The sequence below is a fragment of the Podarcis melisellensis genome, assembly GCF_964234715.1.
Source record: "Podarcis melisellensis genome assembly, chromosome: 4".
NCBI classification, from domain to species: domain Eukaryota; kingdom Metazoa; phylum Chordata; class Lepidosauria; order Squamata; family Lacertidae; genus Podarcis; species Podarcis melisellensis.
In genome coordinates this window covers 95,916,327-95,987,019 of record NC_138531.1, presented here as the reverse complement: position 1 = coordinate 95,987,019, position 70,693 = coordinate 95,916,327, and the positions used below count along the sequence as shown (strand labels likewise).

The 70,693-nt window shown below is 47.5% G+C and overlaps 2 protein-coding genes across 10 annotated transcripts in view; one reads left to right on the top strand and one right to left on the bottom strand.

Annotated features, from left to right (window-relative positions):
* The window catches only part of THAP12 (THAP domain containing 12), a 17,119-nt gene extending 14,843 nt beyond the window's left edge, over positions 1-2,276 (bottom strand). The window contains exon 1 of the mRNA XM_081909761.1: positions 2,094-2,276. Coding sequence (XP_081765887.1) covers positions 2,094-2,182 — 89 coding nt within the window. The 5' untranslated portion in view covers positions 2,183-2,276. The remainder of the gene's footprint in view (positions 1-2,093) is intronic.
* An 8,975-nt stretch (positions 2,277-11,251) lies between these two features.
* On the top strand, positions 11,252-57,647 carry EMSY (EMSY transcriptional repressor, BRCA2 interacting). Of its 9 annotated transcripts, XM_081909562.1 has the most exons (24): positions 11,279-11,403; positions 18,046-18,175; positions 19,313-19,421; positions 20,732-20,831; positions 22,444-22,518; positions 23,945-24,126; positions 25,570-25,722; positions 26,727-26,986; positions 28,235-28,529; positions 31,250-31,561; positions 31,878-32,027; positions 32,973-33,146; positions 34,416-34,451; positions 35,015-35,151; positions 35,881-36,054; positions 37,293-37,491; positions 39,798-39,962; positions 41,238-41,393; positions 44,018-44,077; positions 46,077-46,223; positions 46,889-47,043; positions 48,464-49,045; positions 52,394-52,900; positions 55,867-57,647. In XM_081909562.1, the coding sequence occupies exons 3-24, from the start codon at positions 19,352-19,354 to the stop codon at positions 56,056-56,058; spliced, it is 4,281 nt and encodes a 1,426-aa protein (XP_081765688.1). In that variant the 5' UTR covers positions 11,279-11,403; positions 18,046-18,175; positions 19,313-19,351; the 3' UTR covers positions 56,059-57,647. The 9 variants fall into 9 exon arrangements, 8 of the variants coding, with proteins under 8 accessions (XP_081765689.1, XP_081765687.1, XP_081765693.1 ...); XR_014168019.1 differs by lacking the exons at positions 18,046-18,175; positions 55,867-57,647 and adding an exon at positions 51,785-51,882 and having other exon boundaries at positions 11,252-11,403; positions 52,394-52,534; XM_081909563.1 differs by lacking the exon at positions 18,046-18,175 and having other exon boundaries at positions 11,252-11,403; positions 23,945-24,120.
* The last annotated feature ends 13,046 nt before the right edge of the window (positions 57,648-70,693 follow it).

Below are 70,693 nucleotides of genomic sequence, written 5' to 3'. Positions count from 1 at the left end.
CCACTATATTCTTGTGTTCTCGTTTTGTGTGTGTGTGGTGAACTGCCCAGTGATACAGTATACAAGTCTGCAGCAGCAAATACAGTGGTACCTCTGGTTGCGAACGGGATCTGTTCCGGAGGCCCATTCGCAACATGAAAAGAACGCAACCTATAGCAGCGCATCTGTGCACGTGCAGGTTGCGATTCGCCGCTTCTGCGCATGTGCGTGACGTCATTTTTGTGCTTCTGCGCATACATGAGCAGCGAAACCCAGAAGTAACCCTTTCCGGTACAGTGGTACCTCGGGTTAAGTACTTAATTCGTTCCGGAGGTCCGTTCTTAACCTGAAACTGTTCTTAACCTGAAGCACCACTTTAGCTAATGGGGCCTTCTGCTGCCGCCACAGCACGATTTCTGTTCTCATCCTGAAGCAAAGTTCTTAACCTGAGGTACTATTCCTGGGTTAGCGGAGTCTGTAACCTGAAGTGTATGTAACCTAAACGTATGTAACCTGAGGTACCACTGTACTTCCAGGTCACTGTGGGACGTAACCTAAAAGAACATAACATGAAGTGGACGTAACATGAGGTATGACTGTATACAGGTGAGCCTGTCCTTAAAGAAAGGGATGGGAGTGGGGGGGCTGGTTTAGTCGCTGGAGATGTTGCTGGACTCCCAGTTCCCCCCAGTCCCAGCCAGCATGGCCAGTAGTCACAGAAGTGTGGAGGAGGAGGAGGTTGTTGCAGTCCATCAACTTTGCAGAGGAGGCTGCAGGTTTCTTCCGTCCTTAAGTAATCAAGGACCATGCGCCCCACCCATGTGTGAACCTACTCTTGGACGCAAAGTGCTGCACACAGGTCTGGGAACCCGCCTTTGAGGGCACGGCCAGCACATGTGTGAAGCAGCAGCACTGGGTCTAGAGCGTTTTGGGTGCTGAGCTGAGGGGGCATAAAGTAATAATGACAATAAAATCAACACTCATATCTTCATCTTCTGAAAAGATCTGAAACAGAACAACTGCACCCAGAGGAATTATGGGAAAATAAGAAGTATGGGGGAAGGGGAGCTAAATTTTGCCCAACACAAACCCGTGTAACGCCCAAATGCATCCCTACCTTCAGGTTCGCGGCAAACACATACATACGGCTAGAAATTCAAAAATATTTTAGAACCTTTTTCATGCATGCAACTACGGCGGCTAGAATTTTAATAGCAAAAAACGGGAAAGGTGACTTAATCCCCTCAAAAATTGACTGGCAGGTGAAGTTGATAGAATATCTGGAACTTGCAAAAATGACTGGGAGAATAAAAGGAAACTCAAAACAGAAAGTGAGCAAAGATTGGACCATATTTAAAGAATATCTAAAGAAGTACTGTGATGGTTGCAAATCTGTTGATAGGTCTAGACTGAATCTTGAATATTAAGGAAACTACAAAAGTAAAAATCTCTTGATACATAACAGATAAAAAAAGGAAGTGCATATATAAGACCTATAAGGTGTAAAAAGCACGACGAGATGAATCGGAAGTCAAAAGTGTGTCTGATAATAATAAAATAATAATAATAATAATAATAATAATAATAATAATAATAATAATAAAAAAATTTATTTATATCCCGCCCTCCCCAGCCGAAGCTGGGCTCAGGGCTCATGATGTTAAATGATGTGTAGTTAGTTAGTGTCCAGTTGGTATGTTGGTTCTGTACTGGTTCGTTTGTGTTGTTTTTCATGTTCTATATGTAAACTGTTTTGCAATAAAGGAAATTAATCAAAAGAATGGTATTCCCCCTTCTCGCACGAACGTGTTTCACGCCGAACACGTGTCCGCCGCTGCGTAACGTGTGAACCCGCCTCTGATGCCTAAACGCACCCCCACCTTCAGGTTCGCGGCACACACACACGCATACGGCCAGAATGCGCGGGGACTGGGATTCCCATTCTCGCACGCACGTGTTTCACGCAGAACACGTATCCGCCGCTGCGTAACGTGTGAACCCGCTTCCCCGCCAACCCAGGCACGGGCCCGCGGTTTTTCTCCTCTACTTTGCCATGGGACCCCCCCCTATATTATCTCCATCCTCCTGCCCTCCCCCCAAAAAAGGAAACTGACCGGGCGGGGTCCCGCGGGAAGCGAAAGAAGGCCAGGTCGCTCTGGGTGCTCTTGCGGGTGCAGTTCGGGGCGGCGCAGAAATTCGGCATCCTCGGCGGCGGCTCCTCCGGGCGCCCAGCGAGCGCGGCCCTCGGCGCGGACTGAGGAGAGCGAGGGAACCCTGCTGCCGCCGCCCGCCCTCCCGCCTCCTTCCCACCATGCACCGCGCCGCCCCCTCTGGAGAACCAACCACCATCGAGGCGGACGCGCAGGCGCGGAGAGGCGCGCGCGCCTGCGCACAGCGAAGACCATGCTAAAGAACTCACCCTTTCCACACGCAAGCCACGCCTCCGCTGCCCCGCACGACGTCGCCCTTTATGAGAGGTTAAGGCGAACCAGACTTCCGGATTCCTTTCGGAGCTCCGCCACGTGCGGGGCGCTGAATGATAATTACCAATAAATATATACAGTAACGCGTCTGGTTTTAATTCTGCCTCTGTTTGATTGGTTGGTTTTTGTTATGTACTGAGTTGAATAGGATCCAGAATGCAGCAGTCTGATTGGGCCCAGAACAATAGGATCCAGAATGTAGCAGTCTGATTGGGCCCAGAACAATAGGATCCAGAATGCAGCAGTCTGATTGGGCCCAGAGCAATAGGATCCAGAATGTAGCAGTCTGATTGGTCCCAGAACAATAGGATCCAGAATGCAGCAGTCTGATTGGGCCCAGAACAATAGGATCCAGAATGCAGCAGTCTGATTGGGCCCAGAACAATAGGATCCGGAATGCAGCAGTCTGATTGGGCCCAGAACAATAGGATCCGGAATGCAGCAGTCTGATTGGTCCCAGAACAATAGGATCCAGAATGCAGCAGTCTGATTGGGCCCAGAACAATAGGATCCAGAATGCAGCAGTCTGATTGGTCCCAGAGCAATAGGATCCAGAATGCAGCAGTCTGATTGGTCCCAGAACAATAGGATCCAGAATGCAGCAGTCTGATTGGTCCCAGAACAATAGGATCCAGAATGCAGCAGTCTGATTGGGCCCAGAACAATAGGATCCAGAATGCAGCAGTCTGATTGGGCCCAGAACAATAGGATCCAGAATGCAGCAGTCTGAGTGGTCCGCAGGAGCCACCCAATCCAGCTCCTGGTGGAAGTGAATCCGCAACCTGATTGGCCTACAGGAGAATCCCGGAATTAGCCAATCACGTGGGGCCCATTGTGTAAATAATGTATATAAAGCAGACATTTCGGGGGAACTTCCATTCCTCCTCACCACTGTGAGCTGAATAAAGAGCATGAAATCAACACTTGACTTCGAGTATATTTCAGTTTTCTCTTGCAAGAAATAGCAAGCAGGGAGTAGGAAGGAATGAGATAGGTTTTAGGTTATGTTATGCCTTTAATAGGTTATGTTATATTCTGGATTATGTTATGTTTTATAGATTATGTCTGAATAGGATGAGAGTGTTGGAGATACGTGCAAATGTGTATGTGAACCCGGTCTTTGGGTGTTTGATTTTCGTTGTTGTGTATACTGTGTATATACGGACAATGACAATAAATTTATCTATCTATCTATCTATTTTTAAAAATGGATTTTCTGTGCTCACTGAATGAGCTTGGTCCAGCCTAGCCTACCTCATAGGGTTGTTGTGTGGGTGAAATGGTTAGGGGGAGAATCATGTACACCAACCTTGAGACCCTTGGACGATAAACGTTTTATGTAAATAAATGAAAGTAAATAAAAATGTTTATTTAAAATGGATTTTGTTGCCTTCCTCCCGCCCCCAACTCTGTGCCTTATCTTTTATCAGTAAGCCGCCTGGAGTCCCTGTCAAGGCACAGAGCAGAAGGAGACAGGAGGGGTTGGTGGAATTGGCACTGCTATTATTTATTATCATATTTATTAGATATAATGATGATGATGATGCCTGGTGCTTTAGTTGAGATTCCTGCATTGCAGCCTTCCCTGTCCCTCCCACCAGACAATTATATTTCTTTAGCTCAGCATAACTCGATACTTTGACTTTATTTTTAAAGGAAAGGGAGAAAGGATGTGAAGAAACCTAAGAAACACCACATAAAAGGAAAAACGAACGGGGAGGGAAGAGGAAAGCAAGTGGCACAGCCGCTTGCGTTGTTTACTGGCAACCGGAATTATCTCACGATTCCCATAACCCCTGGTGCCCTTTGCCTGTGGAGCTTTTCGTCTGTCTCTCTTTAACTGTGCGGACTCAGGTCTCCCGCGGGATACCCGGATGCAGAGCTCCTGCGCCTGCGCGCTTTCTTCTATGCAAATAAGAAGGAGTCCCACCCCACTCTTCTGTCGCGGGAGGTTCAAACGCGCCTGCGCCTTGGAGGAGCCTGAAGCGGGAAGGTTGTGCGCATGCGCAAGGAGAGGGTTGTGAGAGCTAGAAAATAACGTGATTTTTAAAGGCAAACAAGACAAATGGATGGTCGGAGCAGGGGGAATAACACAATAGTAAGACGAGGTCGAAGACAGCAGAAAGGTGATGGACTTTTGCAGTGTCCTACTACCACATTTCAGAGGAGCATTAGAATGTGCAAAAGCCCAACAGGCTCTCACCAATATTTTTATTTTGTAAACTGCCTTGTGGTGCTTGGATGAAAGGCAGTATAGAAATTTAATTAATAATAAGAAGAATAGGTTTGGGACACACCAAGCTCATCCTGGACACTTAGGGGGCTGAGCACACCAACATCTACATTGGGAAGTGAGAGAGGAAGGGATATTGATTTTGTGTTTTCATTTTGATAATTTGTTTTTTATATTCTGATTTTATGTTGTAACCGCCCCGACAGCTGCGGGTATAATAGGGTGGTATAGAAATTTAATAATTATTGATTTTATTGATTTTTTTTTAGAGGATGGTAAGAAAGGGGACTGCCTTGCCGTGGCGAAGGGGCTTGAATAACTCAGAGAAGCTATGAGCTATGCCATGCAGGGCCACCCAAGATGGACAGCTCATAGTGGAGAGTTTTGACCAAATGTGATCCACCTGGAGCAGGAACCGGCAAGCCACTCCAGTATCCCTGCCAAGAAAACTCCATGGACAAACCATAAAGAAGGCTGATCGCCGAAGAATTGGTGCTTTTGAATTCTGGTGCTGGAGGAGACTCCTGAGAGTCCCACGGACTGCAAGAAGATCAAACCTCTCCATTCTTAAGGAAATCAGCCCTGAGTGCTCACTGGAAGGACAGATCCTGAAGCTGAGGCTCCAGTACTTTGGCCACCTCATGAGAAGAGAAGACTCCCTGGAAAAGACCCTGATGTTGGGAAAGATGGAGGGCACAAGGAGAAGGGGACGACAGAGGACGAGATGGTGGGACAGTGTTCTCGAAGCTACTAACTTGAGTCTGACCAAACTGTGGGAGGCAGTGGAAGACAGGAGTGCCTGGTGTGCTCTGATTCATGGGGTCACGAAGAGTCGGACACGACTAAACAACAACAAAGAAAGGGGGTTGCTTGTGATCTTATCTGTAAGCCACCTTGTCCCTGGACAGGGAAAAAGGCATATAAATAAATGTATTATAATAATAATCCACTGAACAATAATTCTTCGGCTAATTTGAGGGAAGTCAGAGCAGTCCTGCTTTTCCTGATAGAAGGCAGTATGATTTTTCTTACCTCCTCCTAACCATGTTCTCTCAAAAGCAAGCCCCACTGTCTTCAAGAAAGCTTATGCTCAAGTAAACGTGCAGCTGTTTGTGTGTGCTGAAGAAGGCTTGAATGAAGACTTCATTGACTGCCCGTGGGTTGCAAGGGAGGAAGGTTCCTTACTTTGAAAAATGCCACAGGGTATGTGATTCCTCATGAGGAATGCAGTTTGAAATTTAGGTTTGATTACTGAGAGTGTGGCGAGCTGAACTCCTTCAGAAATCTGCTCTGGTCTGGAGTTTATTGCCCCATATTTATTTATTCCCATTGCTCCCAGCCAGCCCTGATTTTTTTTTAAAAAAGAAGGATTTGTTCCATTACAACCTCCAACCCATTGTTTTAGTAAAGAGACCAAGGCAAAACCCAACTTAAAAAACAAACAAAACGCCTTTGTGATAAAGCTTCCAGACATTCACACTCACCCCAAGTGTCCTGGAAATGGCTCTTGTATAATAAAATATCCAGAGCTGATCCCTTAAAAAGACTTTTTCCTGTTTGGTAATGAGTTTTTAAGTATATGCGTGCTTTAGATTAACTGAGAGAATCCCCCTTTACATTTCAAAAAATCCCTCTACGTGCATACTCTTAATATTAGTAGGTCTCTGCCTTTGAAACCATCAGCATTCAAATATGCATTGCTGTATGTTTTTCTAAAGAGCTTTCCAGATGTACATTCACATTTAATTTTATGTTTTTAGCGTGTTGGGAGGCTCAGAGCTGCGTCGTGCCACAGTCCAAGGAACATTATTGGTTTCTATCTTTTCTCTAGGGCAGGCGAGTAGGAATTCCGCTAGAGTTCCTTGTTGTGTGGATTAATCCAAAATGCGGCAGCCAGACTGGTGACTGGGGGCGGCCGCCGAGACCACATAACACCAGTCTTGAAAGACCTACATTGGCTCCCAGTACGTTTCCGAGCACAAGTCAAAGTGTTGGTGCTCACCTTTAAAGCCCTAAACGGCCTCAGCCCAGTATACCTGAAGGAGCGTCTCCACCCCCATCATTCTGCCCGGACACTGAGGTCCCGCTCCGAGGGCCTTCTGGCGGTTCCCTCATTGCGAGAAGTGAGGCTACAGGGAACCAGGTAGAGGGCCTTCTCGGTAGTGGCGCCCGCCCTGTGGAACGCCCTCCCTTCAGATGTCAAAGTGATAAATAACTACCTGACATTCAGAAGACATCTGAAGGCAGCCCTGTTCAGGGAAGTTTTTAATGTGTGATTTTAGTGTATTTTTGGTTTCTGTGGAAGCCGCCCAGAGTGGCTGGGGAAACCCAGCCAGATTGGCAGGGTACAAATAATAAATTATTATTATTATTATTATTATTATTATTATTATTATTAATTTTAAAATGGCCATGCAATTCCTACCATGCTGACGGAGCCACATACAGGTGATATAGTGATAGATCAGTAGCCACAACTAGATAATTTCCATTCCTGAATTTCTCCTGTGGACCTAAAGAAATAAGAACTGCATAAATTTGTATGTGTGTATAACTTAATTTCTTTCTGTCCATTTTATCTCTTTGACACACACATCCATTCACAAGCAATATATGACTATTCTTTATTTTTGAGTTTTATTTATTTATTAACGTTCTTATGTCACATCGGTAAACGTTATCATATTACATTACAAGGCTTATTATAATACAATTTTCAGCATGTATACTGTCCCTGACTTTCTTACCACAATACGAAGTTTATATACCTAAAGAAAAAAACAAGGACAAAAAACTATTCCAAAATCATATATGTACCAACACTTTGGACTTCCTGTCTGTCCCGTTGTATATTCCTTTTTTTACAAGTGAATGCACTCTTATTATTTTATATTTCTTTACATTTTATCTAATACATTCCTATATCAACACGTACCCTTGATCTTATTTCTTAACTCAGTCTCTCTCCAACAATACAGTGGTACCTCGGGTTACATACACTTCAGGTTACAGACGGTTCAGGTTACAGACTCTGCTAACCCAGAAATAGTGCTTTAGGTTAAGAACTTTGCTTAAGGATGAGAACAGAAATTGTGCTCCAGCAGCGTGTCGGCAGCAGGAGGCCCCATTAGCTAAAGTGGTGCTTCTGGTTAAGAACAGTTTCAGGTTAAGAACAGACCTCCGGAACGAATTAAGTACTTAACCCGAGGTACCACTGTATATGACTATTCAGCACCGGAACCAGTAACCACAGAAAGCTAAACCAGGGGTCAGCAAACTTTTTCAGCAGGGGGCCGGTCCACTGTCCCCCCGACCTTGTGGGGGGCCGGACTATATGTTGCCATGATTATATGACCCGCATTTTTCGCAAAAACCCTTCTTGGAACCTCAACATTGCCCAGATGTGATTTTTTTTGGGGGGGGGTGGGTTTTCCTTCATGTTCTTATATTGGATCTAGAAGGCAATTGGGCCTGATTCGGCCTGCAGGCCTTAGTTTGCTGACCCATGGGCTAAACTTACGCCAGAGAGCATATGCCATACATTTAAAGCACTTTATTTTCCAACAAAGGATCTTGGGAACTGTAGTTTATCCCCTAACTGAGGTACAATTCTCAGCACGCTTAACAAGCCACAGTTCTCAGGAATCTTTGGGGAAAATAAGGTGCTTCAAATACATCGTTTAACAGCTGCATCCTGTTTTCAGCTCAAGGCTGAGTGGTGGTTTTTTTTGTCAAGGTCACCCGATTATTTTTTGGCGGGAAGAAAGAACAAATTGGCAAATCTGTCCTTCCTCTCTCTCTCTTTTGCAAACAGATGTCTTCTAAAGGTTGTATCTCCTTGGCTCGGGGGGCCACAAAACTCTCCAAATACCCTCCAACACTTTCCCAATGAAAATTGGGATGCCCTAAGGAAAACTTAAGGAAAACCCCACCTGGGACGCAGGTGACGCTGTGGGTTAAACCATAGAGCCTAGGACTTGCCGATGAGAAGGTCGGTGGTTCGAATCCCCCGACGGGGTGAGTTCCCGTTGCTCGGTCCCTGCTCCTGCCAACCTAGCAGTTTGAAAGCACGTCAGACTGCAAGTAGATAAATAGGTACCACTCCAGCGGGAAGGTAAACGGCGTTTCCGTGCGCTGCTCTGGTGCGCCAGAAGCGGCTTAGTCATGCTGGCCACCTGAGCCGGAAGCTGTACGCCGGCTCCCTCGGCCAGTAAAGCGAGATGAGCACCGCAACCCCAGAGTTGGCCACGACTGGACCTAACGCTCAGGGGTCCTTTTACCTTTAAGGAAAACTGGGACCAAATCAGGATCAAATCAGAAACTGGGACAGCTTCTGTGAATCCAGGACTGTCTCTGGAGAGTAGAGACACCTACACAAGCACAACTTCCCGACAATCACACACATACAAAAAGCTGGTATTGCAACACTGGTGGTCTTACCATTAAGGGGCTAAACCCAAACTTAAACAAGGACTGAATTTAAACCAGAGAAGAGGAACAGCATTCTCTCCCTGTGCTGTAGCTAAGTTATACGTTTTCTTTTCTTCCCTGTTCACGCAATCCAATCGGAAAATTGCAGATAATTACAACATGCTGTTAGGAGCGATGCATGCAGAAAAAAACCGGGGTGATGGGAGGAAAACGGATCCTTCACTGTTTTTCTAAGAAAGGAAAACAGGTTTGCCTGACGGCTTGATGACAGTCGTGAACCAAAGACTCGCCCCGTGGCAGGAATGAGCTCCAGGATTCTGACAGGAGCTTCCTTATTTTATTGCTTTTTCCTCCAGGCTCCATTAGTGCCGAGGTCCCTGCAGCATTTGCAGGGAACCCCAATCTGGTAATTTCCATGGAAAAAAATTGGACTGAGACAAAACCGACACCGAGAAGCTGTCAGCGAGATGGGCTTTCACCCTCTGCTTTAAATGAGCATTGTGCATTGTTCTCTGATCTGCGGCTTCCATGGCTAATGTCTGGTCCGTTGTGCCTGATGTCAGCACTTTCGACTGGGAGAGGGAGAGAGGAACACATCTGGAACATAATCATGGGGGGGGGGTCATAGCATTATCCGGAAGGAGCCCCCGGCTGCAGCCAGTGTGCACAGGGTGGACATAGCAAATCTGATAAAATAAAAAAATTAATATATATGTGAATTTAGAATTATTTTGAACTATGGTGCTGGAGGAGACTCAAGAGTCCCATGGACTGCAAGAAGATCAAACCTATCCATTCTGAAGGAAATCAGCCCTGAGTGCTCACTGGAAGGACAGATCCTGAAGCTGAGGCTCCAATACTTTGGACACCTCATGAGAAGAGAAGACTCCCTGGAAAAGACCCTGATGTTGGGAAAGATGGAGGCCACAAGGAGAAGGGGACGACAGAGGACGGGATGGTTGGGCAGTGTTCTCGAAGCTACCAGCATGAGTTTGACCAAACTGAGGGAGGCAGTGGAAGACAGGAGTGCCTGGCGTGCTCTGGTCCAGGCGGTCACGAAGAGTCGGACACAACTAAACGACTAAACAACAACAGCACACTGCACATGAGTCTGACATGACTAAACGACTTTTCCAGGGAGTCTTCTCTTCTCATGAGGTGGCCAAAGTATCGGAGCCTCAGCTTCAGGATCTGTCCTTCCAGTGAGCGCTCAGGGCTGATTTCCTTAGGAATGGATAAGTTTGATCTTCTTGCTCTCAAGAGGGACTCTCAAGAGTCTCCTCCAGCACCATATTTCAAAAGCATCAATTCTTCGACGATCAGCCTTCTTTATGGTCCAGCTCTCACTTCCATACATCACTACTGGGAAAACCATAACTTTAACAATACCGACCTTTGTCGGCAAGGTGATGTCTCTACTTTTTAACATGTTGCCTAGGTTTGTCATTGCTTTTCTCCCAAGAAGCAGGCGTCTTTTAATTTCATGGCTGCTGTCACCATCTGCAGTGATCATGGAGCCCAAGAAAGTAAAATCTCTCACTGCCTCCATTTCCCCCCCTTCTATTTGCCAGGAGGTGATGGCACAACACAAAACACTGTTGCTGCATGTAGGTTTTATTTTATTTGTTTTTTATCTTATATTTTGGAAATGTACAACAGTGATCTTTTCCTTTATTTTTTTTTTGGGGGGGCAAGAGAGTGGGGCCCTAAGCTATATCTTGTTTAGCTTATACGTACACCCGGCACCGCGTTCGACTGTGGAACAGCTCGCCACTGGAGGTGGTGGTGGAGGACCCTCCTTCCTTGGAGGTTTCCAAAGCAGAGGTTGGATGGCCATCCTGCCACGGATGATCTTAGCCGAGACCCCCGCATTGGTAGGAGGTGGGGGGGGCTGGACTAGATGCCCCCGGGGGTCCCCTTCCAGCTCCACGACTCTATGATTTCCCAACCCCCCCCCCTCCTCTTCGCCCGCCCTCAGCCAAAGCGCTGCGCTGGGGAGCCGGAAGCGCTTCATTGATTCCAACCCGCCGGCGTTCGAAGCCAAGGCTCGAGAAAACTACACCCCCCAGAATGCCTCGGGCGCCGGCCTCCTTTCCCCACCCCTCCCTTCTGCGCGTGCCTCCCGCGCCTGCGCGCGGCGGCCTTTTCTGCCCGCCATCTTGGCTCCCTTCAGCTGGCGCCGACGCCAAACAAACCCGCCGCCTCAGACGCCGAAGGTGCCCGCCGAGCTCGGGCGGCGCGGGAGGACCTATGGTTTCCCCGGGGGAGGAGCGGCAGGTGGGTCTCCCGGGGAGGAGGAAGAGGAGGAGGTGGGAATTGAGGGGGGGGGGGAGGGAAGAGAGCGAGGAAGAAGAGGAGGAAGAGCAAGACCCTCCTCTTCCTCCTCCTTTGAAAGGGGGGAAGGGCAGGCCTGTCGCAGGGAGTTCCTCAGGTCTCTCCTTCCCTGCTTGGCTCTCCTCACGCTTCTGAGTTTTATTGGCGTAAACTTGGGAGAAAAGCTATTTTTCGCTTACAGCATCTCTTCTTATTTTTTTCTGGCGGGGTGGTGGGAGACAAAATAATTATTATTATTATTATTCGTCGCCCTTTCCCTTCCCTCCAACCCCAGTGGGATAATAGGCAGCTCCCTGTTATCTCAGGGAGATTTGCTTTCCCTTCTTGTGTGTGAAATAAAGGATCGCCTCCCTCCTTCCATTCCACCCCCAGTTTGAATGGGAGCTGATTTGCCTCAGTTCCAGGACTGGTTGTGGCGGCTCCTCTGCAAGCCTCTCTTCATCCCCCTCCTTCCCTTGTCTCTCTTTTTTGTGTGTGTGGGAGAAATAATGGCTGGCCTGCCTGCCTGCCTGCCTGCCTGCCTGCCTGCCTGCCTGCCTGCCTGCCTCCCTCCCTCCCTCCCTCCCTCCCTCCCTCCCTCCTTCCTTCCTTCCTTCCTTCCTTCCTTCCTTCCTTCCTTCCTTCCTTCCTTCCTTCCTTCCTTCCTTCCACCTTTTTGCATCTACATCTCCCGCTGTTTCCAGGTGGATGGAGCTCCCTTCCTACATCGAAGGAGTTCGTTACCCTCAGTTATATAGGACCGCTCCTTTTCCGCCTGGCTCTCTTCAACCCCCCCCCCCCCAATATTTGGGAAGAAGAGAAAATAGGGATACAATCACCATCGCCCCTTTTTCCTTTCCATCTCTTTTATCTACTACTCCACCCCCCACTGATTGGCTGCGTTAATATTTTATTTCATTTCCCCTCCCCCTTGAATTTTTTGGGGTGTGGGTGTGCTAATGGGGCACAGAAGAGAATATATGTGGGTTATCCGTAATTTCCTCATTCCTGCCTCCCACCCTCTGCTTTCGGGGGAGAGTCAAAAAAGACGGAGAACTGTAATTTTTCCTATCTGCCCTCCTCCTTTCTCCGTTTCCAGCTGTTCGATTTGACTGATGTTCTCTACCTCTCGAAGTCTCTCCCTCCCCAAATCGCCTTCTTTTCCATATCATGTAATATTTGTGTATATTGTTGTTTGGCGTAGCCTCTCATTGGATTCCACCGCTGATTGGTTGGTGCCTGGTTCTCATTTATGTGCGTTTGGGCTCTTGCTACCTTTGCTCTCCCTTCCTCCCAGCTTCCTTTTCCTCTTCCTTGATTTTGGATTATTTCTCCTCCTTCCCCATGTGTCTCCCTTCCCCATAAAAAAAAAGTGGGGTGGTGGGGAGTAATTTGGAGCTGTGACTGTTACATTTCTCCCTGCCTTTCTCCTCTTCAGCCTCCGCATCTGATGATCTTTACATGCATTCCTTTTCCCCAGCCCTTTCCCTTCATATATATATATATATATATATATATATATATATATATATGCTTTCGTAGATTTTCACGGGTACAGGAATGCAGGTTTTGGTGTCCTCGGGTGTCTTCCCGTGTAAAAGTTGGACTTTTACACGGGAAGACACCCGAGGACACCAAAACCTGCATATATATATATATATATATATATATATATTCATTCATTCACACACACCTTTGTGTGGGGTGCAATAAGGAAATAACTGCCCCCCCCTTGTTTAGCACTCCTTGGTAGGTGCTACTTTGCATGCCTGTCTCCCTCTTCCCCAATTCATCTCTGTGGTTTTTATCTTGTTTTAAGGGCAGGAAAGAAAGAGCGTTTCTGTGTCCCATCTCCCTCCTCCTTGCCCGCCGTTTGATTGATTTGCTTAGCTGCTTTTTCTGTTCCTGCTTCTGATTCTCTTCCCTTTCCTCCAAGGGGTTCTTGCCAAGTGGACCCATTTCTTTCTTTCCCACCAGATATTCCTCTGTGGCACCCCCTCCTCCCTGCCCCCTTTTCCGGCCTGTCTTCTCTGGGGTCTGCTTTTGTTGGCCCCTTTCCTTCTCCCCTTAATCCTCATTGTCCACCATTGCAAATAGTAGTGGGTAGTTAGTCTGTTGCCGAATGAAATATGCCCCTTTTCCCCGCTTTGACAGATTCATTCTCAATGTGGCAGCCCATTTTGAACCCTTTTCCTCACCAAGCCTGCAGCCTTGAGTTTGCCTACTTGTGAGGAAGTTGTGTTGCTCTTGGTTGATTTGACTCTTAAGTAAAATAGGATCTGGTTCTGCACGAATCAGCAGCGTGCACGCACAAATTCAGTGATTCATTTTCCATCTTGGGCGTCAGTTTTTATGGCCATCAAGTTTTAATGCTCCAGCGGCCAGTTCCTACGTAGTACGATGGACCCACCAGGCCAGGGATGGAAAACTTGTGGTCCTCCAGATGTTATTGGCCTGCAGCTTCCATATTTCCTGACCCTTGACCTTCCAGGCAGGGCCTGATGGAAGTTGTAGTTCGGCAACATCAATCAGATGGCACATTTCCTGTCCTGCATGTACAGTTTGTGCGTTCCTCTTCTCTTCAAAGTTTTTTTTGTTTTGTTTTATTTCCTGTTTCTGTCCAGAACAGAACATGTATAAATTTGGGGTAGGGAAGAGTGGCAAACTCTTCTGAGATCCTTCAATTAAAAGTATTAATTAGGCTGCAATCCAGACCACACTTACCAGAGAGTAAGTCCTGCTGAACTCAGATGGGCTTAATGTTTGATATGCACAGAATTGCACTGTTTGTTAACTAATTGGTATTCAGAGAAAGTAAGCTGGAATCTTTGAGGCTTGGAATTAAGGACACACAGTTACCGTCCTTTTCCATGTATAAAACCATTTTTTTACTTTAAAATTATGTGAAAAACTGTTTGTCATCTTATACACGGGGCAATCTCCCCCCTATTTTCTTAAACTGGAGTCCCTAAATTGGAGTCTTATACATGGGGGTGCCTTATACATGGAAAAATATGGTAATTTTTGACACTTGCTTTGGCTCTGGTTTATTACTTTTTAAAAAATGGGAAGAAGAAACGGCAAATACGAAAGCTGACCTTTTCTTCTCTGCACAAGTAGCGTCTTGTTCATTAAGTCATCTCTTCCTTCCACGTGTCATAAAGAAGGTTTTGATAACAGGCAAATGTATTCAAGTTTAATTGCTCAACTAGTTAAGATGTAGCTGATCTGTTTTAAAATCAAAATCCTTAGATCGGTTGACAAACCAGTTTGGCGTCACCTGCTTTCCTGGTGGTAACTGTTTTTGCGCTGCCAAATCCAGAACGTTTATCTGTGACCTGAGGGCCTTGCTGCCAGTGTGTGGGTGTGGATATGCTGTTTAGATAGCTCCAGGGGGGCTAGTAAGGCCGAACTAACCATTAATTCATTGCTTTGTGGAGGAGGGCCCCAGCCAGGTTTGCAGTGGCTTAATGAGGACTGTGATTGTGCTATGTTAGTATCAAAAGGTAAGGTGTATGGGGTTTCAGGGGAGGGGGAGTATCTCTGGTGGGGGGCATGTTGTGCTTCTCAGGGGTACCTTGTCCACCTTTGGTCCCCACCCCGCACTCAGCCTCCACCTGTGGCTCTTAGAGTAATAATAATAATAATAATAATAATAATAATAATTTATTATTTATACCCCACCCATCTGGCTGAGTTTCCCCAACCACTCTGGGCAGCTTCCAACTGAATATTAAAAACAACACAGCATCAGACATTAAAAACTTCCCTAAACAGGGCCTCCTTCAGTTGTCTTTTAAAAGTAAAATAGTTATTTATTGCCTTGACATCTGCTGGGAGGGCGCTCCACAGGGCAGGCGCCACTACCAAGAAGGCCCTCTGCCTGGTTCCCTGTAACCTCACTTCTCGCAGCAAGGGAACCACCAAAAAGCCCTTGGTGCTGGACCTCAATGTCCAGGCTGGATGATGGGGGTGGAGACGCTCCTTCAGGTATACAGGACCAAGGCCGTTTAGAAGCTGTTAGCATGTGACATCGGCCACACCATGGTAAATAGATTTGACTGACCAGCTAAACCAGGTGAGGGTAGCTGATGGGTGTCAAACCCTTGGTATGTTGGGGACTTCCCCCGCATGTGGAGACAGGCTCTGGCAGATCGAGCGGGCGAGGCCAGTAATGGGTCCAGTTGTCAGAAGGCAGTTTCTGCATGTTCTGTAGAGCAGGGGTAGTCAACCTTTTTATACCTACAGCCCACTAATGCATCTGTCTTGATGGTAAAATTTCCTTTCCGCTCACCAGTGCTCAATGGAAGGAGGATTCAGCTTGTGTCGTAGAACCCCCTACCGCCCACCTAGGATCCTGAAATGCTCACTAGTGGGCGGTAGGGACCAGGTTGACAAGCCCTTCTGTAGAGGGAAGTGAGGGGCAGATGGGGCTTGTCTTCTTTTCTTACCCCAGCAAATTATTTGTCAAAATTACAAATACCTAAATACAGATGGTCATTTACCCTCGCTAGATTCAATGTGCTGCCATCTGCCTTACTGCAGGGGAGATTCAAGGGTAAACCATACGCGGAACGAGTCTGCCCCTGCGGCTTGATGGAGGTAAAAACTGTGTCTCATGCCTTGTTATGCTGCCGTTTCTACGGGGATATACGCTCGTTATTTATTGCCCCTGCTATGCAAAAATCTCCAAATGAATCCGAACTTCAATGTCTAAAATCCCTGGTAGAGGACAAGGATCCTGAGATCACGTTGAGGGTAGCCAAATTCTGTGCGATTGCCATAAAACTTAGGGAACAAGCTGCGCTATCATAATGATTAAGGCCTTAAATGATAATTTTAGTTTATATGTTAGTGACTAAGTTTTAATTTATATATTTTTTAACTGTTGCTATATCTGTAGTGTCCCTGTTATACCTAATTGCAAATTCAAATGTACCCCTATTGTGTTTTATGACTTCCTTGATATTGTATGTGGGCTGGAACTGATCTGTGACCGAAATAATAAAATTCAATTCCCTTTCCGCCCACCAGTGCTCGATGGAAGGAGGATTCAGCTTGTGTCGTAGAACCCCCTACCGCCCACCTAGAATCCTGAAACGCTCACTAGTGGGCGGTAGGGACCAGGTTGACAACCCCTGCTGTAGAGGGGAGTGAGGGGCAGATGGGGCTTGTCTTCCTGGGAAGGGAGCCCATCTTGGAGAAGGAAGGAAAGCTCTGATCCTAAACCTCTTCTGTGTTGCGGGATATCTTCAGGAGAAGAAGGCTAAGGAGTAAAAACCCTACACAAATTGGGGGTGGAGTCCCTAGGATGGTTGGATGGTACTTGTACTCCTCCTTCTGGCAACCCCGGCTGCCAAGCTGGTGCCTAACGAATGGCTTGCCTTTCTTTTGGACCACATCAGCGAGTCCGAGAGGGGTGCCCTGCCATCTGGGCAGTCCAGGACCTCCATAACACAGTGCCCAGGCTTGCGCCCTAATGCCCGATTTTCAGCTGTGTTTGTATTGTATTTCGCCTCTATTGATGCATTCTATTTTTATATCTCGTGTGCTGCCTCGGGTCTGCTGTCTTAATAAAATTAATGAACAGATCCTTCCCTGCCATGAGACACTTGGCACTGGCTTTCCTCAGAGTTTTGTAGGGCAACAGTCCTGCTGTCGTTGTGTGTCCTGCAGACAGTCGTGTTAGGAGGGAACTTGTCCATAGGGGGAGACTAGGTTGCTGCTGTATCTGGAAGCCAAAGTCCTAGGGGGAGCGGTTGAAAGAGCTGGGCATGGTTTTCATCTGGAGAACAAAAGTTTAAGGGGAGATCTGGGCAAGAGGTCTTACCTGGAGGACCAGAAGGTGAAGCAAACTTGTTGCTCCAGACCAGACCAAATGGGTGGAAGATCGCAGGGAATCTGATTTTGGCTAAGCATTAGGGGGAACCTGCTAATGGTATGAACTATTCAGCTGTGGAACGGTCATCTTCAGGAGGCGATGGGCTCTTTTTCACTTGCGGTTTTGAACCAGGCAGCAGGTTGGTGACAATCTGCCAAGGATGCCGCAGTTGCAGACTTCTGCCGTGAGCCAGGGCTTTGGGCTAGATGGCCTTAGATGACCTTTCCAGCTCTTACCATTCAGCATCGGTCCTGTTGCTGGCATTTCCTTCCTATACTCCAGTGGCTAGTTTTGTGAGGGGTTTTTTTCTTTTTCTTTTGCCGTCTCTGGGGTCCATGAAAGATGAGCGGACGTGAGATGGGTCTCTTTGCTTCCACAACACTTTGGGAGTCTGGTGCCACGTAAAACAGGTCTCTTAGGTTGACCCAACCTAAAGCACCATTGGAGCACCATTTCAAAAACAGCAATAGTCTCATCACCTCCATTTTCTCTCTCCTTGTTATATATGCCTTTAATTTCCTCTTAAGAAATATTATAACTCCCTAGTTCTCTCCCCCTCCCACCCCGCCTGAGTTTTGAGATAAAAGGCAGGCAAGGCCTGTTAAATCTCCTGCATCTCATTTGCACCAGTGTTTTATTTGCTTAACATTGTTGGCTGTAAATAATTGATTGTTTGGGGATTTGATTTCTTAATTGGTTTAGAATTGAGTCTTTTGGTGTTTCAGAGCAGCCCAGTTTTTCACTTCTGGTAAACTAATGCACCCTGCTGTTCCTGCTCCAATCTGACCCTTCTGACCTCCCGCCTCCGATTGAGCAGAAATAAGCATGATGATGGTACATGAACAAGAAGCAATGGTATATATATTTTCTACATGAAGTGTCTGTGTGGGATTTAAAGGAAAGTAAATTAGGGACATGTGACCCTGCACAACAAATCGGGACTGCAACTGCCATAATCACCACCTCCTGATCTGGGGCTGATGGAAGTTTGAGGCCCACTGATTTGCCATTCTGGCTTTACAATCTAATCTAATATATAATATAACCAACCCAATGAAAAGCTCTAAAGTAAAGAGACAAACGATCCTGCCCTCCTGCTCTACGTAAATCCATTATTTTTTGTTTAGTTTGTTTTAATTTGCTGCATTAATTTTTAATACTTCGTATTTATTTATTTTAAACAGTACACTTCTTGTTTTTACTGCTGTGCTAGCTGCCTTGGGAAAATAAACATAGGTTGAAGGCACAGCATTTAAACTGCACAAATGGATAAATCTCAGTACAAAGGACGGATCACAATTTTGGTTTGTGGGTGTAGCAGCCGTTTGTGCCCTGAGCTTTTGACTTGATTTCCTCCTCTCATGTGCTCCAGTCCCCTTCCTGGCTTGTGACCTGGTGTAGCATAGAGGCTCATAGACTGAGCCATGAATTATGAAGTCCCAGTTCAGATCTTGCATCTATCATGAATTCACATGGCGGCTTAGTCAAGCCAATTTCGCTCTGTCTCTTTCTCTCTGCATCTCTGCCTCTGTCTTCCTATCTGCAGTTTGGAGGATAATGAAAGTGACTTACTTTACGTCTGTGCCCATTCCTGGATAGAGAGAGAATCCGGCCACAGTTGTCTATATATTGGTAACTGAGCTAGGCGGACCAATGGTCTGTCCCAGTATAAGGCCAACTTCCTGTGTTCTCTAACTCAAGTTTTTATGGAACATACCCCTTTCGAGGTGGTTCCACAGTCCCAGAGAGTCTACACAGGCCAGATTTCTGCAGCCCACTTCCTTCTGGTCCCAACATGCCCTTGGGGAAAGCGAGGCAGAGAGACCCTTTACCTTTGTGCACCAGGGACTTTGTTAACCACTGTTAAATTCTTCAAACTTTGGTCCCCCCTCCAAGTGGCACAGGCGCCTGGTATTGCTTTGGTGGGTTAGCGTTTGGAAGCCTGCAACATCAGCCTGCTTTTCTCTTCCTTTGATTTGTGTCCATTTGCAGGGAGGCTGAGCTCCGTGGGAGCTAACCGACCGGGGAAGAATGCCTGTGGTGTGGCCGACCCTGCTGGATCTCAGCAGGGATGAATGCAAAAGGATCCTTCGCAAACTCGGTATGCCTACGGGGCTCTTTGCTGGGGGGGGGGGAGGTCCTCTTTTTTACACTTCTTTACAGTCTCCTGACGCTAGCTACACATGTGTGAATGAGATCTGGGTCCCCAAGATGGACTGTAGGAATGAAGGGACCTTCTAGGGTAATGCTAGAGGACCCCCAAAAATGGGTTTCATCTTCATCAATGTCAGTACAGTGGTACCTCCAGCTCCAGACACTTCAGGTTACAGACCTCAGTAACCCAGAAATAGTGCCTCAAGTTAAGAACTTTGCTTCAGGATGAGAACAGAAATTGTGTGACGGCGGCAGCGGGAGGCCCCATTAGCTAAAGTGGTGCTTCAGGTTAAGAACAGTTTCAGGTTGAGAAGGGACCTCCAGAACAAATTAAGTTCTTAACCCGAGGTACTACTGTAGTTAAGTCTCTGTCTCATCAGGGACTTTTCCCTGTGCTAGCTGACACTATGTTAAGCAGCAAAGGTTTGAGGGTTGTTGTACGTTTCCGAGCACAATTCAAAGTGTTGGGGCTGACCTTTAAAGCCCTAAACGGCCTCCGTCCAGTATACCTGAAGGAGCGTCTCCACTCCCATCGTTCTGCCCGGACACTGAAGTCCAGCGCCGAGGGCCTTCTGGCGGTTCCCTCCCTGCGAGAAGCCAAGTTACAGGGAACCAGGCAGAGGGCCTTCTCGGTAGTGGCACCCGCCCTGTGGAATGCCCTCCCACCAGATGTCAAAGAGAAAAATAACTACCAAACTTTTAGAAGACATCTGAAGGCAGCTTTTAATGTTTAATAGGTTATCGTATTTTAGTGTTTTGTTGGAAGCTGCCCAGAGTGGCTGGGGAAACCCAGCCAGATGGGCGGGGTATAAATAATATATTATTATTAGTAGCAGTAGTATTGTCTCCTTTTTGGTTGTTATGTTGTGTTAGTGACAGTATGTGAGCATGCGGTGGAAATTTTCCCACTGCTGTATTTTCCCTTCATTAAAGGTTTCCTGTCATAAGTTGGACAGCCACTTATCAGGGATGCTGGAGATCACTGGTAGTGAACCTATGGCCCTGCAGATGTTGGGGGACTCCTTCATCCCCGACCAGCATGACCAGTGGTTAGAGGCAATGGGAATCATAGGGTGGTAATACCTTGAGGGCCATAGGCTCCCCCCTGATGTTGCAGAGGCAGATTTTTCCGCACGTGGTTAGACTAGAGGGCTTTTGAGGTCCCTTACAACTCTATGATTCTGTGATCTTTTTATTGATCTCTCTTCCCCCTTCCCATGTATTGCTCACTTTTAATCTTTCTCCTTTCTTTTATAGAATTGGAGGCATATGCCGGTGTCATCAGTGCCTTGCGCGCTCAGGGGGATCTCACAAAGGAAAAGAAAGACATCCTTGGAGAACTCTCCAAAGTGCTTAGGTAGATGGAACATACTCATTTGTGCCCTGCCCATTCAATCCCACAGGGAGTGGCTTGCAATACAGCAAAGTACTACAAACCTTAAATGCTTGCAACCCATTAATTCATTCAAGTTTAAAAGCTGCAACGAACAGCACCAAAAAATAAGCACATATATCTAACAGCCAACGGACTGGCAGAATAACTTAGTTTGCACTGGATTGCTGTTATTTTCAATAGAAGGTAGCAGAGAATTCCGCAGAACAAGCGCCATCACCAAAAAGGCCCTGCTATTCTTTTCTTTCCTATTTATTGATACAGTGCCTGACTTGCCGTATGCCGTATGAAAGCTTCTCTTTATTAAATGTAGAACCTCCCCTTTAAGTAATATATAGCGTGGCTTGCACAATGGTCAATTAAAATAGCATCATAAAATAACACACCACAGGAAAAAACAAAAACAGCAGCCAGTGGAGCACAAAGCCAATTCAGGGCAAAATGTTTTTTAGAATATGTTAAATGCAGCTGTCTGCTCCCAGTGGGTACCGTCTTTGTTGCTGACCTTGAGAAAATTAAACATGACCATCAGTTACAATATAAAGGAAGACAGTGTCCGTTAAGGATGGTGAATCCTTGGCAAACCATGGTGTCTATTTATTTCCCAAACGCAGTCAGCAGTATCCAGTGGTTCTGTCAGTGCAAGGATTTATGCTTCTGCAGCGATAATTTCTCGCCCTCCTTTCCCCATGTGCACCCTGTGCCCTTTCCAGATCTGCTCCAGAGGGTTGGCGGAAACCCCAGAACAGATTTGGGGGTGCAAGCAGAAATCTTTACATTGACGGAATGCGGTATTTTGCACTACGTTGGATACTATCCACTCTCTGGCTGTTGATGCGTCCCAAAGGCAATGGCTGGTTGTTGATGACGATGGAAAATTGCAGAAGTCCATTTGAGGAGAAAGGGACCAATGTGGTGTAGTGGTTAAGAGCGGTAGTCATGTAATCTGGGGAACCGGGTTCGCGTCTCCGCTCCTCCACATGCAGCTGCTGGGTGACCTTGGGCCAGTCACACTTCTGTGAAGTCTCTCAGCCCCACTCACCTCAGAGAGTGTTTGTTGTGGGGGAGGAAGGGAAAGGAGAATGTTAGCCGCTTTGAGACTCCTGAAGGGGAGTGAAAGGCGGGATATCAAATCCAAACTCTTCTTCTTCTTCTTCTTCTTCTTCTACTCGAGAAGACTAGATGGGGAATAAAAACTCGGTCTTGATAAAGGTCCACAAAATGCATAGACTCAAATGCATTTTCAGAACTCCAGTTGAGCAAACTCAGGGAAGCTCTTTTGCTGAAGAAGGATGACTTCCAAGTTGGCCACAGAGACCCTTGGGCTATTGAATGTTAGGTTTGTTCCGCTCGTTATTTTTGTGCAGAGACAAGCTTGTTTGTCTGACGAAACAGAAGGGCATTGGGGGACGATATATATCGCATTGAAGTCTGGACAGTTGAACCAGTCTCTGCTGGCAAGGCTAATTAAGCTCCATTATAGCATTGCTTTTGACAGCTATCCATTTCACTTTGATTTTTAAGGCCTTCAAAGCCTTCTGGCTTCTGTGTCTAACACTTCGGTGTCTTTCAACAGCATTTCAACAGAAAGGCATCGAGCTGAAGTTCGAAGGGCTGTCAATGATGAGCGATTGACGACGATTGCTCACAAGTAAGGAGGGGGACGTATTATAATCCCTTTAAGTCTTTTTCTTAATTAAGAAATGCAAACTATTAAGTGATATACAAATGTCTGAGATGAACAAATAGAATACCACCTTTGGTTTTCAGAAGTTAAACCTGCATCCGTGCATGAACAGGTAATATCACAAAAATAACACTGCATATTTGGGATTTGGAAAGAATGAGTTGCTATGCCATTGCTTTATTTGTTTGTTTTTATAAGCCTTGTTTTCATATAAAATATCACAAGGTGTAACAGTATTACAATTTTAAAAAAAGGCAGTCACACCTGTGAGAGCTGGTGGACGAGGAATCTTTGGTTCAAAAGGCCCATCTGAATAATAGTTTTTAGAAGGTGTCTGAAAATGAGCAAGGATGGTTCCTGCTGAACCTCTAGTGGCAAGGAGTTTCGCAGACCCAGGGCTTGCTACACTATAGGCTCGGCCCCTGGTAAAAGCCAACTGAACCTCAGGAGCAGGTTTTGGGAGGGGTGAGAACATAAGCTAAATTCATATAGGTATGTCCTTCCAGAATGAGGTCTGAGTGATAGGCGGTGACTTTTTTTAGAGGTGAAATGATTGAGAACTGTCATTAGCATTAGCATTGCTTGGCTCTACCGCTGGTTAACTCCAATGGGCCAGTTTTTCTGCAAGAACACTGCTTCTGGTTCTTTCAAACCTACTCCCAATTAATAAAAAGGGACAGCTCTAGATGTCTCTTTTCAGTGTATTTTGCCCCGTGATAATTGACACTTGCAATCTGCTAAACAGTACACTTTTAAACTATGGTGTATTCGCTGAAGTACATGGACTAGGACCCAGGACATTTGGACTTGATCAATTCCCTCTCGGAATATCTCAAAAAAAAAAAAAAAAAAAGCGCTCAGCACCTGTGACTTGATCCTTTTAACCGGAAAAGCGAGGGACCTTCCACATGCAAAACAGGTGCCTTGCAGCTGAGCTATGGACCCTTCCCATCCCATGAAATGACCATATTCTGAATAAGCCCATTGGTCTCTTTCACCCAGTAAATTATACTTTGACCTCTCACCAAGGTTTCGGTCAGAGGCCTTGCTAATGGAGATCATAGCTGTCAACATTTCCCTCTCCTTGCGAGGAATCTTATTCGGAATAAGGGAATTTCCCTTAAAAAAGGGGAAACGTTGACAGCTGTGATGGAGATCCAATTTGAGCAGAAGGTTCTAGGATCAGGGACTGTCAACAAAGTGTGTGCTCTACCCAGTAGCTAGATGTTTTCCATTTCTGGGCGAATTTACAGTCCACCCCACCTGGCGGTGGATTCGGGGAGGTTCACGGCACCTGTCTGGAGAGAGATTTTCTGGTTTGAAAGACCTGTTTAGGAATGGGAGAATGACTTGGAACGGACAGTTTACAGACCTGCGTGTTTCTCCTTAGTATGTCCGGGCCCAACAGCTCTTCTGAGTGGTCGATTGAAGGCCGTCGCCTCATCCCTCTGATGCCCCGGCTGGTTCCCCAAACCGCTTTCACCGTCACGGCAAACGCTGTTGCCAACGCGGCGCTCCAGCACAACGCAGCTCTCCCTTCCCCAGCAGAGACAGGAAGCAAAGAAGGTGAGGGTAGGTGGCCTTCCTCTCTTTCAGATATTGGGAATGGGAGAAGGACGCTCTTAATGCCTCGAAAGGGACACTGTGCTTAGGCCTTCACCCGGGGATGCGGAACCTCACTTCCTCAAGCTGTTGCTGGGATACAGGCCCCAGCAACCCTGATGATGGCCTCTGAGAACATCAGAGAAGCCTGCTGGATCAAACTAATGGCCCATCTCATTCGGCTTCCTGTTCTCACAAATGCCTGTGGGAAATCCACAAGTTTCCAGCAACCGGGCATTCATTGCTGCCTCCAGCTGTGAAGGCAGGGCAGAGCCCTCATGTCTAGCAGCCATCAATAGCCCTCTCCTCCAGAAATTTGTCTCGCCAGATTAGTGCATGCTCTAGTTATCTCCCGCTTGGACTACTGCAATGCGCCTACGTGGGGCTACCTTTGAAGGTGACTCGGAAACTGCAATTAATCCAGAATGTGGCAGCTAGACTGGTGACTGGGAGCGGCCCCCGAGACCATATAACACCGGTCCTGAAAGATCTTCATTGGCTCCCAGTACGTTTCCAAGCACAATTCAAAGTGTTGGTGCTGACCTTGAAAGCCCTAAACGGCCTCGGTCCTCATCCAGCCCGGACACTGAGGTCCAGTGCCGAGGGCCTTCTGGCGGTTCCCTCACTGCGAGAAGTGAGGTTACAGGGAACCAGGAAGAGAGCCTTCTTGGTAGTGGCGCCTGCCCTGTGGAACGCCCTCCCAGCAGATGTCAAGGCAATAAACACCTATTTTACTTTTAAAAGACAACCGAAGGCGGCCCTGTTTAGGAAAGTTTTTAATGTTTGATGCTGTATTGTTTTTAATATTCAGTTGGAAGCTGCCCAGAGTGGCTGGGGAAACCCAGCCCGATGGGCGGGGTATAAATAATATTATGATGATGATGATGATGATGATGATGATTATCATTATCATTATCATTATTATTATTATTTTGTCTAATCCTCCTTTAAAGCCTTCGTAACCATCACTGCCTCCTGTGGGGCTGATGGGAGCTGGACTCTCGATCCTTAAACCTTTGACACCTATATCAGGGCCCCTCTTACCACTTGTATAGAAGGCCCCAGCCTTGACCCAACTGCGCTGGCTGCCAATTATTTTCCGGGCCCAATTCGAAGTGGTAGTTTTGACCTGCATGTAAACGGCTCAGGACTGCCTATCCCCATATGATCCAACCTGGACCCTGTGATCATCATCTCAGGCCCTTTATTGTGTGCTTGCTCCCGAAGACGGGTGGCCGTATCCTTGAGCCAGTCACTGCCTCTCAGCCTAACATACCTCACAGGGTTATTGTGGAGGCAGACTGTGTATTCCACCTCTCGCCCCTTGGAGTGTAGGCTGGATATGAATGAAGTAGACAGATGAAAACGCTTCGGTTTACGCATCATCCTATTCTTCTCTCTCACTCTCTTCAGTGGTGGTTTGCTATTCCTACACAAGCACCACCTCAACCCCGACGTCCACTCCAGTCCCGAGCGGCAGCGTCGCGACCGTGAAATCCCCCAGGCCCGCCAGCCCGGCTTCCAACGTCGTCGTCTTGCCAAGTGGGAGCGCCGTTTACGTCAAGAGTAAGTGACACCAAGGAAAAGGAGGGCCAGCCTCCTCCAGAGGCAGATGAGGTCTTGAGCATGGCTTGGGGGTTCTTTGATTTTGAATGTCATATGCCAGGCCTTCCCCACCACTGCTCACAATGTCCTGCAAACCTTGGTAGCTGCCCTTTGGGCTTGGCAAAAATGAATGGATGGATGTAATAATGTGTTTGAAACAGCCAGCAGTTTGAGCTGTGTAAATGGGTAGATTCAGAGAAGCTGGTTGGTAAGCATTGGTCAGTCTCCTGGTCAGTGGTGCAGCCAAAGTCCAGGGCCCCGCAGCTCGGGTGTGTGTGGGTGTCTCCAAATGACCACCTAGAGAGTAGCAGGGGTTTTTTTTTAAAAAAATATTTTTTTATTGAGTTTTCCATTTTAACAACCAAATCACATTAAACATTCCAAATTATACATATACATTTCAAATAATCCTAATATTCTGCCGAATTATAATTTTTTTTGCTAGGGCTTCCCATGCTTCAAGTTCGGGAGGACTCTGATCATCTCATATCTCTGCTGCTTTTAATAGTCATTTCTAATTGTCCCTTTAATTCTTTCTGTCGTTTTCCTTCTTTCGCTGTCTCCAAGTTGTTTCCACAAGCGAGCTGAAGTAGAATGATACGTTTCTGTGTGGATTTAATTGTATGATACCCCTCTGTCCATGCAACATCTCCTCACACTGTTGGCATTTCTGCCGAATCCATCCAAAAGGCTTTTCGCTGCTGGCAGCCGCCATTTTCTCTCAGTTTTCCCAGACCGATTGCACCAAACATTAGCCTTTCCAGGGGAGATTTACCAAATCGAACTGGAAATGCAAATATAGTGACATATTAAGAGCTCACCCGTCCCCCTAGAGATTAGCAGTTGATGAGGTCAGTGGTCAACAGGTTGTGTCTTGGCATGTGGACCAGCTTGGGCTGGGGAGGTTTGAGCAGTGCTCTGGGTGCATCAGTGCTACCAGACTGAGGCGTCTCTCTCGTTGGCAGGCGTGAGCTGCTCAGATGACGACGAGAAGCCCCGCAAACGGCGCCGCACCAACTCCTCCAGCTCCTCCCCAGTCCTCCTGAAGGAGGTCCCCAAGGCCGCCACGCCGGTCACCAAGACCATCACGGTGCCTGTCAGCGGCAGCCCCAAGATGAACAGCATCATGCAGAGCATAGCCAACTCCTTGCCGCCCCACATGTCCCCTGTGAAGATCACCTTCACGAAGCCGTCGACACAGACGACCAACACCACAACCCAGAAGGTGGGTAGGGATGCTCAGTATGTGCGGCTGAGAGCGAGAGGTTTCTTTAGCCTACAGCAGGCACCCCCAAACTCAGCTCTCCAATAAAACCCCCAAACTCAGCCCTCACAAACTGTTTATTGTAATATATGGATAGACAACTTGAGGATCTTTACAATTTTATAACATGCAGCTAGAAATATGTGTTGAGAAACCAGAGAAAGGAGCTGAGGGAAGTCTGGGGGTGGGGTGGGAGGTTGGGTTTTTTTTGTTGAGGGGGGTGGGGGGGGGAAATGGAGGGAAATAATAATCATGTGGATGATGTATTTTTGATAAAACGATTGTGTTGAAATTTCCAATAAAACAATTGGGACTACAACTCCCATCATCCCTAGCTAACAGGACCAGTGGTCAGGGATGATGGGAATTGTAGTCCCAAAACATCTGGAGGGCTGAGTTTGGGGGTGCCTGGTCTACAGTCCCTGTGCAATACCAGCCACTGTGAAATTGAGGAGCATATATTTCTGACAGGTGACTCTTCAGAGCTACCTGCTGTCACCATTTTGGCTTTCCCAGTCTGGGAAAGAATAGCGGGGGCCAGCCAATCAGAAGTGTGAGGAGCTCCAGTAAGTTTGCCACTCGCATTGCAGTACGCTCACAAATGTGGGGAGGCTGTTTCACCCCGAAACCGGGGTAGAGGCTCAGCCCAGTCCCAGTCTACAGACTGGAAACTGCTATTGACACCACCCTGCAACACCAGTTCTGTTTAATTGTCTGCGTTTTTTCTCCCTGAGTTCCTCTGTTATGTGCTGATGTCTTCTCCCTTCAGTAAAACCCCATCCACCACATTTCAAAAGATGCTGCCTGTAGACCAGCACACGTTTGGTCCCACAAATAGGGCAGAGTTAGAGGCTGCCAACTCCCCTAACAGCCTGTCTCATAGGGTGGCTGTGCAGGGAAATGAGATAGCCTTGTCTGCGGATGCAACCTCAAGAGCTGCTCCCAAGAGAAATGGCAGGCTGTAAGTAAGTTTTAGTGAACCTCAAGCCTCATCCACGTTTTGGAGGTTGTCATTCAATCGCATATTGATAAGTGAATGCAATAATAACCAGTCAGTTTGGGCTACACGATTTATTGTCACAGAGCCAGTTAAGAGCGATGGCAGCGTTACCCTTACTCCGAATGGACAAACACTCCTTTTGGGAGCAGCGAGGGGCTGTCGGCACAAGGGGCGGTGATCGAAACCTTTTTGTGTGCTCTCTTTTCCAGGTGATCATAGTCACCACGTCTCCCAGCTCCACCTTTGTCCCCAACATCCTCTCCAAGTCTCACAACTACGCGGCCGTCACCAAGCTCGTCCCGACATCGGTCATTGCCTCCACCACCCAGAAGCAGCCGGTGGTCATCACCGCTTCCCAGTCCTCTTTGGTTAGCAGCTCCACCAGCACCTCTACCAGCGCCTCCACCGGGGGCTGCTCCACCCTTTCCTCCGCTCCCAGCACGGTCGCTGTGACCACCGTGGTCTCCTCGACGCCCTCCGTGGTTATGTCCACAGTTGCACAGGGTGAGACGTTGGCTTTGCATGGGGAAGGTTCTGAGATTGCGACACCCACTGCCTTGGGTGAAAAGAGAGGTGCAGCTGAAAACTGCGTGCTACATCTCATTAGGGTCTTCCAGGCTTTCTTTGTGTGCTGCACTTACCGTCTTTCCCCGAAAGTACCGTATTTTTCGCTCCATAAGGCACACCGGACCATAGAGCGCACCTAGTTTTTTGGGGGGTGGGGTGGGGGAATCAAGAGAAAAAATCTTATTTCCCCCTCCCAGCCCCATTGAGCAAAGAAGCCAAGACAGCAAGCGGGATCCATCCGGCTGGCTGTCTCGGCTTCCTCTTTAGTCGCGTGCAACCTCTCCAGGCGGGAGAGGCTGCACGTGGCTTTGGCAGAAGCCAAGACAGCGAGCGGGATAGATCCCGCTCGCTGTCTTGGCTTCATTTTTAGCCGCGGTGCTGGGGCGGGGGAAGCCCAAGCTTCCCCCAACCCCAGCCCCCAGAACAGGTCTGGGAGCAGCGGCAAGGTTGTGAAGCCTTTGGAGCGCAGCGCGAGTTCCTGCTGCGCTCCAAAGGCTTCAGACAGCTATTCCTGAAGCCCGGAGAGCGAGAGAGATGCTCACCGACCCCTCTCACTCTCCAGGCTTCAGCGAAAGCAACGCATAGCCTCCGGAGTGCGGAGGGAGCGCTCCCTCTGCGCTTTGGGGGATTTGCGTTGCTATCACTAAAGCCAAGGAGCCTGCATTCGCTCCATAGGACACACGCATATTTCCCCTTAATTTTTGGAGGGGAAAAAGTGCATCCTATAGAGCGAAAAATACGGTAAGACATCCCCCGAGAATAAGACCTACTTCCAGTTTTGCCTCTCACTGTAATATAAGGCATCCCCCGAAAATAAGACCTCCCCGATAATAAGGCCTTCTCCGAACATAAGGCCTCCCAGGAATATAAGGCCCCCGAAACCACCTTAAGGCGTCTAACTCCTCTGGACCATAGCGGTGGGCGCCACCACGCAGCTCACTGATTGGCTACAGCGCAGCCAGAGCTGTTCAGGCAGTTCGAGGTCTCTTTAAATCAGAGAGCCCGTGCCGCCGCCAGGACATCCTACCGCCTGCTTCTTGCTCTGCCCTGATGGAGTCTGGCTGACTCACAATTAGACAATAAATGTGTACCGTATTCTTCTTCGTGGAAAAATAAGACATCCCCTGAAAATAAGACCTAGCGCATCTTTGGGAGCAAAAATTAATATAAGACACTGTCTTATTTTGGGGGAAACAGGGTATGATGAGTTCTACTTACTATTGTTGGTAATGGGGCAGTTAGAGGCAACCCCACTTTCAGTGGTGCAAAAATCCTGGGGCAGTAAACTGCTTCATTTGCACTCTGCACATGTCCCATGACTTCCTGCTGTTGCAGCAATGGTCAAGTGCCATGCTAGGTGCTGTATTCTTTCCAGTTGCATTTTTATTACTTCTTTTGTTTCTTCCATATTCTAATCTGCAATACGTTAAAAAAAACAACATAAGAAATAGAGGAAGTGATGAAAATGCAACTGTAGGCGACGACAGTTACATACGTCTAGTCGACATGCGACCACCTCCATGTGCATCGCTACAACCTGGAAGTGGCCGGGAATAGGGAAAAAAATGGCTTATGCGTGTTCTACCATCGCATGCTGTGACCTGGAATGTAATCCCCATGCAAATTGGGGGTTGCCTGTATAAATGGGTGCTGGATGCAACGGGTGGGATGTCTTCAGCCACAAACCCCCAGACATGCTGCGGGCCACGCGAATGAAACTCAGTGGCTGCAGTTTGGGAAGCCTCGGCCCAGTATACCTGAAGGAGTGTCTCCACTCCCATCGTTCGGCCCGGACACTGAGGTCCAGCTCCGAGGGCCTTCTTGCGGTTCCCTCAGTGCGAGAAGTGAGGTTGCAGGGAACCAGGCAGAGGGCCTTCTTGGTGGTGGTGCCCACCCTGTGGAACTGTTGGTTTCTATTTCCCTCACTGAGCAGCAACTGCAGTCACAAGACATTGTTTTGCATTCCACAGTCAGAGTTACTGTTGGATTCCCACGGGAATGGGAGACTGGATGTGACGTACACTGGTTTCCTGTTTTTCTCTGTTCTCTTGGAAACAAAGAACACAGAGAGAACAGAGAAACACTCTCCCATCAGATGTCAAGGAAATAAACAACTATCTGATTTTTAGAAGACATCTGAAGCCAACCCTGTTTAGGGAAGCTTTTAATGTTTGCTGTTTTATCATGTTTTAAATATTGTGTTGGGAGCTGCCCAGAGTGGCTGGGGAAACCCAGCCAGATGTGTGGGGTATAAATAAATTATTATTATTATTACTACTACTACTACTACTACTACAGTGGTACCTCTGGATGTGAACGGGATCCGTTCTGGAGCCCTGTTCACATCATGAGCAGAACGCAACCCGTGTCTGCGCGGGTCGCGATTTGCCGCGCATGTGCGTGACGTCATTCTAAGCGTCTGCGCATGTGCAAGCGGCGAAACCTGGAAGTAACCCATTCCGTTACTTCCGGGTGGCCGCGGGACGCAACCTGAAAAGATTTGACCCGAAGCGACTAACCCAGGGTTTGACTGTATTATTATTACTTGGGTCATGTGAACTCAGTGTGGGAGTGGGCCTTGGCTGTGACTCAGAGGTTGGTAATGATACAAAACAAAGGAGAAAGCACCAAATGCTTGCCTTCCTCCTCTCTTCAAGGAGTCTGCACATCGGCCATTAAAGTCGCAGCGGCCCGGTTGCCTTCGCCCAAGACCCTGGTGGGGGCGCCGACCCAGATCCTGACACCGTTTCCTAAACAGCAGCAGCAGCAACAACAACAACAGCCGTCTCCCAAGCAGCAGCTTCAGCAAGCCCAGCCGCAGCAGCAGCTAACCCAGGCTTCCCCCGTTGCCGCCCAGCAGCAGCAACAACAGCAACAGCCTTCCCAGCAGCAGCAGCCAGGCCTGCACCCCCAGCAGTCTCCCCTTCCGCCAGGCATCAAGCCCACCATCCAGATCAAGCAGGAATCAGGTACTGATCAATGGGTTGCTCCAAGCGTTAACCCACTACCACCATGTCAGGGATTGAGGGAATGAACCTGTGCTGCCAATTCTCGTAGTAGACCAGTATAAAGTAAGCAGCACATAAGCGGCGCACAAAACGCTACCAAACCATTCTACGTTCTAAATCTCATATTAATAATCCAAAAATTGAGAGAGCTATGTACAAGATTCACCACAGAAGCCACAAACAGAAAACTCTGTCTTTCTGTAGCTATCTTGCCTTCCTTTTTAATGTTTGCTGCTTACGTCCACCTCCCACTCGTGATGCCTCTTTTCTTTCCTAGGGGTCAAAATAATCACCCAGCAAGTGCAGCCCAGCAAAATCCTCCCCAAGCCAGTCACAGCAACTTTGCCCAGCAGTAGCAATTCCCCTATTATGGTGGTGAGCAGTAATGGGACCATCATGACAACCAAACTGGTCACAGCCCCTGCTGGTGAGTGATTCTTTCCTATGCTCTGTAGAGGGTGGAAAGCATTTTAAACTTGGGAAATAAGCTTAAATGGTGATGTACCTAGGGCACAGTGAAGACGATTGTACAGTACAGATTGTTTGACATATTTGAATCGTTTTTAGCCTACTTACATGAGAATACAAGTAAGTTTGTGTACTAAAAAAAAAAAAATACTCCATTCTCTTTGTTATAATGTGGGGCCCACACTTTGTCAAATTAACATGTCGGAGACAAGAATTCCTACCTAGTCTTCTCCCTGACCTGCTGATTTTCAATTTCCAAAGACTTGTGTGTTTGTGTTGAGGGGCATTCAGTCCTGTGGAACAGCCAAGACACCTTTCCACTTGTACAGAATTTGCAAGGGGTGAGGATGATGATGATTATTAATTGAATTTATATAGCGCCCTATACCCGCAGCTCTCAAGGCAGTTCACAGAATAAACGTGAGCATATAACATGCACAGTTTTAGCCTTCTCCCTGGCATGCTGGTTTTCTGTGTGCAGGGATTTAGCATTTGCGGAGAGGGACATTGAAGTGCTGTGATCCCATGTCTGGCTCGCCGCGACCTTAGGCTTGCCACCTGTCCGGGGTTGTGTGCTTATGTGCATGCGCACAGTTTTGGCAGTGTTCACCTCCCATTGGTGTCTGTTCATTTAAAACATCTGTACCCTTGCTCTTCAGCCAAAAAGGCTCCCGGAGCGGCTTGGATACAATCAAAACAAGGCCGTCGCTCCCCACAGGCTTGCAGTCTAAAAAGCACAACACACAAGGGGAAAGCGACGGCGGGAGGAGAAGAATCGAAACTCAGGCACCACTTTCTGAACAGCGGCTCATAAAATGGCTGAGCTCTGATTCTCAGCTCGCGGTGTCGGTTCCTCTCGCTGATGCCTCTGCTGTCTTCCTTTCCCTTCTCCCCTTTGAACCAGGGACTCAGGCGACCTACACTCGTCCGACGGTCAGCCCGTCCATTGGGACACGCATGACTGGCACGCCGGGCGCCGCCACTTACGTCAAAACCACCAGCGGCAGCATCATCACGGTCGTCCCCAAATCGCTTGCTACGCTGGGAGGCAAGATAATCAGCAGCAATATCGTCTCTGGTAGGTAGGCCTGTGTCCCGACAACCGCAGGGACCAGATGGGTCAGTTGGAGTCAGTGGAACTTTGGCTGGGTTGTCTGTGTGTTGCTGCTGTATGTTTGAACAGTGGGCTCCAGCAGTAGGCTGCAAGAAGGAATTATCATTATAATTACTGATAAATTATATTTATATGCTGCCCTATGCCCGCAGGTCTCAGGGCAGTTCACAAGGTAAAATTACAATATAAAAACGCAAAATACGCAATCAAAACAGAAACAGGTGAATAAACCACACACACTCCAACACATAAGATAGAGTTATATAGATATCGATAGATCGTCCCAGGATGGAAAGATAGAGGAATTCCAGGGAAAGTACCTGTTAGGAAATGGGACTTGTCACTGGTCAGAAACTAGACTTAAATATACGATATACGATACGATATACGATATCTTTATTGTCATTTTCCTATGCAGAACAATGAAATTGAAAAACTACATAAAACATTCAAAACCACCTAAAAACTCTAAATCCTAGATCCTGGGGTTATTATTACTCAGATTTGATGAGGGAAGTCACAATGTTACAAATAAGGACTTATTAAAAATTTTACCGTCAGCACGCTTGACAATAGCTAGAAGGTGGAAAGATTTAGGAGACAACTTGCTGTCTGAATAGTACCAGCAAACTTGAACATTGCATTGAGGGGGAAACTGACGCAATAGGTGAAGTACAAGGAAAAGTTTAAGAATGACAAAGAAAAGCTGCAAGCCACGTTTATTAAATACATAGCACAAAAGGAATGTAACTGCCCACCGCTGCCAGCAAGTGACCTACTCTGAAATACGATTGTTTACAGTGTCGTCTTTGTTTACAAAGAAGGAGAATTCCAGTCATAAGTAAAGAAGAGCAAATGTATCACAGTACGTCAGAGACTTAACCAATGCTCTTGACTATATGTTACTCGTACATTTATGATGATATACGCTGTCTTGTTTTTGTTGCAAAAGAAAATGCATTTTTAAAAAATAAAAATGGAGGAAGCCTTTCCCTGCTTCCTGTGTGAATCAGCAAGAAATCTTTGCAGTAACGGCAGTCGCTGGCACACGCATGGAAACTCCATTTTTCTTTGTAGTCGAAAAGACAAATGAATGCTGATCTGTAACAGTGGCATATTTTTAGTCTGTTTGTATTTTAATTCAAACACCCCCTACCCCTGGAAGCTGGCAATGTTCTGAGCAAATACCACTGCATGTAGACCAAGATGTTGTATTTTTGCTTTTTTTGAAAGGTAACTCCTTGATGAAGACCTATTTCCAACAAAAAGGTACCCAAAACTTGCAGTGCTCTAGAAACCTTTGCATGATTCCCCAGCCCCCTCCAAGATGTGTCACAGCACCCCTCACCCTGTGACTTTGCTGGTGTTTTACCAATGAGAAGCTGCAAAGCCACATGAGACGACACGGTCTCCTGTTTTTAACTGAGATCTGCTCTGGCAGGTAAAAAACTGCTTTTCCGGTCAGTTTTTCCAGTTGGACCTGACCTGATATGAGGTTGTGCCCCTGGCCTAGCAAACTGTCCCCTTCCTGGGGTCCCTGTGCCCTCTGGTGCAAACTCTGGAAGTCTGGCAGCTATAGCTCCCCAGTGACTGCTGGCCAGCTTAGCTCCCTCCATTGCATTGAGTGGGGAAGTGGTTATGGGTCCCCCTGCCTGGAATAGAGAGAAGGGAGTGTCATTGGTGTTTTCTTGTACTTGGTGCCCCCTAAATGGTGCTTGGATGAGGCCGTTTTAAATTGTAATGCCCTGGGGGAATCGCAGCAGTACTGGGCCAAGCACTGCTGCTTCTAACCGAACCTCCTTTCTATTTCCCCTCCCACTCGGGCAACCAAGGAACTACGACCAAAATCACAACCATCCCCGTGACGTCCAAGCCCAACGTGATAGTCGTGCAGAAGACGACGGGGAAAGGAACCACCATCCAAGGGCTTCCGGGCAAAAACGTGGTCACGACGTTGCTAAATGCAGGGGTAAGAGAGAGGGAGTGTGATTATCGCTATTTCATCATCATCATCAATACCCGCTGCCTTGCGGAAGAGGCCTTTGGGAGAAGAAAAGGCTAAAGAGTAGACCCTCCTTCTGGCAACTCCTGCAGCCAAGCTGGTGCCAAATGTATTACTCAGATGGTCCATCCTTAAGTTTTGTGTATAGTTTGCTCTCCACTAAGCATGCAGTAGGGAAGCGGGTGTCGCTGTGGGTTAAACCACAGAGCCTAGGACTTGCCGATCAGAAGGTTGGCAGTTCGAATCCCCACGACGGGGTGAGCTCCCGTTGCTCGGTCCCTGCTCCTGCCCACCCAGCAGTTTGAAAGCACGTCAAAGTGCAAGTAGATAAATAGGTACCGCTCTGGCGGGAAGGTAAACGGCGTTTCCGTGCGCTGCTCTGGTTCACCAGAAGCAGCTTAGTCATGCTGGCCACATGACTTGGAAGCTGTACGCCGGCTCCCTCGGCCACTAAAGCGAGATGAGCGCCGCAACCCCAGAGTCGGCCATGACTGGACCTAATGGTCAGGGGTCCCTTTACCTTTAAGCATGCAGTTACAGGGCTTTTAACCCTTTGCATTGCATAGGGGGAAATTGCTTGGTCCCATGCAGGTGGAGTATGAGAGGAGAGCCAGTGAGTTAAGTCACATAATGGGTGTGATTTTTTAATTTTCTGGCCTAGTCTCACCAAGGCAAACCTGCAAGTTTTTTCCTCAGGGAGAGAAAACGATCCAAGCGGTGCCAGCTGGAGCGAAGCCAGCCATCATCACTGCCACCAGGCCCATTACCAAAATGATCGTCACGCAGCCAAAAGGGATCGGGTCTGCCGTCCAGCCAGCTACCAAAATCATCCCGACCAAAATTGTTTATGGGCAGCAGGGTAAAACGCAGGTATGCTTAAGAACTTTGGGCGGGGGGGGGGTGGGGCAGGGCTAACATGTTTCACCACCAGCAGAAAAATAGCTTTTTAACTCTGCCTTGCTTTGGCGAGCAAGGCCTTCTCTGCGCACTGGGTCTGGGCTGTGGCCACTAGATCTCGTGGGAGCCTCCCTGGGCTTCTGGAGCCAGCGTATGGAGAAAGTCTTGCTTCCCCAGTAACGTGGAGAGCTAAACAGCTGTTTTTTGCCCAGTTTTCCTGCTGCAAAAAGAACTTTCAAGCTCTCTACCTTGCTTGTAGGATATCAACCAGCATCTTTCAGCTGTGTATGTTTGAAATCATTTTGTGTAGTCCATGGATTTTGCAACCTCCAGTTTTCCAGTACACAATTGCATTTTGAAGTTTGAGGCTTTGACTTAACTATGGGGCCAGTTCAGCTGTGCAATAATCATCATCATCATTTTGATTTATACCCTGCCCTCCCCAGCCAAGACCGGGCTCAGGGCGGCTAGCACCAGGTATAAAAACTGTTGAATAAAAGACAACTTAAAAACAAGATTAAAGTACAACATTAAAATGCAGCCTCATTTCAGTAGAAACTCAAATCAAAAACTTTTTGGGGATGAAAATGTCAAATCTTCACCAAGGCCAACTATCCAGACTAGTCCTACGTGGGCCAGGAAAAAACCAGGGAAGTCCCCAAATAGGAGTACCATCACAGAAGGAGAAAGGAAAGAGGGGAAGGGGATCAAGTTGATTCCAAGCCAAAGGCCAGGCGGAACAACTCTGTCTTACAGGCCCTGTGGAAAGAAATCAGATCCCACAGGGCCCTGGTCTCATGGGTCAGAGCATTCCACCAGGCCGGAGCCAGTGTTGAGAAGGCCCTGGCTCTGGTTGAGGCTAATCTGACTTCCTTAGGGCCCGGGAACTCTAGGGTGTTCCTATTTATGGACTGTATTTATATTCTTCCACTTTGATTGCTGAGGGCACAATCGGGAGAGATAAAGGGTGATGGAGAGCATTTCCCCCCTCCCACAAAAAAAGCCTTTCTAAAGAAAAGTCTGGAAAAAACGAAAGCCGAATCTTTAGTGGAATTAAACATATGTCTCTGTTTCTGTGGGGAGAACTGGGTCTGGGTCTTGTCCCACCCGGTGCCGGAATGTGGCCCCCAAGAACTTTGTTGGGGATAGCGTTGCCCTTGGTGTGAACAAATGTCCACCCCTGCTGTAAACTGTCCCCCCCTTCTTTTCAGGTCCTTATCAAGCCAAAGCCAGTGACCTTCCAGGCAACGGTTGTGAGTGAGCAGACAAGGCAACTGGTCACCGAAACCCTTCAGCAGGCTTCCCGGGTGGTAGAGGCAGGGAACGCTTTGCTGCCAGAGGTGAAAGAGGAGCCCCAGGCGTACACAGACAGCAGCTCTTCTTCAACAGAATCCTCACAGGGTTCCCAAGGTTAAACCTGCATAGATCTCCTAGCATAATGTGGCTTGGGTTGGTTTTTGTATTTTCCCGGAGGTTGCATCCCCAAGTTTTGGGGACTTCCGAGCTGAGACTAAATGATCCTAGTGGTTCCTTTGCAACTCAAAACGATTCTGTGGTTCAGACTTGGGGGCAGATTGGCCTTGGCTGGCCTCAAGAGATCGGCTTCTGAGCTCTGCATCCCCAACTGTTCTCCGTTCTCATAAGATGTATTTGATTAGGTTGTTAGTGCTCATCTGTCCGTGGAGTTAGAATCATAAAACTCTACGGCTTGGACAGTTCCCGTTGGTGGTCAGCTCCTTAGTCCCAGTTACCACCTTTCCTTAATCATAGCATGCAAGCACAGTGGCCTTAAAAGGACATGCAGCTCCATGCACACCCACAACAGAGCCCACGCACCTGCTAATGCAATAGTACTTAGAGACCCAGTGTGGTGTAGTGGTTAAGAGCGGTAGACTCGTAATCTGGTAAACCAGGTTCGCATCTCCGCTCCTCCACATGCAGCTGCTGGGTGACCTTGGGCTAGTCACACTTCTCTGAAGTCTCTCAGCCTCACTCACCTCACAGAGTGTTTGTTGTGGGGGAGGAAGGGAAAGGAGATTGTTAGCTGCTTTGAGACTCCTCAGGGTTGTGATAAAGCGGGATATCAAATCCAAACTCTTCTTCTTCTACTACTTGGTTTCCTCCTATTTCCGTCTTTGTCTGTGATCATTTTTGTAAGAAAACACTGCCTCCTAGATTGATGGCCAACAGGGAGCAGCAAAGTGCAAATTGGAGGAGGTGGGAAGAACAGCAGCTTTGACATCCCTGAAGTTATATGAAATTCGTTTTGAAGAGTTGGCACCCAACAAACTCCCAAGCTGTAAGATGGGCCTGTGGCTTAGCTAGGAGAAATATCAAAAGCAATTCTTTAGAGATGCCCCCTAAGTGCTGTCCAGACTGCGGAGAGAATAATTAGGTGCACTCTTCCCACCTTGGATCAAATCTATGCTTCCAAGTGCCATAAGAAAGCTGCAGAGATAGCGTAGGATAGTGTGCACCCCGGAAATGATCTTTCAGCTTCTGCCTTCTGGAAGAAGGTTCAGGGTTATAAAGACCAGGACTAGCCGCCTGAGAAACAATTTCTATCCAAATGTGATTTTGGTTTTAAATGCAGTGTAAGGAGTCTCTATGGGAGTATACAGTGGTGCCACGCAAGACAAAATTAATCCGTTCTGCGAGTCTCTTCGTCTTGCGGTTTTTTCGTCTTGCGAAGCATGGCTATTAGCGGCTTAGCGGCTATTAACGGCTTAGCGGCTTTAAGAAAAAGGAAACAAACTCGCAAGAACTCGCAAGACGTTTCGTCTTGCGAAGCAAGCCCATAGGGAAATTCGTCTTGCGGAACGACTCAAAAAATGGAAAACTCTTTCTCTTGCGCGTTTTTTGTCTTGCAAGGCATTCGTCTTGCGAGGTACCACTGTATTGTATTTAAAAATGGGGTATCAGAGTTTTTAGGGGGCTAGCCAGGTTGGGATAGCTGGGATAGCAGACTTGTTGGTTTTTGAATGTCTGATGTAGATTTTTTTCAATTTCGTTGTTCTGTATGGGACAATGACAATAGAGATAATTTTTTTCATCTAATGAAGCTGAACATTGGAAGATTCAGGGCAGATAAAATAATAGAACACACAGTGATGGCCACCACCTTGGATGGCTTTAAAAGACGATTAGACAGATTCATGGAGGAGAGGGCTATCGATGGCTGGAATACCAGTTGCTGGAAACTGCAGAAGCATAGACTGCACTTAAAGGGACGTGGGTGGCGCTGTGGGTTAAACCACAGAGCCTAGGACTTGCTGATCAGAAGGTTGGCGGTTCGAATCCCCACGACAGGGTGAGCTCCCATTGCCCGGTCCCTGCTCCTGCCAACCTAGCAGTTCGAAAGCACGTCAAAGTGCAAGTAGATAAATAGGTACCACTCTGGTGGGAAGCTAAACGGCGTTTCCGTGCGCTGCTCTGGTTCGCCAGAAGCGGCTTGGTCATGCTGGCCACATGACCCAGAAGGTGTACGCTGGCTCCCTCGGCCAATAAAGCGAGATGAGCGCCGCAACCCCAGAGTTGGCCACGACTGGGCCTAATGGTCAGGGGTCCCTTTACCTTTATTTAGATTGCACTTACACTCGAATCCTGCTCACAGGTTTTCCACAGGCATCTGTTTGGCTGTTGTGAAAACCGGATGCTGGACCGTTGGCCTGATCCAGCTGGCTCTCCTTACGATCTTATGTTCCTTTGTGCCTCAGATTCCCAGCCTGTGGTTCATGTCATTGCCTCCCGAAGCCAGGATTGGTCAGAACACGAAATTGCTGTGGACTCCAGCCCTACCATAATCTACCAGGACGTCTCCAGTGAATCCCAGTCTGCCACTTCGACAATTAAAGCGCTGTTGGAGCTCCAGCAGACAACAGGTGTGCGCTCTTGATCCCGGAGCGTCTGTGGCTCCCTTGCGTCAACTAACTTGCGTTTTTATTTCAGTGGCAGAAAAGGTCTTGGTCCTGTCTATGTGTGTTGCTCACCTCCTTTCCCTAGAGAGCCGGTGTGGCGTGGTGGTTAGATTGTCTGACTAGATTCTGCGGGACCAGGGTTCAAATCCCCACTCGGCCATGCAGCTCACTGAGTGACCTTGGGCCAGTCGCTACCTCTCAGCCTAACCTACCCCACAGGGTTGTTGTGGGGATTAAATGAGGAGACCCGAAAACCACGTACAGGCAACTCCCCATTTACACGGGGGTTATGTACTGAGGCACCGCATGTTTAAGTGAAATTGCGTATATTTGGAACACTGTTGAAAAAGCCCCAAAGCAACACATTCGCTCACTCCAAACCTCCTTGTTCAAGCTCCAACTCTCCACAGGCCTCAAGCGTCGGTGCAAAGGCTCCTGGGATTGCTAGATGCCGTTTAAGAGCTCTGCTCTTAAAAAGCAGAGACATCACCTTGCCGACAAAGGTTCGTATAGCTAAAGCTATGGTTTTCCCAGTAGTGATGTATGGAAGTGAGAGCTGGACCATAAAGAAGGCTGATCGCCGAAGAATTGGTGCTTTTGAATTATGGTGCTGGAGGAGACTCTTGAGAGTCCCATGGACTGCAAGAAGATCCAACCGATCCATTCTGAAGGAAATCAGCCCTGAGTGCTCACTGGAAAGACAGATTGTTAAGCTGAGGCTCCAATACTTTGGCCACCTCATGAGAAGGGAAGACTCCCTGGAAAGGACCTGATGTTGGGAAAGTTGGAGGGCACAAGGAGAAGGGGACGACAGAGGACGAGATGGCTGGACAGTGTTCTCAAAGCTACCAGCATGAGTTTGACCAAACTGCGGGAGGCAGTGGAAGATAGGAGTGCCTGGCGTGCTCTGGTCCACGGGGTCACGAAGAGTCGGACACGACTAAACAACAACAGATGCTGTTTTTGCACAATTTTTGCCCTTTTTGTGCTCTTTTAGGCCCGCTTTGCCCCTTTCGTGCCCCTTTGCAGCAATGCATGTGTGTGCAGTTGCGCATGAAAATGGGGAGTTGCCTGTACATCTCCTTGAATTACAAAGTGGCAAAGATATGCAATAAATAAATGAATAAATTTTTTGGCATGTGTTATTGGGGGCTTATGTGCTTTACTTAGTCTTGTGTCCAAAACAAAAAGCAACAACTGTGATCTCTGCTTTCCCCCCCCTCCTTTATGCCTGAGTAGTGAAGGAGAAATTGGAATCCAAGCCAAGGCAGCCAACGATTGATCTGAGCCAAATGGCAGTTCCCATCCAGATGACCCAAGAGAAGCGGCATTCTCCAGAAAGCCCCTCTATCGCCGTGGTGGAGTCAGAACTGGTTGCAGAATACATCACCACTGGTGAGTCACCTAGGAGACATGGGAGGGGGAGAAGGTCCTTGTGGGACTTCAAATATATATATATATATATATATATATATATATATATATATATATATATATATATATATATTGCAAGCAGGATGTGGAAATTTATTGAGCATCCATCCTGATTTAGAAGGTGTGCTATCCCTTGCTTTCCTTTGCATTCCCATCACTTTCCTTACTGCAAATAAAACAATCTCTTGGGGAAGCAGGTTTGATGCAGTAGAGCTCTGAATGAATGAGCAGGGCAGAGAGAGTAGATCAGGCACCCCCAAACTCAGGCCTCCAGATGTTTTGGGACTACAGTTCCCATCATCCCTGACCACTGGTCCTGTTAGCTAGGGATCATGGGAGTTGTAGTCCTAACACATCAGGAGGGCCGAGTTTGGGGGTGCTTGGAGTAGATTGTCACTGAAGAGTACATGATTAGCATGGAACTTGCTGCCACAGGTTGTGGTTATGGTGCTTGGTTTGGAGGAGGGATTAGAGAAATCCTTGGCAGAAGAGAAGTTGCATCAATTGCTAGTAGCCATGATAGCTAAATGGAATTTCAATATTTAAAGGCAACCTGCCTGAGGACGCGGGTGGCGCTGTGGGTTAAACCACAGAGCCTAGGACTTGCCGATCAGAAGGTCGGCGGTTCGAATCCCCGCGATGGGGTGAGCTCCCATTGCTCGGTCCCTGCTCCTGCCAACCTAGCAGTTCCAAAGCACGTAAAAAGTGCAAGTAGATAAATAGGTACCACTCTGGCAGGTAGGTAAACGGCATTTCCGTGCGCTGCTCTGTTTCGCCAGAAGCGGCTTAGTCATGCTGGCCACATGAGCTGTACGCCGGCTCCCTCAGCCAATAAAGCGAGATGAGCGCCGCAACTGGACCTAATGGTCAGGGGTCCCTTTACCTTTACCTTTTTACCTGGGGACAAACGTAAAGAGGACTGTTGCTTTAATGCTTTGCTTGTGGGCTGGTTATCCACTTTGGGGCAGAGAATGAAGGTCTTCCTAGGCCTTGTGGTCTGATCAGCAGGGCTGCTGTTCATAGAATCATAGAGTTGGAAGAGACCACAAGGGCCATCGAGTCCAACCCCCTGCCAAGCAGGAAACACCATCAGAGCACTCCTGTTAAATTCTTACTTCTGAGCGCTCACAGATCTTGGGAAGAAGAAAGTGCCAACTCTGGGGAGTGGCTAGAGAGAATAGTTGGGACGCAATTTGTACTACGGCTCCATCTTAGAGCCTGCAGCTGAACCATGTTCAGGAATTAGTGGAGCTTCTGAGTAAATGCAGAGTGCCTCTCTCACTACCCACACTTGATCCCCTCCAAGAAAAAGGGGGACAACCAACTCCCAACTCTAGGATTTGGAAGTACTGTGAAGGCCTCTCCATTTCCCATCCCTTCTTCATGCCTAGCAGGTCCTGTTTTTGCCTGGCTTTATGGATTGTATTTGGGAATGAGGGAGTCTCCAAGGTGTGTATCTGGGAAGGTTGTAGGTGGCTGCTTTTCTCAGCTGCTGTATGTCTCCCCTCTCGCCCACTCTCCCTCTCACACACACCCCTGCCTAAATAATGGAGCCTGTGGAATAGCTTGCCACAGATTCTTGTCAAACAGAACCATAGAGATGTCAGCATCGCCCTTCAGCCAGTACCACCAACTGGACTCATGCACTTCAGCCCCGACTGGGCTAGATGAGCTGGGCAGCACTTCCAGAGACCACCTTCTGGACAGGAACAGGTCAAAGTGCTGTGGACTCACAGCTTAGAGTTGTGAGCACCGGATTCACTTCCACAAGAAGACAGTCATCGCACAGCAGAGTACAGCAGAGTCTAGCAGAGTATATAAATGACTTGGAGAGCAGCTCTGTAGAATAACTTCTTTTATTCTATCTACAACTATATACAGAGCTTAATGAGGTCTAAGCATAAATGAATGCTGCACTACACTGAGTGTCTGCAGCTGCTCTTAGCAGCAATCTTATCTATACACACGATCTCTAACACTCAGTCTCTCTCTCTCCGACACACTGACTGACTGACTGACTGACTCTTTGATGTGGTGCTGGGGCAGAATAAGTAGAGAAGCAGAACACGCCTCCTTCTCACTGGAGAATCACCAGACTCATCAGGAGATTCTTGGACATGGGAGGGGTGAAATCTCCTCAAGAATTGTAGAGTTTGGTGGGAGCCAAAGCTTGAGCCCAACCCCCTGCAATGCAGAGCAGTTGATGTCTGCCTCCTTAACGCTCGAAAATTTCCTTGGCGGCTGTATAGCCTACCCTTCCTCTCCACTTCATGGCTTGACTCCTGCAGAACGTGTGCTGAAGCTGGCATTGGATGTTAGATTAGATGTAGGTTAGTCTTCGTTCTGATCTAGCCGGCGCTCTGGTTGCATTTGAGGAACATTTTGCAACACGCTGGTTGCAGCACTCGCTCTGCATGCAGAAGGTCCCAGGTTTAAGCTCCAGCATCTGCAGTTGGGCTGGGGAAGACTCCTGTCCTGGACAGATCACAATAAATAGTTGGTTTTGCTTTAGAGCAAGCGCTGGCTGGAGATGAGCAGAGCAAATCGCCTCTTCTCATATCTCTAACATCTTTGTCTATCTGCAGACTCAGGAAGACAGCACTGTATTCCTTCACATTCGGAAGAATACCTCCAAAGCCACATAGGTTAGATGTTTTATTTCTAAAAGACATTAACAAAATTTATAGACTGTTCTGGAGGCCCTTGGGGTGACCTTATACAGCATGGAAGTGCTGGTGTGCATCAGCTTTGGGATCCGTTATTTTATCTGGATCAGTACACTAGTTTCCAATTTTTTATTTTAGAGGTGAAACTCAAAAAATTAGAATATCGTGGAAAAGTTCCTTTCTTTCACTAATTCAACTTCAAAGGTGAAACTAATATATGAGATAGACTCATGACATGCAAAGTGAAATATGTCAAGCCTTGATTTGTTCTACTGGTGAAACTCGAAAAATTAGAATATCGTGGGAAAGTTTCTTGATTTCTGTAATTCAACTTAAAAGGTGAAACTCATATATGAGATAGACTCATGACATGCAAAGCAAGATATGCTAAGTCTTTCTTTGTTATCATTGTGATGATCATGGCGTGCAGCTGATGAAAACCCCAAATTAACCATCTCAGAAAATTAGAATATTCAATGAAATCAGCAAAACAAGGATTGCAAATAGAGCAAGATTGGATCTCTGAGAAGTAGAAGCATATCTCGCTTTGCATGCCATGAGTCGATCTCATATGTTAGTTTCACCTTTTAAGTTGAATTACTGAAATCAATAAACTTTTCCACAATATTCTAATTTTTCGAGTTTCACCTGTATTTTTTACATTGGGAAGCTTTGCTCAAATGCTTATAGATTAGCAGTTTGAAGTCTCCAGTTGATTGTATTGGCTGTTGGTTCTGACAGCTGCTACTGTCAACCACGGACACTTCATTTTAGCCTTTCTGTGGTAGCAGAGAGAACAAGAACGTTGCCGTGACTACTTGTTCCTCTGCACCATTGCAAAAAGCGAAGAAAAGCCTGGCAAGGAGTGGGCAAGCATGTGACTGATGGCTCTAAGGCAGCAGTTCTTAACCTGTGGGTCCCCAGATGTTGTTGAACTACAACTCCCATCACCCCTATCTAGCAAGGCCAGAGCTCAGGGATGATGGGAGTTGTAGTCCAACAACATCTGGGGACCCACAGGTTGAGAACCACTGCTCTAGGGTCTGGAAGGAAGCTTTCTGTGGGTGACTGTAGCAGTTGTCAGAATTGACAGCTTCCAATAGTCATCTGGAGGCTTCTGACCACATAGAGGCTTGTTCACAAGGCATCTATGTAAACTACGTAACTGGGGAAGAGGCGTGGAGATGGTCTGGATCTTAGCCTGGGCAAATTCCTAGGTAACTGTTGCTGGATTTTAATAAGCCTATTGATTTCCCACACTTCCTTTGAAGATTTAGGACTGCATTTTTCTTCTCTCTCACTGGAGTGTGCCAACAAATTACTCGTTGGTTGTTGTTGTTTTTTAAAGCATAACTGCTGGGCTTTTGCCTACTCACAATGATTAACCAGGATTCCTTGTGAGTTTCTTGGTGTACAGAATATTCTGCGGGGGCAGAGTTATTTAAAGCCATTACTCAAGAGGGAGTAATTGTGCCATTGACTTGTGACATTGCTGTGATACAGAAGATGATAGAAAAGAACCAAAACTTGGCACCTTTAACCAGGACGAGTCCACAGGGTTCTTGGTAGGCATCTGGTTGGCCACTGTGAGAACAGGATGCTCAGCTAGTTGGATCTTTGACCTAACCCAGCTGCCAGGCCCTTCTTAATATTGTGTTATCCACTTGTGTGTATTTGCACAGGCTGTTAAGAATGTGGTTTTGTTCCTAACCCTTACTAGTGCATAGGCTTTTGGAAGACACCTTGTACGTTCACTTGAACTGCAAAGTACGGGGAAACGAGACATTCTGACGGGGACTTGGTTTTCCTGAGCCTTCAGAAGCCTTCACCTGTTCTGGGGATAGCGGTGGAAAACCAGCTTGCAACCTTTCTGTCAAGCTCCACTGTGACTCAAAGGACTCAGCAGGAGGAGACTTGGAATCCCAGGGCAGGGAGCGGATTTGGCCCCATTCCACCCACCCTTTGCTTTTCTCCGTAGGAATGAACAAATGGCCAAGAACAATTGGCCATAAGAACATAAGAAGAGCCTGCTGGATCAGGCCAATGGCCCAAGTAGTGCCGCACTCTGCTCTTACAGTGGCCAACCAGATGCTCGTTATGGGAAACGCGCAAGCAGGATTCAAACGCAAGTGCCCCCTCTCCCCTTCTGTGGTTTCCAGCAACTGGCATTCAGTAGCATCCCTGCCTCCCGGCCGTGGTGGCAGAGCAATAACCATCATGGCTAGTAGCTGTCGACAACCCTCTTTTCCATTTATAGTGGGTGAAGTTAAAGCTCCGCAGGTGGGGTCAACAATGCATCAAGGACAGTCTCTGCTGACGGAGATCCCCTGGGTGTGTCTGTGCACGTAGGAGAAAGGTGCAGGCTGGGATCCTTGCAGTGTACAACCCCACTCCGTGCAGTACTCTTTGGCATTCTTGAGCAAGTTTTGGAACGTGGTGGCCGCTTAGAAGCGGTGCTCTCTGTTCCTTCCTGCCCCACCCGCCCCTTCCAGATCTACACTGTCAATTTAGGTGACATTCCCCACCTGCCTGTAGCTGTACATCAGCCTTCACCAGCCCTGGGGAGTTGTAGTTCAAAGCACTTAGAGGCAAAGGCTGATCCACGTCCCTTTGACCCCAGCATGTAAGACTAGCACTGCTGCTGAACACACTTACTTTAAATCTCACCAGTTTTTCCATGGCTTCATGAGAATTCCAGTGGAGCAGGCAGCTTTGTGACGCACCCTGAGAGGCTACCGTTGACCTTTTTCTTCCTTCCTTCCTGCCCTTCCTTCCCTTTCTCACTTCCAGTTAGCCACCGGTCCCAGCCTCACCAGCAGTCCTCCCAGCCCCAGCGGACTCTGCTGCAGCACGTGGCTCAGTCCCAGACAGCAACGCAAACGTCGGTCGTGGTGAAATCCATCCCAGCCTCCTCCACGGGCGCCATCACCCACATCATGCAGCAGGTCAGTAACTGTCTCTCCAACGCAGCCTTTTTTCGATCCAGAGAGGTTCCTGTGATTGGGCCTCCGGTATCTAGCTGTGTTTCCCCTCTTGAGGGGTTGATGCTAGAGATTTGGAAACTCCCTCCACGGAGAAGCTAATACAGTGGTACCTTGGTTCTCAAACGCCTTGGTACTCAAACAACTTGGAATCCAAACACTGCAAACCCAGAAGTAAGTGTACTGGTTTGCAAGCATTTTTTTGGAAGCCGAACATGCTCCATTTTGAGTGTTATGCTTCCAATTTGAGTGCCACACTTCTGTTTTGAGTGTTACACTGAGGTCTGTCTAGTTTTGCTATTTATTTTGTGTTTTTCTGGCTCTTTTTGTTTTGTTTTTATTACTGTGTGGAACTCAGTTCAGCTACAGATTGATTGATCGTGCAACGGCAGTACATTGTTTATCGCTTTCATTTTATGGGTCACTGGTCTCATTAGATGGTAAAATTCATGTTAAAATGCTGTTTTAGGGGTTGTTTTTAAAAGTCTGGAATGGATTAATCCTTTTTGCATTACTTTCTATGGGAAAGCGCGCCTTGGTTTTGGAACACTTTGGTTTTGGAACGGACTTCCAGACCGGATTAAGTTTGAGATGGAAGTTACCACTATAATAATAATAATACCCCTTACATACACATTTAAAAGACCACAGATTTTTCAATCAGCCAAAACTTTAGGAGAAAATGAATGTTTTTGCCTGGCACCTAGGGGTACAGTAAGGATCGCACCAGGCAGACATCCCTGGGGAGAGCATTCCAGACAGGGAGTCAGCTCAGAAAAGATCCATTCTCGTGTTGCCACCCTCCAGACATCTCATGGAGGAGGCACGTGAAGAAGGACCTCAGTGTCAGGAGTTCAGCCTACACTTGAGTAGGGCCCTGGCAGAGACACATGCCCGACTGGCATGTTCCCTCCCTACTGGTCGATCGTTCGGGAGCTTCAAAAGCATTTTTCTGCCCGAACATCGCAGCGACCGATGCCAACAGACATCGGCACACTTAGGGATCCGCAGAGTCTTCGCAGTTGCGTAACAGACCTCAGCAACTCAGCATTTTGGCTAATCTACTTTATTTACACATAAACACACACGGAACACTGCAACATGGCTCCCTCTCTCTCTAGCACCAGACAGCAAAGAGAAAAAGGACAATAGTCCCACTTCACGGAACACAGTAACGCAAACATCCTGTCTCCGTTACTTCCCACTCTGTGAAGTCAAAACATACACCGTCATGTGAAAGACAATAATCCCAGGACTGCAATCATGGAGCAGGAATTCTAACACTCAGATCATAATTGCAGGGTCCAGGCTGGTTCATACGGGGAGTGGTATCCCGTAAGAATGCATTGAACACTGACGTCTTTTCTCCTTTGTGTGCGTCAAGGCCCTGAGCAGCCACACGGCCTTCACCAAGCACAGCGAGCAGCTGGGGACAGAGGAAGGGGAGGTCGAGGAGATGGACACCTTGGACCCCCAGACGGGCCTCTTCTACCGCTCGGCGCTGGTGCAGGCACAGAAGCAGCAGAAGCTGAGCCAGCCGCCCCAGCTGGAGCAGACGCAGCTTCAGGTCAAGACCCTCCAGTGCTTCCAGGCCAAACAGAAGCAGACCATCCACCTCCAGGCAGAACAGCTGCCCCACAAGCTGCCCCAGATGCCCCAGCTCTCCATACGGCACCAGAAGCTGGCCCCGCTGCCGCAGGAGCTGGCTCAGCCCAAGCTGGATGCCCCGCAGGCGGCAGCACCGCCCCCTCCTCCTCCCCACCACCCCATAGCCCGCGAGAGGCAGCTGCCCACCTTGGTGGCCCAGCCCCAGCAGACGGTGGTCCAGGTCCTGGCCGTCAAGACCACCCAGCAGCTGCCTAAACTGCAGCAGGCGCCCACCGCCCAAAAGATCTACGTCCAGCCCCAGCCGCCCCAGGGACAGATGCAGCTTTCCACCCCTCCCGAGAAGCAGACGGCAAGCCAGGTAAAGGACTCGGGGCGCTGGGGGTACCGCGAGGGGTTGGGGGGGGAGAATTCCACTTGCCTTGAGGGCCCCATGGTAGCTGCCATGTCGAACAGTGGGGGAAAAAGACAGTCACGTAACCAAGAAATTACACAAAGCAAAAAAAAAATTACCACGAAAATCCCTGGAACGAGAAGTACCGTATTTTTTGCTCTATAAGTCACACCAGCCCACAAAATGCACCTAGTTATTGGAGGAGGAAAACAAGAGGAAAAAAAATTCTGAATCTCAGAAGCCAGAACAGCAAGAGGGATCGCTGCGCAGCGAAAGCAGCAATCCCTCTTGCTGTTCTGGCTTCTGGGATAGCTGCGCAGCCTGCATTCGCTCCATAAGATGCACACACATTTCCCCTTACTTTTTAGGAGGGGAAAAGTGAGTCTTATAGAGCAAAAAATACGGTAATCGACTATAGAAAAACAAAAAAAAAATAGACCTGAATTAAACAAAGACTTTATGAGATGCCGGCTACAAAACTCGTTTCACTGAACTAATCTGTTTCCTCAGAAGGAAATAAAGAAATTTTAAGTGAGATCAAACAGGCTCAAGAGCAGGGCTGAAAATGCTTCCTCGAGTTTACAAAAAAGGTATAAAAACCTCAATGATAAGTTTTAAACAGCCCTATTCAAGAGAATCCAGCAGTAGTGATAAGAAATTGAGGTTTTAAAGTTTCAAACAAACTCAAAAAGCAGGGCAGAAACTCAAAAACGTTTTAAACATGAACCTTATTTAAGAGAACCAAGCAGTAGAAATAAGAAATTCAGTTTGCTTTTTTATTTCCTTCTGAGGAAACTGGTTAGTTCAGTGAATCGAGTTTTGTAGCCGGCATCTCGTAAAGTCTTTGTTTAATTCTAGTTTATTTTTTGATTTTTGTTATTCTATAGTCGATTACTTATCTTTTCAGGGATTTTCACGGTAATTTCTTTTGTTGAACAGAGCAGCCACCGTCTACTCCTGCCAATGGCCGCCACTTGGTAGCACTCATATGATTTGCCTGTGAGGAGGTTGAGGCTTTGGTGAGGACAGAGCTAAGGGGCAGAGAATCAATGGCAAATATATAGGGCCTTTGAGGCTTTCCGCGCTTGTGCTCCCGTTCCCAAGCGCCCTTCCCTCTGCTCTTACAATTTTTATTACAATACAGTCGTATCTTTCGCAGGGGGTTGTGTCCAAGGGTTCCAACTAAACCCCCAAACCGCCTGAACTCAGACCCTTAGAGCCGTCTCATGTCTGGCAACTTGGGGCGGGTGGGAGACAGAGAGTGTGCCCAGCACTGCCAGAGCCCAGGCCTTTCAAGCAAGTCTTGCCCTCCAAGCAAAGCAGAGAGGCTAAACACTCTTTTTGTTCCATGCAAACCCAGGGCAGAAAAAGCTTTTAAGCTCTCCGCCTTGCTTCAGATATCCGCCATCTTCAAATAGCTAAAGGGTTGTCACATGGAAGAGGGAACCAGCTTGTTTTCTCCTGCTCTGGACGAAAGGATTCAAACCAATGGCTTCATGTTACAAGAAAGGAGATTCCGACTAAACATCAGAAAGAACTGTTCAAACAGTTAGAGCTGTTAAGACACTGGAACGGTCTCTCTTGGGAGGTTGCGGACTCTCCTTACAGGTTTTTAAGCAAAGGTTAGATGGCCAGCTGCCATAGATGCTTTAGCTGAGATTCCTGCATTGCAGGTTCCCTTCCAACTCTATGATTCTATGCTTGGGGGGCAAGGCCTATTCGGTGTGCCCACTCTGGAATGCTGGCGATAATAATAATAATAATGTTTTATTTATATCCAGCCGAAGCCGGGCTCAGAGCGGCTAACAACAATAAAAGTAACACAGCGATGCTCATTTGAGATCTTGCCGGATCTCAGGTAGCTTTACAGGACATTGAGAGCCTCCCATAATCCATGCTCCAAGAGGGTTTCCCCCCCCCCCCTCCATCACAAAAACAAGGCAGAGAGCTTCACATCCCTTTCTGTGGCAGGGAAGCCCAAAAGAACTTTTAAATGCTCCACCTTGCTTGGAGCACAGTTTCAAACCTTGCTTGGTTGCACGGCTCCACCTTGCTTGGTTGCACGGTTTCAAACAACCCGCCTTTAGTGGTAGAAATTGTGCAGGTTAAATGCACATAACTTGCGATCGTTCTGTATGTACGATGACTTCTCTCCTCCAAGGAGCACAAGGTAGATTTCTTGGTTCTTGTCCCCATTTTATCCTCGCTACAGCCCTGTGAGGTAGCATAGGAAGAACATAGAAAGCTGTCTTATATGCAGTCAGACCGTGGGTCTCCCTAGCTCAGCATTGACAGACATGACTGACAGAAGCTCTCTGTGGTTTCAGAGGTCTCTCTGAGCCCTACCTGGGAATGCTGCTTGGGATTTAAATTGGGAGCTTTGGCATGCAAGGCAGCTGATCTGAGCTGTGACCCTTAGGCTGAGGGAGTGTCTGGCTCCAAGGTCACCCATTTAACTTCATAGTTGCGCGGTGATTAAGCTCACATTTAAGCTATGCTGTGTCAGGAGTGTATTTTTTGAAAGTCAGAGCTGGGTGCAAGGAAGGAGCAAGACTCCTCTCTGTGCTAGGAAGAGAAGCCCCGCCAGGCTAGTGATTTCTATTAGTTTCAGAGGCTTTCTAAATACAGATCTTTTGCAACTGCCATTACATGGACCGATTTCCTGATTTTATTTCATTTTCACTTTTGTTTTGTTCTTCTTTTTAGGTATAAAGTTATTGATTTCTGTCCCCGTAATACCTTTTTTTGTTAATTTCTGTGGAACGTAAAGACGAAGGCCCGGCGGCACTCTAAGGACCTCCATTGTACGTCTTCCTTTGTCGTTTTACATCACCCTCAGCTTAGTAAAAACTGCTTTCTCTGAGAAGAGCAAACCTCCTTTTCCTTGGGGAAGGGCGCAAAACCACGAAGGGGAAACCAAGGAAAAATGAATCGGCAGACAAAAACATGTATCGATTGCCATAGACGCTTAGGGGCAAAAAGTCACTCCTCTCTTTTTAAAACTGGCTCTCTGAGCCTTTTGAGGTGGGGGTAGGGGTGGAATTGAGCAGGGAAATGCTTTGGGGGGTGTAAATCCCAAAGGAATACGGGACTGCGGGTTGTAGATGCCTAAGCAAGGCACCTCGCAGTCTGAAAGCCTCTCCTGCCTCTTAACTTATTATCCCCCCTTACGTTTCTATGGATTATTCTGTCTCACAACACTTTTGACTTTCAAAATCACGCCCCCGTTGCTGGTGTCTGTCATTTAGGTTTAAGTAGCGCCATCCATGCTGCCAACCTGCCTGTAACGTGCATAAAACCCCTTTTAATTCCCAGGTGCACCAGCCCATCATAACCCAAGGATCCTCTGTTACAAAGATAACCTTTGAAGGCCACCAGCCGCCCACCGTCTCCAAGGTGACCAGCATCAGCGCGGTGCCCAAGCTGGCGCCGCCCCTTCCGAACCTCTTTCCCGCCCAGGTGTCCGCAAAGACGGCGGTGGCGGACATTTTGAAAATGTCCATGATGGAAGCCCAGATCGACACCAGCGTGGACCGCGTGGCGGCGGACCCGCCAAACAGCAAGGCCTCCCCCGCTGCTGGTGGGCCGCCCGGCGAAGCGGAATCTGTGCCCGCCTCCGTGCTAAGAGTGGCCACGGTCGGGATGGCAGCGTCGGTCCTCCAGCAGACCAAGCGCCTGGACTCTGCCTCGAGCCCCCCTGCTGTCAGGCTGCCCTTGCCAGAGAGGAAGCAGGGCACCCCGGCTGCCGGCAACCACTTCATTCGCATCCAGAACATCGCCCCAAAGAAAGTGGAGGAGATTCCTGCGGAGATCTTGATCCAGGTAAACTGGGGGGAGAGAAAAGATAAATTTAAGGAACCGCAGAAAGAGGAGGAAGGAAGTCACGTTTTAAAATGTCAGAATGATTGTAAAATCAGTGGAATGTATACAGTGGTACCTCGGGTTACATAGAATCATAGAATCATAGAGTTGGAAGATACGTGTCAGGGAACTGCCATCGGAGCCAGAGGTGGAGGGAAGGCTCCAGAGCGATGCTGGAGAGGGTCCCAGCAGTGAGAGAGGCAGCCCATCTGCTGGGGAAGGAAATCAGCGTAACACCAGGGGTGAAGGGGGGCAGATGGGGGAATCGGAGAGAAGGCTCCAGGACTCTTCACCGGAGACCAGTGGGGAGAGCATGGGTACTCCGCTGCCCACACCCTCCCTGCGCAGAAGACTTCTGCGCAGGGAGAGTAGGAGGAGACTTGGCGTCAAAGAACTGTTTTGCTGGAAGAAGTTCAAGAAACGCCCACTGACGGATTCTGCCAACGACTGAGACAGCCACGAAGTGAAAGGCTGTCCAGACAGAAAGGGTTCTACCAGGTAACCTAGCCAGGAGTGGCGGCAACTTACGCACGAGCAACCCCCTAGAACCATTACAATACGCTTTAGGTTACAGACTCCGCTAACCCAGAAATAGTACCTCGGGTTAAGAACTTTGCTTCAGGATAAGAAAAGAAATTGTGTGGCGGCGGCACAGTGGCAGCGGGAGGCCCCATTAGCTAAAGTGATGCTTCAGGTTAAGAACAGTTTCAGGGTAAGAACAGACCTCCGGAACGAATTAAGAACTTAACCTGAGGTATCACTGTACAGTGGTACCTCAGGTTACAAACGATTCAGGTTGCAAACTCTGCTAACCTGGAAGAGTTATCTCGAGTTGAGAACTTTGCCCCAGGAAGGGAATGGAAATCGTGTGCCAGCAGCAGCAAAAGACCCCATTAGCGAAATCACACCTCTAGTTAAGAACAGTTTCAGGTTAAGAATGGACCTCCGGAACGAATTAAGTTCATAACTAGAGGTACCACTGTGTATCTGAGAAGTATAAATTTTAAAAAAATTTAAAAAGAAAGCTGTCACAAAAAGTGCCTTTAAGCTCTCTTTGCCTTGCTCCCCTTTAATTTTTAATTTTTATTTTTTATTAAAGGTTTTCTTGTTTTACAGAAGTATGTGTAATGTCTCTCCTATTTTTTCCATGTAACATTTTTACGAATCAGTTTCATTTGTTGAGACATTAGGAAGAAAGGGTGCGGGGGGGGGGGGGAGATGGGTGAGGATGGGGTCGGGTGACTATGCTTCTATTTTGCTTAATGTATGTAGGGTTTGGTGTCAGCGTTCCTCTTGCAGGTTCTCTGCTGTTCATTTGTGTTCCTTTGGTGGTGAGAGAGGTTGGGGTTAGCCTATGGTGTGGTTGTTTGTTTGTGATTGGCTGTGGTGGTCTTTGTTTTCATGTGTGAGTGGGGTGGGTGGGTGTTTTGGATCAGGTTAGCCATATTGATTTGTATGCTGTTGGTGGATTATTGTCATTGTCTTGTTGGGCTGTGTATGTGATAAAGGGGAGCCATACCGGGGTAAAGGTGTCTTCTTCTGTTTGTCCCCGTGTCAGTTTCAGTTTATTGGTTAACTTTTCTAGTAGGGCAGTTTCCCATACTATTTGGTACCATTGGTCCATGCTCACTCCTGACAGGTCTCTCCAGTGTCTGGTTATGGTGTTCTTTGTGGTATGAATGGGCATTGTTCTCTTTGAAGATGTTTAGTAAGGCCAATTCTGGGGTGATGTCTACTGATAATAATAATAATAATTTTTTTATTTATACCCCGCCCTCCCCAGCCAAGGCCGGGCTCAGAGCGGCTTACAAGCAATAATAAAAACAAGATGAATGATTACAACTTAAAAACAAAAATAAAATACAACATTAAAATAATGGAACATTAAAATATTAAAATGTAGCCTCATCACAGGAGGAGAAGGAAAAGAAAGAAAGAAAGAAAGAAAGAAAGAAAGAAAGAAAGAAAGAAAGAAAGAAAGAAAGAAAGAAAGAAAGAAAAAGAGAGGGAGGGAATCAAATTGGCTCCAAGCCAAAGGCCAGGCGGAACAACTCTGTCTTACAGGCCCTGCGGAAAGAAATCAGATCCTGCAGGGCCCTGGTCTCATGAGGCAGAGCGTTCCACCAGGCCGGAGCCAGAGTTGAAAAGGCCCTGGCTCTGGTTGAAGCCAATCTAACTTCTTTAGGGCCTGGGACCACTAGGGTGTTGTTATTGATGGACCTTGAGGCTCTCCGTGGGGCATACCAGGAGAGGCGGTCCCGTAGGCTTAGTTGGTGCATGCTCTGGTTATCTCCCACTTGGACTACTGCAATGCGCTCTATGTGGGGCTACCTTTGAAGGTGAGCCGGAAACTACAACTAATCCAGAACGCGGCAGCCAGACTGGTGACTGGGAGCGGCCGCTGAGACCATATAACACCGGTCTTGAAAGACCTACATTGGCTCCCAGTACGTTTCTGAGCACAATTCAAAGTGTTGGTGCTGACCTTGAAAGCCCTAAACGGCCTCGGAGCATCTCCACCCCCATCTGAAGGAGCATCTCCACCCCCATCATTCTGCCTGGACACTGAGGTCCAGCTCTTAGGGCCTTCTAGCGGTTCCCTCCCAGCGAGAAGCCAGTTACAGGGAACCAGACAGAGGGCCTTCTCGGTAGTGGCACCCACCCTGTGGAACGCCCTCCCACCAGATGTCAAAGAGAACAACTACTACCAGACTTTTAGAAGACATCTGAAGGCAGCCCTGTGTAGGGAAGCTTTTAATGTTTGATGTGTTACTGTATTTTAATATTTTGTTGGAAGCCGCACAGAGTGGCTGGGGAAGCCCAGCCAGATGGGCGGGGTATAAATAATAAATAATTATTATTATTATAGTTATTTTACATATTTCTCGTATGCCTGTTAATGCACAGTTTCCCTCCTCCTTTTCCAGACGATCCCTCAGTTTTCCGTGGCCTGCCATTCCACCTCCAACGTGGTTGTGGAGCCCAGTGGCCTACTCGAACTCAACAACTTCACCAGCCAGCGCCTCGACGAGGAGGAGACCGCAATGGAACAGGACCTCGACAGCGGCAACGAGGACGGGACCGAGCCCAGCCCAATGCAGAGCTCCGAACACTCGTAGCGTGTCTGGGATGCCGGCGTGCACTTTAAAAGGATGCCGGTCCCTGGAAGGCGAAGCAAAGACTCGGCTGCTGGTGTCGAAGACTCCCTTGTAGTATTCTCCAGAAGCACTTTTTTGGGGGGCTCGCCAAGCATCAGGGCGCTGGCGGAGAACAGCGGTGATCGCGAAACGATTTCGGAAGTAGATGGTGTTGCCGCGCCGGTTTAGCCGTACGACAGTGGGAATGTAATTTTTTTTTTTTCAAGCAAAGACAAACACGCGGCGGTTTTTATTTCTTAAAGGTGTCACCGAAGTTTTTGTTGCTACGACGTTCTGGACCGGCTGCTAAAAACGTTCTTAGTTGGAAACAGCAGCAGCGCTCTCCGTTTGTAGTTGAATGAAACTCCCATCGCAAGATGTTTGTAATTTTATTTTATTTTTTTAAAACGTAGCATGCCTAGGTCCTTTGGTGCTGGGAAAGCACTTAAGAAATTTTGTCTGGTGTGTGTTGTGGCTTCCCTGCACTGATGTGCCATTTTATTTTCAAATAAGCTTATGAAGATCGGCCACTTCTAAACACAAAGCAGTATTGTCCAGGAACACTCAGGATCACAGGGAAAACACGCTGCGAGTAGATCCTCTTGCTGGATCAGACACAAAGAAATCACATTTCTTCCGGGCATAGATGAGATCGTCCCACATTTAAAGTTATTTTTATTTATTCAAAATAGGAAAACCTGAAGAGAGAATTCCAGCTTCACGCTCCTTGGTCCTGTTAAACAGGCCCAGCAACCTCAATACTTTCTTTTCTTTTTTGTAAAGAGAAACGGTTTGATCTTCAAGCTGCAGGGTGGGAGAAATACGTCTCAAAAACAGAACAAAGGGCATTGATAATCCGGAGGGGAACTGTGTTGTGGGTTGTGACATTCAGACATTTCTTTTGTTCTTATGTGCTTTTTTTTCTTTTTTAAAAAGAGGAAATTTAATTATGACTGTTAAGAGACTTTACAAAGAAAGAAAAAACACCTTAAAATTACTGACCTTTTGTTGTTTCCGAGATGATCCTTTTCCAAGCCTTACCATTTTTGTTTGCACAACAAATAATACAATTTTTTTAAAGGTGTGTGTGTTGCGTCGACTGAATCAACCGTAGTAAAAAGTAAGAAACGGTCTGTACAGCTTAGTAATGAAGACGTTGCTTTTTTTAAGAAAAAGAAAAAGAAAAGAAAGAACTGTATATAGGAACTGGTTTTTTAACGTGATGGTTTTTTTTGTATAGATTTCATTATAAATAAGCATTTTTGATGTATCCTGTATATACATATCAGTTGAACTGCCCTGTTTTTTTTGGTGCTGAAATACTACTTCAAGTAGATATCCTCTGAAGGCTCTAATACAACTTGTGTCAAATATTTTCTAAATGGTGATTTTAGTGTTTTGTAATTAAATGGCCGCTTGAGAGAACACTCCGGGAAGTGAAGTATGATAACCGAAAACGTTCTGTTGTCCATTTAAGCATCTTGTATCTGTGTGTATTGCTTGGCCCTCCCCTCCAGGTGGCACTGTTGACCATTCCTTGTTAACATCTCTATAAAAAGTCAACCATGCTCTCCCCTGTTGCGATAATCCTCCTTATTGCTCTAGGACAGGGGAAGAACACAGAGGGAGAGGGCTGTTGATGTCTACTAGGCATGAGGGCTACATCCTGCATCCACATCCGCTGGAAACCACAGGAGGGGAGAGGGCTCGTGTTTGAATCGTGCTTGTGACATTCCCCCCAGTCATCTGGTTGGCCGCTGTGAGAACAGGATTCTGGAACAGATGGGACATTTGCCTGATCCTGCGGGGCTCTTCTCATGTTCTTATGCAGGGGCCAGCAAACTTTTTCAGCAGGGGGCCAGTCCACTGTCCCTCAGACCTTGTGGGGGGCCGGACTATATTTTGGGAGGGAAATGAACGAATTCCTATGCCCCACAAATAACCCAGAGGTGCATTTTAAATAAAAGCACACATTCCACTCATGTAAAAACACCAGGCAGGCCCCACAAATAACCCACAGATGCATTTTAAATAAAAGCACACATTCTACTCATGTAAAATTCCCGGACCATCCACGGGCTGGATTGAGAAGGTGATTGGGCTGGATCCGGCCCCCAGGCCTTAGTTTGCCTACCCATGTTCCTATGAAAGAGAGATTGGTCAGAGCTCCTTGTGAGTCTGGGTGTGCTTCTTTCAATAAGAAACCGCAGCTTCTCCTTCAGATGCTGTTGAGGCTTCCCCTAGAACCCATGAAAGCTCTCAACACCCACACATGCACATACGCTCGCTGCCCCCTTGGTCATGAGAGCAGCTACCTTTGTTCTCCCCCTGAAAGTACATAGAGATGAAAGAGGAAGTTTGGAGAGAGTGGCCCTCCTTCCCTCTTCCTCTTTTAGCTGTATTCACTTTTTGAGGCTCACATCGGTTCTCCTGGATTCCACTTCTGCGGAGATCCCTCAGAAAATCGAAGCCCGTGCATCTACCCAGCATGGTCTCTTGGGGGAGAGTGGCCGATCGGGCAGGGTTTGGGGGACGGACCCTGAAACCCCAAGTTGGCCCGTAAGCCTAAAAAAGATGGCAACCCAATGTAAAGAATTGGACAGATTGGGCTGGAGAGGGAGGGATGAGATAAAAGCAAAGTGAAAGCTTTGCGAAATGTATGGGCAGGGAAAGGTTATTGGCGAAAGGAAATAGAGATGTGATGGACCTTTTCAAATAGGAGGCTAGTTCAGTCTATGGACGCAGGTGGCGCTGTGGTCTAAACTACAGAGCCTAGGGCTTGCTGGTCAGAAGGTTGGCGGTTCGAATCCCCACGACGGGGTGAGATCCTGTTGCTCCGTCCCTGCTCCTGCCAAGTTTGAAAGCACGCCAGTGCTAGTAGATAAATAGGTACCACTCCGGCAGGAAGGTAAACGGCGTTTCCGTGCGCTGCTCTAGTTCGCCAGAAGCGGCTTAGCCATGCTGGCCACATGACTCGGAAGCGGCCAGTAAAGCAAGATGAGCGCCACAACCCCAGAGTCGACTGCGACTGGACCTAATGGTCAGCGGTCCATTTACCTTTAGTTCTGTCTAAAGTGTAGATCAGTTGATTCCACAATGCAGGACCTGGTATTGTCAAGCAGAAGCCAGGGCCCCACTGTCTTGGTGGAATCCACTGCTGGTGCTTGTGTCTCGTCCTGATCCCTTTTCCAAGTTGGTCTCCAAACCCCTTTCTTCCAGTGACCCACTCTTCAACATCTGGCAATTACTTTTCAGTGCCCAGCCAATCCCGACAGCAGATTTTATGTATTCTTCTAATACATCATCATCATTATTATTTTGGCGCTGTGTTTGTTGTGGCCACCTTATCCTAAAATAACACGATCATGCTGGTATTAGGTACTTTTGGCTGAGACTGAAATTCTTTCATTGTCCTACATTGTGCCAAAGATACTCCAGTTTTCCTACCTCCGTTTAAATCAGTGTCTTCTCTCAACACCACCCACGCTGTTCACCGCAGGGCCCCTCGCGATGCGTGGACTTTTGTCTTCTGTCTCTCCCCCGGTTGCAGCCTTTCTCAGGAAACCGGAATCAGCATAGCCAAAAGCAAAACAAAACCCCCTCCACTCTTGCAACTGCTAAACCCGAGTTGTGTAGGCAGGCTTGAAAAGAAGAGGTGTCTTCTTAAGGAAGAACAGCCGCCTTATCTGCTGGCTGCAAAACAGCGTCTATTTTATTTTTAAAAGGCTGGCTCCGAAATCACTTCGCCTTGCATGCAGCGCTATGAGAAGTTCATTTGCACCCTGTGTGGACGCAGTTCAATAAGCTGTACAGTGGTACCTCGGGTTACGTCCGCTTCAAGTTACATACGCTTCAGGTTACAGACTCCGCTAACCCAGAAATAGTACTTCAGGTTAAGAACTTTGCTTCAGGATGAGAACAAACCGTGCTCCGGCAGCAGCAGGAGGCCCCATTAGCTGAAGTGGTGCTTCAGGTTAAGAACAGTTTCAGGTTAAGTACAGACCTCCGGAACAAATTAAGTACTTAACCCGAGGTACCACTGTAATTGTTTTCTGCTGCTGAGTGTTCAATAGGTTTGCAGGAGTCTCCAACCTTTCTCGGGCCTGGGAGCTGTGGCACGTTTGGAAATTTAAAACAGTTGCTGGCACCACAAAATAAGCGTTTTGCAGAAGAGGAACTAGCGACTATCACAATCTTCCTCACCTCACAAAGAGGCAGTAGAGTCTGGCCCATAGTGTGGCACAGCCAAATTAAGTCTCTCTTAGCTAGTGCCTACTTGCTCTGCCTTCTTACTTTCAACCAATCTAGGGGGTCACGCTGTCTACACTTCCATACCCTCCAACACGATGTGGCCCAAATCTGGGAAGCCATCTTCCGGGTCTGAAATGCCATGCGAGTCACGTGACCTGTTCGAGATCATGGACCCGGAAATAATCACGCTTTTTTCAGGACAAGATGTCGCTCCAAAATCTTGCTAGAGCAAGGCGCCCAAGAATGGTTGCCGTTCCCTTGCAGGGAAAAATGGGATGTCCCAGCTTTTCCGGGCAGTTAACGGGGATGCATTTGTTTGTCTCAAGACTGGGAAGCACGGGTCTGAGTGGTTTTTTGCTTTTACCATGCCTTCTAGGCTCAGGACTGAGCAGTTCGCTCAGGAAAACCCGCTCTCTAGTGATAAGAAGCAGAGACATCACCTTGCCAACAAAGTTCCGTATAGTTAAAGCTAGGGTTTTCCCAGTAGTGATGTATGGAAGTGAGAGCTGGACCATAAAGAAGGCTGATCACCGAAGAATGGATGCTTTTGAATTATGGTGCTGGAGGAGACTCTTGAGAGTCCCATAGACTGCAAGAAGATCCAACCGATCCATTGTGAAGGAAATCAGCCCTGAGTGCTCACTGGAAGGACAGATCGTGAAGCTGAGGCTCCAAGACTTTGGCCACCTCATGAGAAGACTCCCTGGAAAAGACCCTGATGTTGGGAAAGATGGAGGGCACAAGGAGAAGGGGACGACAGAGGACAAGATGGTTGGACAGTGTTCTCGAAGCTACCGGCATGAGTTTGACCAAACTGTGGGAGGCAGTGGAAGACAGGAGTGCCTGGTGTGCTCTGGTCCGTGGGGTCATGAAGAGTCGGACACGACTAAACGACTAAACGACTAAACAACAACAACAGTGATAAATCTGAGCAAATGTCAACCTGGAGGAAACCCATTGACGTTTGCTCCGATTCAGCAATAAAGATCGGTTTTCTCTGGAGGGAAACAACGGGGCAAGGGCAAATCTGGGTGAGCTCTCAGCGTTGCCCTTGCAGAACTCTGCGGGGGGCAAAGCTTGATTTAGTTTTCTCTGCCTGCCATTGGCTCTGGCTGCATGCACCTAGCGTGGTTGAACCGTTCGGGGAATTGTAGCTCTTTGAGGAGAATAGGAGCCCTCCTAACAACTCGCAGCATCCTTAATGAACTATAGCTCCCATAATTCCTAGGGAGAGGGGGAGCCATGGCTGTTTAAAGTGGCTTTAAAGGTGTGATGTGAACATGGCCATAGAAACACAGGAAGCCAAGTCAGACCATTGATTCATCTACCTTAGTATTGGCTACACCGATTGGCAACGACAAATGAGAGGCACAAATACAAGATGGGTGACACCTGGCTTGAGAGCAGTACATGTGAAAAGGATCTAGGAGTCTTGGTTGACCACAAACTTGACATGAGTCAACAGTGTGACGCGGCAGCTAAAAAAGCCAATGCAATTCTGGGCTGCATCAATAGGAGTATAGCATCTAGATCAAGGGAAGTAATAGTGCCACTGTATTCTGCTCTGGTCAGACCTCACCTGGAGTACTGTGTCCAGTTCTGGGCACCACAGTTCAAGAAGGACACTGACAAACTGGAACGTGTCCAGAGGAGGGCAACCAAATGGTCAAAGGCCTGGAAACGATGCCTTATGAGGAACGGCTAAGGGAGCTGGGCATGTTTAGCCTGAAGAAGAGGAGGTTAAGGGGTGATATGATAGCCATGTTCAAATATATAAAAGGATGTCACATAGAGGAGGGAGAAAGGTGGTTTTCTGCTGCTCCAGAGAAGCGGACATGGAGCAATGGATCCAAACTACAAGAAAGAAGATTCCACCTCAACATTAGGAAGAACTTCCTGACAGTAAGAGCTGTTTGACAGTGGAATTTGCTGCCAAGGAGTGTGGTGGAGTCTCCTTCTTTGGAGGTCTTTAAGCAGAGGCTTGACAACCATATGTCAGGAGTGCTCTGATGGTGTTTCCTGCTTGGCAGGGGGTTGGACTCAATGGCCCTTGTGGTCTCTTCTAACTCGATGATTCTATGACTGTCCAGGATTTTAGGCATTCCCAAGGGGTGCTAGAGGATTGAACCTTCTGCATGCAAATTGTTTATCCCTGATCTATAGCCCTTCTTCACATTGTGGCTGTGGTTTGGAGCAAATGTATTTTGTCATTTGCGTTTTGCAATTCCGTGCACATGCACTTAGACGCTCTTGCTTAAATGGCCATCCTATTCTGTATCATTTCATTGTTGCTTAGTTTCCTGAAACCTTTGTCTTGTGTTACGTATATTTGCTGAGCCCCTACTCTGTTGGTTTGTTTTGCCCTAGAACAACCCCACCAGATTCCTGCAAAGAAATCAGACCGGCGGTGCTTTTTCCCCTCTGGCGGGTAAAAACCGAGGAAGGAAAAGCTTCGCGTTCGATTTCTGGCTCTCCGGCCGCCGTTACAGGGCCAGCAGGAAAGGTGGCAAACCCTTAACTGCAGGGAATTTCTGCCACATGGAACCGTCGGTCCCTTTTGGGGGAAATCCAACATTATTTCCCCCGCCACGGACAGCTTTCAGTCGCGTGGTTCCTAATTTGAGAACCTGCATCCCCTCCGCAGCATCTAATCATAGCTGTCAACGTTTCCCTTTTTTTAAAGGGAAATTCCCTCATTCTGAATAGGATTCCTCGCAAGAAAAGGGAAAAGTTGACAGCTATGCATCTAATTATAGCAGCCGCTGCAATTTCCTCCCTGGGCCTTATGACGTTGTCACACTTTAGGGGTGCTTCCACTTTCTCCAAGCCTTCCTTTAACACCTCGCCTCCACTGAAGTAGCCTCATATGCTCGCCTGGCTTTCATTTCTGCTCTTCCTCTCACCCTCTAGATTGTGCAGCGGGGCTGTCACAGGTTTGACATCTTTTGACATCCCCGGGGTGGGGGATTCTGTTCGCTTAATGTTTAGAAGTGAGCCTGCCTCAGTCACATTTCCCCAAATGATGAAGGTAAAGGGTAAAGGGACCCCTGACCATTAGGTCCAGTCGTGGCCGCCTCTGGGGTTGCAGCGCTCATCTCGCTTTATTGGACAAGGGAGCCGGCGTACAGCTTCCGGGTCATGTGGCCAGCATGACTAAGCCGCTCCTGGTGAACCAGAGCAGCGCACGGGAATGCCGTTTACCTTCCCGCCAGAGTGGTACCTATTTATCTACTTGCACTTTGACGTGCTTTCAAACTGCTAGGTTGGCAGGAGCAGGGACCGAGCAACGGGAGCTGACACCGTCGTGGGGATTCGAACTGCTGACCTTCTGATCGGCAAGTCCTGGGCTCTGTGGTTTAACCAACAGCGTCCCTTTCCCCAAATGATACAGAACTTTAAATCTCCCTCCTCCTCTTCCTATTTTTCCACATTTCAAAAATTAAAAGCCAGGACACCCCGAAAGTTGTTGAACTTTTTTTTTTAGGAAGCCCCCAAAATTGTTGAACTTTTTAAAGGAACCCCCAAAATAGTTGAGTTTTTTTAAAAGGAAAAGATGAGAGCTGTTGAGCTGGTTGTTTTTTTTACAAACACGCCAGAAAAATAAAATGGATTGACCAGCCTAAGATGCAGGACAGAGCGCCAACTTTTGGAAATCCCCCCCAGACATCAATTCCGCCTTTGAAATTCTGGAAATGTATGGCAACCCTAGTTTATTTATACCCTGCTCTTCTCCCCAGAATCTCGACTCAAGGAGGCTTGCAAAAATTGAAGCAAACATGGCTAGAACACCGAATACAGACATCCTTCAAATTTTGCAGTATGGTTCTGCAACCTTGTGATGTATACAAACTGGCATATTCTAGGGCAGGGGTCAGCAAACTTTTTCAGCAGGGTACCAGTCCACTGTCCCTCAGACCTTGTGGGGGGCCAGACTATATTTTGAAAAAACAAAAACAAATTCCTATGCCCCACAAATAACCCAGGGATGCATTTTAAATAAAAGCATACATTCTACTCATGTAAAAACATGCTGATTCCCGGACTGTCCACGGGCCGGATTTAGAAGGCGATTGGGCCAGATCCAGCCCCCGGGCCTTAGTTTGCCTACCCTTTTTCTAGGGCAGCCGTTCTCAACCTGTGGGTCCCCAGATGCTGTTGGACTACAACTCCCATCATCCCTGAGCTCTGGCCTTCCTAGCTAGGGGTGATGGGAGTTGTAGTTCAACAACATCTGGGGACCCACAGGTTGAGAAAGGCTGTTCTAGGGTGAGGTGTGCTTTTTAAAAGGCATACTTTCATATGTTGGTGAAAGTAACGTGAAAATACATTAGGAAAAATGGTTTGCAAAAACATATATGTTAGGAGAAATTCACACTTAAAATCTGACGGACTTCTGCAAGCCCTTTAATTTTTTTTTTAAAGAAAACACAAAATGACGTGGAATTGTGGAGAACTGAGCTTTGTGGTTGCAAAAATGTAGAAACCGAGAAACCGATGTTGAGAGGTTCACCCACCCAGATTCTCATGCTAGACCCATGACATCCAGACTTGCACCTTCAGTGCTGCAGTTTGAGTTCACCCCTGGAAACACACTCCATTGTGTCTCAAGTGCCAACAGCATACAACCCATCCTCATGTTTGCAGCTTTGATCCATTTATACCTGGAAACTCCTTCCTCCCCTCCCCATGCCTTTTGAATATATATTGAAGTTGATTGTAACACTTTGGGGAGAGTCTGTCGTCAGAACAGCACTTCGTTTCTTATTTGTGAAAATTGCACATCTGGGAGAACTTTTGCATCGGCTGTTACGTTTGGCAACAGTGATGTTAAGTCATGCTTTTCTTAAGGAGCCTTCATCTCTGGGAAAACAGAAGCTTTTTGATCTACTTAATGGGGGGCTCTTGGAGAAACCTTAGCAGCTATATGCCCAAGCTTAGCTAAAAATTGCATCTTTTTTTGCAAAGACTGGGGGTCTTGCAGCGCACAAGGAGCGGAGCAGGGGGAATGCTTCACCCTGGTTAACAAACAGGAGGATCACATGCCTGGAACAAATGGTTTGCATTTATACGGAGTCTAAACAATCTCTTTGGCTTGGTTGTTTTTATGGGCTTTGGAGCTTGAAGGCTTGGATGGGATTTCAAAAGTGAAGACAACCCAATTAACCTCATGACAACAACAAATTAAAGGAAGGAGTGTGGTTTTCTACAAGATTATTCTACACGTTTATGTGTCTGCACCCCCGCTTTAGCCCAGAGGCAGACATCTGCTTTGCATGCAGAGGGTCTTGAGTTCCAGTCCTGCCTTCTCTGCTTAGCACTGGGAAAGGCCCCAGACAGCTGCTGTCATTCGGTGTACTGTAGACCAGAGGCAGGCAGATCCAAGGCTTGCAGAATGCACTGTGGGTGCATTCCCACGACAGTTTATTCCATTTCCCTGACATTTCCCTGATGGTTAATTTCCATATTTTGTTTGAGCTCATTTTCACATTAGTTGGTTCCAGAAGTAATCAGTTTGCAAACAATCCATTTTCTTGCAGAAGTAAAGTGACTAAATTTGGGGTGCTGTACCAGAACATAGTCTCCCATATGGTCTAGCGGTTAGGATTCCTGGTTTTCACTCAGGTGGCCTGGGTTCGACTCCCGGTATGGGAAATAGCATTAGGGACACAGGTGGTGCTGTGGGTTAAACCACAGAGCCTAGGACTTGCCATTCAGAAGGTCAGCGGTTCAAATGCCCGCAACAGAGGGAGCTCCTGTTGCTCAGTCCCTGCTCCTGCCAACCTAGCAGTTGGAAAGCACGTCAAAGTGCAAGTAGATAAATAGGTACCACTCTGGCGGTAAGGTAAACGGCGTTTCCATGCGCTGCTCTGGTTCGCCAGAAGTGGCTTAGTCATGCCAGCCACGTGACCCGGGAGCTGTATGCCAGCTCCCTTGTCCAATAAAGCGAGATGAGTGCTGCAACCCCAGAGTCAGTCACAACTGGACCTAATGGTCAGGGGTCTCTTTACCTTTTTACTTACATATAAGCTCCCGTTGAGAGCTTATATGTAAGTAGTTGTGAGCTCCCGATGCTCTGTCCCAGCTCCTGCCAACTTAGCAGTTTGAAAGCACGCCAGTGCAAGTAGATAAATAGGTACCGCTCCGGCGGGAAGGTAAACGGCGTTTCCATGTGCTGCTCTGCTTTGCCAGAAGTAGCTTAGTCCTGCTGGCCACATGACCCGGAAGCTGTATGCCGGCTCCCTGGTCAATAAAGCGAGATGAGCGCCACAACCCCAGAGTCGGCCATGACTGGACCTAGTGGTCAGGGGTCCCTTTACCTTTACTTTACCAGGACATAGTACTTTCTTGCCATTTTCACAGGCTGTAGCTCAGTGGCAGAGCCCCTGCTTTTGCAGAAGGTTGCAGGTTCAATTCCTGCATCTCCAGTTAGGCCTGGCAATGCCCCCTCCCTGAAACCATAGAAAGCTGCTGCCCGTCAGTGTAGACATTACTGAGCTTAATGGACCAGTTGTCTGACCCATTAGACAACTTCCTAGGTTCTGGTAAATACGTTGTTTTCAATATCAAACATTGTTCTTTTTACAGCAAACCATGGTTTCTTGTGACACCTGAAAACAGCCTTGCTTATCTAGAACTTCCTTCCATGATTCTCATTTGGGTTGAAGCTAAGGATCTGGTGAATCTGTCGATTTCGGTTCCTCTCTGTTTTGCATTTTCCCATTTTCACGTTTATGTCTCCTGATTGAGAATGTCTCCTATTACATACATTTTTGTGTGCAAGTTTCCCTAACACAATTAATTTTTGCTGGTATAGGTGTGTTTTAATGCATGCCTTTCCCTAGCCTGTGCATATCAGAACATGTTACTAGCTGTGCAAAATTCAGAGGAGTGCAATTTTCAAGGGGTGGCTGTGTTTCAATTTGTGTCTCGTTCTGGGAAGTGCAAATGAAGCAGGTTCTCTGTTCAATGCAGACTGAACCGCATTTCTCCCCCTTTCCCTCCTTGAAGGATTATGTCCAAAATAGGTTGCAGAAATAACTCCAGCAGCCTATCCACAGCCAATAAATAAACTGTGCTTCTTGTCTTCAAAGCAGACGACAAGCGTTGCGATGGGAAGCCGAATTCCTGTTTTGATGTCCAATTTCCCAGGCTGACTGTGTTTATTTTGAGAGACGTTTGCTGTTCTCAGATCTTGCAATTCCAAAAGGGATGTGTGTGTTTACTTTTTTCTCTTAATGCACATGCAAGCCTATTGGGCTTCCATGCCTGGGATGTTAATTTCATTTTTTGGTTCTAATGATTCATTTCATGGGCTTCATGCATGAAGGAAGACTCCAAAAAGACAACTCCTGGTTCTTGGATTGCCCTCTCCATTTTAACTAACTGTTGCTGTGTTCACATTCCTATTTACTGTGAAGTCACTGGGTTTCCAGTGCTGGTTTTAAATCTTTGCTCACATGACGTTCTCAAAGATGCATAGAGAATCATAGAGTTGGAAGGGACCTCAAGGGTCATCTAGTCCAACCCCCTGCAATGCTGGAATCTAAGGAAAGCATCCATGATAGATGGCCATCCAACCTCTGCTTAAAAACCTCCAAGGAAGGAAGGTCCACAACTTCTTGTGAGCGTCTGTTCCACTGCTGAACAGCTCTTACTGTCAGAAAGTTCTTCCAAATGTTTAGTCGGAATCTCCTTTCTTGCAACTTGAAGCCATTTGTTCGAATCCTGCCCTCCAGAGCAGGAGAAAACAAGCAACCTCCCTCCTCCATGTGACAGCCCTTAAGATATTTGAAGATGGCTATCATATCTCCGACACACCTAGACAGCATCTTAAAAAGCAGAGACAGCACCTTGCCAACAAAGGCCTGTATAGTTAAAGCTATAGTTTTCCCAGTAGTGATGTATAGAAGTGATAACTGGACCATAAAGAAGGCTGATCGCCGAAGAATTGATGCTTTTGAACTGTGGTGCTGGAGGAGACTCTTGAGAGTCCCATGGACTGCAAGAAGATCAAACCGATCCATTCTGAAGGAAATCAGCCCTGAGGGCTCACTGGAAGGACAGATCCTGAAGCTGAGGCTCCCATACTTTGGCCACCTCATGAGAAGAGAAGACTCCCTGGAAAAGACCCTGATGTTGGGAAAGATGGAGGGCACAAGGAGAAGGGGACGACAGAGGACGAGATGGTTGGACAGTGTTCTCGAAGCTGCCAGCATGAGTCTGACCAAACTGCGGGAGGCAGTGGAAGACAGGAGTGCCTGGCGTGCTCTGGTCCATGGGGTCATGAAGAGTCAGACACGACTAAATGACAACAACAATCATATCTCCTCTCAGTCTCCTCTTTTCCAGCCTAAACATACCCAGCTCCTTCAACCGTTCCTCATAAGGCTTGGTTTCCATACCCTTGATCATCTTGGTTGCCCTCCTCTGCACACCTTCCAGCTTGCCAATATCCATCCCAAATCCTTCCATTTATTAATTTCTAGTGTTTAGGGGGTCACACACACTCCACCCCACCCCGCTAAAACAGTATGCTGTGCTCTCTTATAAAATACTACTTTTTGTTGGCTTGTTTTACAAACCAGCTCCACACCAACTGGAGTCCTTAAGCCATTCCTAATTCGTCCCTTGCCAATATGCATCAGTCAAAGACATTCCCACCCTGTCAACAGGACAGGATTCAGGACAAATAAAAGGGTGTGTTTCTTCTCACAGAGCATAGTTAAACTCTGGAACTCACTGCCACATGAGACAGTGAGGGCCACCAACTTAATAATAGTAGCAATAATTCATTATTTTTACCCCACCCATCTGACGAGGTTGCTCCAGCCCCTCTGGGCAGCTTGGATGCCTTAAAAGAGAATTAGACAAATTCATGGAGGAGGAACCGTTTTGATATTTTCCTTTATGAATTATCGGTATATAAATATTTTCAATAGATTGATTGATTTCAGAGGAACCCATGACGTTTGTATTGTCACGTGAGGTTGGTGCTTGGATTCGCTTTTGGCTGTTGCGGTTTGCAAAACGTGGACACAGAACCCCCCCAAAGACCATCCAAGTGATTTCTTGATCCTGATAGATGACAGGAAAGCAGATTTTCCTGCTCTTGCTGAAAAGCGAATTGTGGCTAAGCTAAATAGAGGCAGATGGCTGGATTTGAAGCACGGAGGCTGCGCTTAGCTCTTGCGCCTGCTGCACGTTGCAAATGTCACAGCCGGACTGTGCAAATAGGTGTGTGGGTGTATATATATATATTCTTTAACGGGGTCACCCCACAGCATTGCTGTAATGTTTAAAGGCCCATCTCCACCAGTGTTTGGTTGAAGAGGATGGAGCGACTCCCCAAAGGTTGCAACATTCAGGACGTTTTCGTGGCATGATACAAGTTTATACAATTTTTCATGGAATGGAGAAAGTGGAGAGATAAAAGTCTGTCTCCCCCATAGCACTCATCTCCTCCATGCATTTGTCTCATATCCTTCCAAAACCATCTAGGTTGGTGGCCGGCGCTGCCTCCTGTGGCGGTGAGTTCCGTAGATTAACACCACTCTGTGTGAAGGATGACTTTCCTTTATCTAACCTGAACATAGCTGTCAACTTACAGATTTGAAAATAACGGACCAGCAGCCTCCAAAATAAGGGATTTTCCAAGCACAGGTATGTTCAACTTCTGAGCCCCTCCGAGCCAAAGGTAGAAAGCCCAGCCAGCAGCCAAACGAAGTCTCAAGCGGTGGTTCCCACAGTGCAGCAACCCGGCAAAGGGGATGCAGCAAGGAAAACCACGTCACCTCTCCGCTGGGAAGCGCTGAGCAAAGGCGAGTCCCCAGGCAACGCAGCCGATTTGATCGGCACAAGGCATGCAAGCTCCACCCCCCAGTCGTTCTTAGACTCCTTATTGGGTGAGCAACCCAGCCAAGCAACCCAGTTGGAGCCTCCCTCCTCCCTGGCCGGCAGGGAGGGAGGGAGAGGAGCTGCTTCCTTTGAAACCTGGGAAATTTAAGGGACATCATCAATAAGGGACAGCAGTGGAACACAGCGCTGGGATAAGGGAGTTTCCCGCCAAATAAGGGACACTTGACAGTGATGGACCTGAATCTTGCAATGTTCCGCTTTGTGAGAGGTCAACGAGTTCTAGCGTCGAGAGAGGAGGAGGAATTTTATGAGCTTGTATCATGTAGCCTCTGAGTCGCTTTTTGGCTGGAGTGACCTCGTTTTCTCTGAGCCCTCCACAGCCTTTCCCTGTCCCTGCTTTCTCGCTGAGTCGTCTGCTGACTCACGCGTCCTGCTCCCGAGTACCATCTTTTTCCATTACTAGAACCAGATGTGCCCCCACAGGATGTGAGCTGCGCCTCTCTCTCTATTG

What these genes read in the sequence shown, in the direction of transcription:
- EMSY (XM_081909561.1), top strand. Translation starts at nt 19,352, where the DNA reads ATGCCTGTGGTGTGGCCGACCCTGCTGGATCTCAGCAGGGATGAATGC. An exon ending in TGCAGAATACATCACCACTG is followed by an intron (nt 41,394 to 44,017) that starts GTGAGTCACCTA and finishes GTCTATCTGCAG; the next exon opens with ACTCAGGAAGACAGCACTGT. An exon ending in CGCGCAAGCAGGATTCAAAC is followed by an intron (nt 46,224 to 46,888) that starts GCAAGTGCCCCC and finishes TCTCACTTCCAG; the next exon opens with TTAGCCACCGGTCCCAGCCT.